Source organism: Erpetoichthys calabaricus, chromosome 4, assembly GCF_900747795.2.
Source record: "Erpetoichthys calabaricus chromosome 4, fErpCal1.3, whole genome shotgun sequence".
Taxonomy (NCBI): Eukaryota; Metazoa; Chordata; class Cladistia; order Polypteriformes; family Polypteridae; genus Erpetoichthys; species Erpetoichthys calabaricus.
This window is the reverse complement of record NC_041397.2, coordinates 206,407,426-206,479,514: the sequence shown is the minus strand read 5'-3', so window position 1 is coordinate 206,479,514 and position 72,089 is coordinate 206,407,426. Positions and strand designations below refer to the sequence as shown.

At 40.1% G+C, this 72,089-nt stretch overlaps 2 protein-coding genes across 2 annotated transcripts; one reads left to right on the top strand and one right to left on the bottom strand.

Annotated features, from left to right (window-relative positions):
• The first annotated feature begins 17,768 nt into the window (after nucleotides 1-17,768).
• LOC114650542 (uncharacterized) lies at nucleotides 17,769-61,860 on the top strand. The gene is made up of 5 exons (XM_028800238.2): nucleotides 17,769-18,021; nucleotides 31,756-32,097; nucleotides 41,535-41,822; nucleotides 48,635-48,739; nucleotides 60,766-61,860. The coding sequence occupies exons 1-5, from the start codon at nucleotides 17,769-17,771 to the stop codon at nucleotides 60,894-60,896; spliced, it is 1,119 nt and encodes a 372-aa protein (XP_028656071.2). The 3' UTR covers nucleotides 60,897-61,860.
• A 4,390-nt stretch (nucleotides 61,861-66,250) lies between these two features.
• LOC114651196 (tigger transposable element-derived protein 1-like) lies at nucleotides 66,251-71,873 on the bottom strand. The gene is made up of 4 exons (XM_051926640.1): nucleotides 71,475-71,873; nucleotides 70,306-71,393; nucleotides 66,458-66,597; nucleotides 66,251-66,258 (listed from the first exon to the last, which is right to left on the bottom strand). The coding sequence occupies exons 1-4, from the start codon at nucleotides 71,871-71,873 to the stop codon at nucleotides 66,251-66,253; spliced, it is 1,635 nt and encodes a 544-aa protein (XP_051782600.1).
• Nucleotides 71,874-72,089: the final 216 nt, after the last annotated feature.

Genomic DNA, 72,089 nt, shown 5'->3' with positions numbered 1-72,089 from the left:
TGTGGTTTTGGTTGCTGCAAAAGGCAAGGAAATCGACTGTTAACACTTGAGTACAGCAACTTAGTGCCTAAAACTTGATATTATACCTTGACATGTGTAATTTGGCCTCTTGGCTATTGGAGACAATTTCTCATTTGAGTTTGGAGTTTCCATTGTTCATTTGTTCTTTGCTGCCAAGATTTAGGCTTTCTTTTCCCCATAACCCTACAATGTCCACATCTGTGTGGACAGATGTTTTATGTCATTAATGAAGGAAATCTGTATTTTGCCAAATAGTCTCAATAATCATCATGATTGATTGGTCCCATAAATAAAGCTAACCGCTACCATTCCACAAAAGGCAGAAGTAGCTCTCAGAGAAACCCAGTTCTCTTAAAAACTGCATTTTCCTTGCTGCAACTAAGAATAAAAAGATGGCCTCTTACCTGGGGGGATTTGCTGTAATATAAACTGAACATTCTGAGCTTTGCTGCACTGCTCTGTTACACTTTCTCTTTTGAAGACCAGCAGTGACAATATCAAACTGAAGTGCATTTCAAGGGTGAAACATGGCTCAGTTTCAAGCATTGTTGAATCTGTGATATACAGTACAGTAGATAACAATGTAAACATAACAGAAATGACTAATAACAATTATATAAATCATACATAAACATTTCTCTTATTTGGCATCTTTGAACAGCTAACACCAACTAAAGGCATTTTACAAGCATAGATGTCATGGTTTTGCTAGGGCTGCATTCCCTGGCTTTATTGTTTATTGTTTTGTTTATTTTGCTTGTCTTTGTAAATCATTTTTTTTTTTGTTCATGTAATTGCACATGTTAAAAACCTAGCCACAGGGGATGCATAAACCAGTGTGTTTCTTCGTGCCGCTCCCAATGGGGAGGGTTATGTCAGGAAGGGCATCCGGTGTAAAATTTTGCCAAGTCAATATGCAGACAACAATACAAATTTCCATACCGGATCGATCGAGCCCCGTGTTAACAACGACCGCCACCAGTACTGTTAGCCAACAGGGTGCTGGCGGAAATTGGGCTACTTTTGGCCGAAGAAGGAGAAGAAGAGGGGGGAGACATGTCCGGAGGCAGGAGGAGAGGAGGAAAGTAAAGAGAGTGGAACTGAGGGTAGGAAGTTTGAATGTTGGCAGTATGACTGGTAAGGGGAGAGAGTTGGCAGATATGATGAAGAGAAGGAAGGTTGATATATTGTGCGTGCAAGAGACTAAATGTAAGGGGTGTAAGGCCAGGTGGATCGGAGGTGTATTCAAATTGTTCTGTCATGGTGTGGATGGGAGGAGAAATGGGGTAGGGGTTATTCTGAAGGAACAGTATGTCAGGAGTGTTTTGGAGGTTAAAAGAGTGTCAGACAGAGTAATGATTATGAAGCTGGAAATTGGAGGTGTGATGATGAATGTTGTTAGTGCATATGCACCGCAAATTGGGTGTGCAATGGGTGAGAAAGAAGATTTTTGGAGTAAGTTGGATGAAGTGATCAACAGTGGAGACGAGGAGGTGATGGGTAGGTATGGTGTCAAGGAGAGGAATTAAGAAGGTCAAAGGATAGTGGATTTTGCCAAAAGGATGGACACGGCTGTGGTGAATACATATTTTAGGAAGAGGGAGGAACATAGGGTTACGTACAAGAGTGGAGGAAGATGCACACAGGTAGATTACATCCTATGCAGAAGAGTTGATCAGAAGGAGATTGAAGACTGCAAAGTGGTGGCAGGGAAAAGTGTAGTTAAGCAGCATAGGATGGTGGTCTGTAGGATAACATTGGAGATCAAGAAGAGGAAGAGAGTGAGGGCAGAGCCAAGGATCAAATGGTGGAAGTTGAAAAAGGAAGACTGCAAGGTTGAGTTTAGGGAGGTGGTGAGACAGGCACTGGGTGGCAGTGAAGAGTTACCAGATAGCTGGGAAACTACAGCAGATGTAGTAAGGGTGACAGCAAGAAGGGTGCTTGGTGTGACATCTGGAAAGAGGATAGAGGTAAAGGAAACCTGGTGGTGGAATGAGGAAACACAGGAGAGTATACAGAGGAAGAGGATGGCAAAGAGGAAGTGGGATAGTCAGTGAGATGCAGAAAGTAGACAAGAGTACAAGGAGATAAGGCGCAAGGTGAAGAGAGAGGTGGCAAAGGCTAAAGAAAAGGCGTATAATGAGTTGTATGAGAGGTTGGACACTAAGGAGGGAGAAAAGGACCTGTACCGATTGGCTAGACAGAGGGACCGAGCTGGAAAAGATGTGCAGCAAGTTATGGTGATAAAGGATAAAGATGGAAACGTACTCACAAGCGAGGAGAGTGTGTTGAGCAGATGGAAAGAGTACTTTGAGAGGCTGATGAATGAAGAGAACAAGAAAGAGAAGAGGTTGGATGATGTGCAGGTAGTGAATCAGGAAGTGCAATGGATTAGCAAGGAGGAAGTAAGAACAGCTATGGAGAGGATGAAAAATGGAAAGGCCGTTGGTCCAGATGACATACCTATGGAAGCATAGAGGTGCTTAGGAGAGATGGCAGTGGAGTTATTAACCAGATTGTTTAATGGAATCTTGGAAAGTGAGAGGATGCCTGAGGAATGGAGAAGAAGTGTACTGGTGCCAATATTTAAGAATAAGGGGGATGTGCAGGACTGCAGTAACTAGAGGGGAATAAAATTGATGAGTATGAAGTTATGGGAAAGAGTAGTGGAAGCTAGGTTGAGGAGACCCTGGAATGGTGGAGATATGCTCTAGAGAGGAGAGGAATGAAAGTCAGTATGAACAAGACAGAATACATGTGTGTAAATCAGTGGGAGGTTAGTGCAATGGTGAGGATGCAGGGAGTAGAGTTGGCGAAGGTGGATGAGTTTAAATTCTTGGGATCAACAGTACAGAGTAATGGGGATTGTGGAAGAGAGGTGAAAAAGAGAGTGCAGGCAGGGTGGAATGGGTGGAGAAGAGTGTCAGGGGTAATTTGTAACAGACGGGTATCAGCAAGAGTGAAAGGGAAGGTCTACAGTATACGGTAGTGAGACCAGCTATGTTATATGGGTTGGAGACAGTGGCACTGACCAGAAAGCAGGAGACAGAGCTGGAGGTAGCAGAGTTAAAGATGCTAAGATTTGCACTGGGTGTGACAAGGATGGACAGGATTAGAAATGAGTACATTAGAGGGTCAGCTCAAGTTGGACAGTCGGGAGACAAAGTCAGAGAGGCGAGATTGCGTTGGTATGGACATGTGCAGAGGAGAGATGTTGAGTATATTGGGAGAAGGATGCTAAGGATGGAGCTGCCAGGGAAGAGGAAGGCCTAAGCGAAGGTTTATGGATGTGGTGAGAGAGGACATGCAGTTAATGGGTGTAACAGAACAAGATTCAGAGGACAGAAAGATATGGAAGAAGATGATCCACTGTGGCAACCCCTAATGGGAGCAGCCGAAAGAAGAAGTAATTGCACATTTTAATAACTTTCCTTGACTACTTAATTTTTTAATCAAATATCCTTTTTTTTGTTAATTATTTCTTTCTGTGGTTTAAATGTTCTGTTTTGTTACTTGCCCTCCCGTCTTTATGTAGAGTGAGATGGACTGCTGTTCTGTGAAGCAGATGAAAGGTAAAGGGACCAGAAATATACAGTAAATGTGTGACAGAAAAGTAGCTGTGTTTGCAACCAAGAGATCCTACCTTTCACCAAATCCAAAAGAAAATCCTAAACTGTATTTTAACTTTACCCCATAATAGTCTTTAACTAGAGAATTAAGAAGAACCAAAGCATACTTAAAGTTCACTGTCGTTATCCTAATCTTGGACGGCCCGCAACGTCTAAATGGACCTTCTATGTTGTTGTTATGTTTCTGTCGGACTTCATACATTTACATGCCAATTGCACAGAAATTTGGTGGCAACCAAACCACAAAACGGTTGTTCCTAGGGAAAAACAAGATTTTGTCAAAAAGGGACAAGTAATTTTAAGCTACTAGAAAATGAGCTTTAATCAAAAGGCAATGTTGAAAATGAATTCAGAATACCCCCAAATAACATTCCTAGAATATGAAATAAAAACTGAAAACAAAGCCTAATCTTAATAGCTGCAAATGTGTGTTTAGCAAGCTCCAGGCTAAGCAGAGGAGCATGGAGTTTACTCTCCTTGTCATTGGTACCTTTCTTCTCACTTCTCAATCCTAATTCAGGTAAAGATAATTTGGATTTTTTTTTGGTATTGTTTGAATATTTTTCTTTTGACCTTTTGCATTGTTTTCTCTTTCCTACTTAATGGTATTTTTGGATATTTATACTTCATTTTTTGTTTGGCCTTTATGGTATTTTTGCACTTCTTTTCTCACATTTCTTAGTACCATTTTTTCTGTGTTGGCCTTGATGGTAGTTTTTTTTTTCTCTCCCATTATCTCATTGTAGTATTGTATACATTTATTTAACTTAATTTTGAATTGGAGTGAATTCATTGAATTTTGATAAATTTGTTAATAAATCAATTAATCCATGATATAGCCTTTTATGGAACTTGCAGTTTTTCTTTCTCTAGTACCCTAAAACCATAACAGAAGCAAAAGGGAAGGTGATATTAGTAGAACAGGAGGAAGGAGTGTAGTGAGGCTGAGTGAGCCTGCTGCTACATAAGAGACACCCTCTTAACTGGAAGCTCTGATCAGAGTTCTGCTTGTGCTTCACTGTCTTTATTAATTTTGGATTATTTTTGACAACTCCCAGCAAATAGTGTGTCACTTCATCCCTAGTCTCGTAGAGCCAGGTATATAAAACATACGTCTGGAGATAACCGTGAGTGAATTTCGATTAAAAGTGGTTGGGAACAATGAGACGGGTCACTCAGTTTGGAATTTCTAAACAACAACGACAACAACATTTATTTCTATAGCACATTTTCATTTTAACAATGTAGCTCAAAGTACTTTACATGATGAAGAAAGAGAAAAAAAGACAAAATAAGAATTCAAATAAGAGAACACTAATTAACATAGAATAAAAGTAAGGTCCGATGGCCAGGGAGGACAGAAAAAACAAAAAACACTCCAGACGGCTGGAGAAAAAAAATAAAATCTGCAGGGGTTTCGAGGCCACGAGACCGCCCAGCCCCTTCTAGGCATTCTACCTAACATAAATGACCTTAGCCAGTCCTCATTGTATTCAGGGTTCACATGGAAGAATTTGATGATGACGGTCCTGTGGACTTCTATCCTTTAATCCATCAATGTAGGGACATCACGGTGCTTTGATTAGGTGGTGGTGGTGCAGGTCGCCACCACAGAAAACCGGAAAAAGAGCAGAAGAGAAAGTAGGGGTTAGTACGGATTTTGGAGCCACCATGAATAATAATGATAATGAAATGAATATACAGAGCATCAGGATTATCTAAGATGAAGCTATGAGAAAGCCATGTTAAAGTAATGAGTTTTCAGCAGTGTTATAAAGTGCTCCACTGTATTAGCTTGGTGAATTCCTATTGGCAAGCTATTCCAGATTTTAGGTGCATAACAGCAGAAGGCCGCCTCACCACTTCTTTTAAGTTTAGCTCTTGGAATTCTAAGTAGACACTCATTTGAAGATCTAAGGTTACGATTTGGAGTGTAAGGTGAAAAACATTCTGAAATATAAGATGGAGTGGGATTATTTAAGGCTGTAAACCATAAGCAGTATTTTAAAGTAAATTCTGAATGACACAGATAACCAATGTAGTGACATCAAAACTGGGGTGATGTGCTCGGATTTTCTTTTCCTAGTTAAGATTCTAGCAGCTGCATTCTGCACAAGTTGCAATCGATTGATGTATTTTTTAGGTAGTCCTGAGAGGAGTGCGTTACAGTAATCTAGTCAACTGAAAACAAAAGCGTGAACTAATTTCTCAGCATCTTTCAATGATATAAGAGGTCTAACTTTTGCTATATTTCTTAAGTGAAAAAATGCTGTCCTAGTGATCTGATTAATATGTGATTTCAAATTCAGGTCACAGTCAACAGTTACCCCTAAATTCTTTATCTCCGTCTTTACTTTTAATCCTAATGCATCAAGTTTATTTCTAATAACCTCATTATCTGAGAGGCGGAGTTCAGTCAGCAGGAGGACGGACTTAGATGCTGCCTTCCGGTGAGCAAAGTACTGTGGGTAGCAGGAAGAAAGAGAAAGCATTGTTGTTTTCACTGTTTAAGTATTTGCACTTCACAAAGATAAAGAGTTCTTTAGAAATAGTGTGCGTCAAGTGAAGCAACGTAAGTTCTGTTCATTTGTTTTTTTGTTTATATTATAATAGTTACGCTTGTAATTTCATTAACACTAAAACGTTTCTCAAAAGTGCCTTTAGTTATAAGGTATACTTCAGTATTGCAACTTTAAGATTAATATTTGTGTAAGATTTGCAATGTGATTTCCTTTATGTGTAATTTGAGAACTAAGAATAGATCTACTTTATTTTTTATTGTAGACCACACACCCACACTGTCATATGTACAGTTATATCTGCAAAATAAAGGTTTGGATTTGAAATCTACCTTCCAAGTGTTTTAATGGACACTCTACTCTGAATGCCAACTATTCCTACACAACCAGAAGAAGTCCTGTAGTTGTTTCTCTATTTCATTGTGGTCCTTCGAGCCGGATGTGGTGTTTACAGTAGCCCAGATGTTTCAGTTCCAAAAAAGCAGTGATTCAGGTTGCCCACAGAGGGTCACCCATCGGCCTGCCTACTTAGAAGACTATGAAGTGTATTATCCTAGCCAAGAATCATACGCAGCACATAATAGACAACATCAAGCAGAGATCAGGCCAATTGGCATGGAGGGAATTGCCAAGATGACACCCCTCAGTCAGCAGAGAGTTAGCTCATCCTATCATGGATATCCTAATACCAGTAGAAATCCAGTTGGGTCAATACCCTATGACTCACAAGAAGAGCCCTGGTATACAACAGTTGATAGGATGAGTGGATCTGAACAAGGAGACATCCTTAACCAATTAAGGGAAACTGATTACCTGCCAAGGAGGTTCCGACTGGCAGTATACGAACTTCAGAAGGAGAACCAGCAATTGCGGCAGACACAACAAGCAATGAATAAGCAAATAGAAATATTGAGAGATGCCCAGGAGGAGATGAAGAGACTTACAATAGCTCCTAGACAGATATCTCCTCAAATTCCAAGTCATCAGACTTTGGGCAATACACCAGTGCCACGTCCACGTATTACCAACAGACAATTAACAGCTGCAGCATCTGAATCACTACCACGGTCTACACCAGTCCCAGTGCCACGGCGTATTCTTGCCCATCTCCAAGATGAACGAATTGATGCCATGAACAAGGACTATTTAGATCAAAGGCATGATAGTGAAACCTCACCTTCAGTCCAAAGCTATTTTAATCCTCCACCACTTCAGCGTTTCTACCAGGAAACACAGGACCGTACGGGCACGCTCATTTCACCCTTTGCCAACAGGCAAGATGAAGAGCAGCTAATGATCCCTAATTATTCAGCTCTAGTACGTTCACAGCATTGTACACCCTTGTTAAGTCAAGCTTGTTCAATAAGCAAGAATTTAAGCAAGAAATGCAGTATAGGGGGCCAAAACCGACTATTCTTGATTTTATCCGTCGTGATCCAAGTGAGTTTGCTAGATTGAAATTATCATTGGGTAATCTTCTCCCTAAGGATGCAACTGAACTTTTCAAGTACCAAGTTCTAGTAGATCATTTGAAGCTGGAAGAGGCCCGATTAGTGGCAGACACTTACCTTCATTCATTAACCCCATATTCTGACACTATGGCTGCACTAACTGAGAAATTTGGAAGACCTCACCAACTAGCTCTTAAGAAGATAGTAACTGTAATGGATTTCCGTAATATCCAACCAGGTGATCCAGTAGGATTTGAATGGTTTGCACTTCATATCCAATCATTGGTTGGTTTACTTAAATCTCTAGGTCCAGAAGGTGAGGCTGAACTGTACTGTGGCTCCCATGTAGCTCGTCTTCTCACCAAGCTACCACCAGACATGAGGGCATCATTCCGCAGACAGATGTTTCACAAGCTTGGTACCTCATTACTAGACCTTGCCAAGTGGCTTAAATTTGAATCCTGGTGCCAGGAAAGTGAAAGTCAATCCAGAATAAAGACTCAGCAAGATCGGACAGCACAAAGGACTGATTGGTGTAAAGAGTCAAGGAATAAACTCAGAACAACCACTGTCCTTCATGGTACTGAGCAATCACCAGAAACCCACAAATCAGAGTTACCATCAAAACAAATGCCAATAGAGACGCCTGACCAGAAGCCAAAGTACTGCCCTTATTGTGAGTCCTCTGAACATTACCTGGGTCAGTGTCCTACTTTCCAGAAATTAAATAAAGAACAAATGATACATTGGATTAGGACAAACAAGCACTGTTGGAAATGTGGCAGATCTCATCAGGCTGCACAGTACACCCTAAAAAGACCTTGCAATTTGTGTAAAGGAAATCACCTCAGAGTGCTTCATGAGGTTAACAGTAAACCATTAAAGGAAGAAGCACCTCCAGTTCCAGTAAAGCCTACTACAGAGACACACTACCTTGATCGTCCAGGCTCACCTGATCGAGTCCTCTTAAAGGTAATCAGAGTTTTACTTTGACACAGGGATCAAACTTTAGACACCTTTGCAGTGCTTGATGACAGATCAGAGCAAACAATTTTGCTCCCAGCTGCTGTTCAGAAATTGGGTCTTCAAGGGAAAGAAGAACTTTTGTCATTGAAAACTATTAGGCAGGACATCAAAGAACTACAGGGTGCTTCCTTTTCTTTCAAAATATCTCTTGCATCCCAGCCTCATAAGAGATATCATATTCAGAAAGCTTTCACTGCTGATCATCTAAGCTTGTCAGAACACTCCTACCCTGTGGCTGCATTGCAACAGAAATATCATCACCTTAAAGACCTGCTCCTCCAGCCAATCCATAAAGCATGTCCTCTCCTCCTTATTGGTGCTGATAACTCCCACTTACTTATCCCCATTGAACCAGTACGGCTTGGCCCATCTGGAGGGCCGGCAGCTATCAGAATAAAATTGGGGTGGACACTTCAGGGTCCAGCCAAAGCCCTCCAGCATCAGATTAGTACGCAACAGTGTTTCTTAACAACCCTTAGCCCTTCAATGTCTGAACTGTTTAAGAATGTAGAAAAACTTTGGTTGGCTGACACTCTACCTCATAGGAATGAGAAAGCAGTGATAAGGTCTAGAGAAGACCAGGAATGTCTGGATCTTCTTCAATCAAAAACACAGAGTTGTGGTGGATGGAGTTAGCCGCATTGCAACACCCTTGCTATGCAAAGGATCAATGCCTCAATTCCAAGCTACTCTAGAAGTTGTAATGCCAAGTCTTAGGAACACTGAAAGAAAATTGATTTAGGATCCAGAGCAAGCTACTGTCTATAATGAGGAAATTGGAAAGTTGGTAGCAGCTGGATATGTGACCAAACTGACCTCTGAAGAACTGAGCAGGGACAGAGAATCATGGTTTATTCCACATCACATGGTTAGTCATAATGGAAAAAAACAAGTAGTTTTTAACTGTTCATTTCAGTACAAGGGCTTTAATCTAAATGAGCACTTAGTTCCTGGACCTGCAGTAGGCCCATCTCTTTTAGGAGTACTTCTCCGTTTCCGAGAACATACTACAGCTATTAGTGGACATATCAAAGGCATGTTCCACCAGTTACGTCTCCTGCCTGATGACACACATCTACTCCGTTTTGTCTGGCGTAATATGAAGCGAGACAGCTGTCCTGATGTGTATGAATGAAAAGTCCTCCCCTTTGGCACCACCTGCAGCCCCTGTTGTGCTATTTTTGTGCTCCACCAACACATCATAGACAACAGTGAACCCAATGAAGATGTGAGACTATCTGTACAAAGAAGTTTTTACGTGGATAACTTTCTACAGAGCCTGTCATCTGCCCAGGAGGCAAGACAACTAGTAGACAAGATGACAAACCTTTTGGCTTCAGGTGGGTTTGAAATACGTCAGTTGGCCAGTAATATCTCCAGTACCATAGGACATCTGCCAAAGGAAGCTCGGTCAGACAATGTGGAATTGTGGTTGTCTCAGAACCAAACTGACATTCAGGAACCTACACTAGGATTATGGTGGCATTGCTCATCAGATAAACTTGGATATAAACATCGCCAAGTACAGCAAGGAGCACCAACCATGCGTAATATCTACAGAGTACTAGCTAGCCAGTATGATCCTCTTGGATTTCTACTTCCATTTACCACTCGAGCAAAGGTATTGGTCCAAAGGCTGTGGGACAAGCAGAGAGACTGGGATGATCCCCAGTTACCAGAAGACTTGCTCAGAGTTTGGAATGAGTGGCAGAATGAGCTCCACCTTCTATGTAGTCTTACATTTCCCAGGTGCTATACAACACCAGCCATGGATCAGTCTGATAATAAAAGAGAAGGCCACATTTTCTGTGATGCCTCAGAACAGGCGTATGGCTCAGTAGCTTACCTGCGTACAGAAGACAACCGTGGCAATGTGCAACTCGCTTTTATCATGGCGAGATCAAAGGTTGCTCCATGGAAGCGACTAACTGTTCCCAGATTGGAGCTTTGTGCAGCTTTAAATAGTGCCCAGTTAGCAAAGTTACTTACCAATGAGCTGACTTTACAGATAACACAAATCACTCTCTGGTCTGATTCCACTACTGTGCTGTTCTGGCAACAATCAGATTCTTGTCATTTTAAAGTTTTTGTTGGTACTAGAGTGGCAGAGATACAAGAACTTACAGATCGTCATTCATGGCATTATGTGAGCTCTGCCAATAACCCAGCTGATGACCTTACCAAGGGTAAGACTTTAGCAGAACTGATAGAACCTCATCGATGGTCACAAGGTCCATCTTTTCTATTACGTTCATCCAAAGAATGGCCATCGACACCAGCAGTAGACCTAGCAGAAGATGTAACAGAGTGTCGGAAAGGTGTCTTTTGTGGAATTAATGTAACTTATACCACTACAGATGCCTACAAATACAAGGCATGGATGGAACTAGTAGAAGCTATGACCCAGGTAGAACACGGGACGGCAGATATAAATAAGAAACCAACTGCTAAAGAATATCAAAATGCTGAGTTGCTGATTTTCCAGACAGCTCAACAGGACAGCTTCCCTGAAGAATACCATTTACTAAAGGCCGGGAAATCAGTTCCGCCTGCCAGTCGTCTGCTCACTCTCGCCCCTGAGTTTGACAAATCTAATGATCTCATTAGAGTTGGAGGACATCTGCAGCAACTTGAGAATATGGAGATATCCACAAAGCACCCCGTAATACTGGATCCCCAGCATCCCGCCACTAAGCTGTTAATTAAGGAATATGACAACAAACTGTGTCATCCAGGTCCAGAGAGAGTTTTTTCAGATATCCGAAGAAGTATATGGATTCTTCGAGGGCGTGAGGCTATCCGCAAACATCAGTACCACTGTTTAGAATGCCGTTAGTGGAAAGCTAAACCAGTAATACCAAAAATGACAGATTTGCATCCAGTGCGCTTACGTCTTTACAAACCCCCTTTCTTTAGTACAGGTATGGACTGTTTTGGCCCATTTCAAGTAAAGATGGGAAGACGCACAGAGAAAAGGTGGGAAATTATATTTAAATGTCTCACCACTAGATGTGTTCATCTTGATATCATTACCGGACTCGATACAGGTTCCTTTCTAATGGCCTTGAGAAGATTAATTGCTCGACGAGGTATACCATATGAGCTTCTCTCAGACCAGGGTATTAATTTCCATGGATGAGACAGAGAATTGCAGTTTTGACAGAGATCGAAGGAATCTTAAACAGCAAGCCATTAGAATATGTATCCAGTAACATTGCTGATCAGGACCCAATCACACCAAATCATCTTATTATGGGGCGGCCTGACAGTTCTCTCCCACAAGTTTTGTATTCAGAAACAGAATTAAAGGGCAATAGGAAGTGGAGACATAGTCAGATTTTAGCCGATCATTTCTGGTCTAAATTTGTGTACTATTATTTACCAGACCTTCAGAGAAGGGATAAGTGGCATGCTTCAAACAAGACCTTATCAGTAGGTAATGTAGTGTTGCTGGCTGACCACCAAATCCCAAGAGCATGCTGGCTAATTGGTAGAATCATCAAGGTGTTTCCTGGGCCAGATGGACAGGTCATATCGTCAGACGTATTATATTAACAAGACCTGTAGCGCGTCTGATTCCTCTGCCTGAAATTCAAGACAATGACTCCAACGAAATGACTACCGAACACTAAGAATTCCACCCTTCGAAGGAGCAAATATGCACCACATATTTGGTGGCGGCAGAGTCTGAGAGGCGGAGTTCAGTCAGCAGGAGGACGGACTTGGATGCTGCCTTCCACTGAGCGAAGTACTGTGGGTAGCAGGAAGAAAGAGAAAGCATGGTTGTTTTCACTGTCTAAGTATTTGCACTTCACAAAGTTAAAGAATTCTTTAGAAATAGTGTGTGTCAAGTGAAGCAACGTAAGTTCTGTTCATTTGTTTTTTTGTTTATATTATAATAGTTACGCTTGTAATTTCATTAACACTAAAACGTTTCTCAATAGTGCCTTTAGTTATAAGGTATACTTCAGTATTGCAACTTTAAGATTAATATTTGTGCAAGATTTGCAACGTGATTTCCTTTATGTGTAATTTTAGAACTAAGAATAGATCTACTTTCATTTTTATTGTAGACCACACACCCACACTGTCATATGTACAGTTATATCTGCAAATTAAAGGTTTGGATTTGAAATCTACCTTCCAAGTGTTTTAATGGACACTCTACTGTGAATGCCAACTATTCCTACACAACCAGAAGAAGTAATTTAGTAGTTTCTGTATTTCACTCATTATATCCATTATTGCCAATCACTAAAATTTCAGTTTTCTCTCTATTTAGTTTGAGAAAATTACTACTCATCCATTCAGAAACACAAGTAAGACATTGTGTCAGTGAATCAACAGAGTCGGGGTCATCAGGTGCTATTGATAAGTACAGTTGCATGTCATCAGCATAGCTCTGGTAGCTCATGTTATGCCACAACATAATCTGACCTAATGGAAGCATATAAATCGAAAAGAGCAGCGGACCCAGGATAGAGCATTGTGGCACACCATATAGGATATCATGTGTCTTTGAAGTATAATTACCACAACTAACAAATAATTTTCTACCTGCCAGGTAGGATTCAAACCAATTTAAGACACTGCCAGAGAGGCCCACCCATTGACTAAGGCGATTTCTATGAATATTGTGATCAATGGTGCCAAATGCGGCACTCAGATCTAAGAGGATGAGAACAGATAAATGGCCTCTGTCTGCATTTACCCGCAAGTCATTTACTACTTTAATGAGTGCAGTTTCTGTACTGTGATTTGTTCTGAAACCCGACTGAAACTTACCAAGAATAGCATGTTTATTGAGGAATTTTACTTAAGAAAGGCAAGTTAGAAATAGGTCTAAAATTTTCCAAAGCAGAGGAGTCAAGATTATTTTTCTTCAGCAGGGGTTTAACTACAGCAGTCTTAAGACAGTCTGGGAAGACCCCTGTATCTAATGACGAGTTTACTATGTCAAGAATACTATCAATTAGCACACCCGATACTTCTTTGAAAAAACTTGTTGGTATTGGGTCAAGGACACAGGTGGAGGGTCTCAGATGAGAAATCATTTTATATAAATTAGGTAAATCTATCCTGGTGAAAGAGTTTAATTTGTTTATAATGGAGTACTGGGATTTAAGAGGATCAGTATTGGGGAGATGTACTATATTATTTCTAATATCATTAATTTTTTGATTAAAATATACAGCAATAGCCTCACAAGTTTCACTGGAAGTATTTTGGAGGCATTCCATTGAGTGACCTGGATTTAGCAGATGATCAATCGTAGAGAATAAGACTCTGGGATTACTAGCATTGTTATTTATAATTCTAGAGAAATAACACCGCCTCTCAAGACGGACTATGTTGTTGTATTCTGTTATTTTAACCTTCAGTATCTCATAGTGTATAGTTAGTTTAGTTTTTCTCCATTTACGCTCAGCTCTCCGGCATGTTCTCTTTAAATCGGACACTCTTTGGGTCTTCCATGGTATAACAGTGCTAGAAGATTTTTTAACTATCTTTTCAGGTGTGACTATGTCAGCAGCAGCTCACACCTTAGTGTTAAAATTTTCCACCTTACTATTACATTATTCTCACTATTGTAGTAAGCACTACAAATGGACTGGTTGCTTAGAATGTTTGTAAATTTTGAAGCTGCTGATGAATCAAAGATAACAATATGCTTCTCGTGAATATTTTCTATCATTATTTCTATATTAAATAGTAAAAGAAAATGGTCTGATAGACCAATATCAATGATCTGCTTCACTTCAACTTTTAGTCCTTTGGTAATTACTAAGACTAACGTATGACCTGCTTTGTGTGTAGGCGGACTAATGTGCTGGCTCAAATCAAAAGTCCAGGAAGTTCATGAATTCTTTTACTTTCGGGTCACACTGATTATCGATATGAAAGTTAAAGTCACCGACTATTAGGAGTGTGTCATAGTTCGTAATTATAATTGATACCAAGTCTGAGAATTCCTCAAAGAAAGACACATTATATTTAGGAGGTCTATACACGGATAATACTAGAAACTGAGAAATTCCATGAATAACAATGGCAGGATACTCAAAGGACTTGAAATTGCCAAAGCCGACATCTATACACTTTAACCGGCTAGAGTAAATGTTTGCTAAACCGCCGCCTTTCTTACCTTGGTGATCCACATGAGCAAAGCTGTAATTCGGAGGCACAGATTTGATTAAAACAGCCGCACCTTCAGAGCTAAGCCACGTTTCACTTAGTGCAATAAAATCAATTTTCCTATCACTAATAAGATTGTTGATAGAAAACTTCTTGTTGGTTAATGCTCTAACATTTAATAAAGCCATATTTAATGTTTCAGTAGAGCAGAGCTGAATTGTATGTGCGTTATGGGTATTCGAGATAGAAATTAAGTTATTTTTATTAGCGCCACTCTGTGCATATTTTTTATTTAATCTATAATCTGTTTTTATAGTTTTAATACATTGTTCTAAACCAATCCAACACCTCATGAAGGCAGAACTCAGGGTCGGGGCAGAGATTTAAACAGCAAATTCTTTAAACGGTGCCCTTGTTAACCTGGTCCAACAGACAGCAAGCCTGTGGCTCAAAAGTATCCTAAAAAGACCCCTGTTAAACTCATAAATGTGTATAGTGTATGCGGAAAACATATTACGTATGTTAAAAGTAAAAATAACCTGTGACATTCAAACACATCACTGGGCTGGAGGTAGAAGTGAATGGTGCACTGCCGCTAGCTGTATGTGCTGTCTGTTGGTCTCAGTTAATGTTACATTTGCACTTAATGCAAGGCTCAAAGAAATGGCAGGTATGTCCACAAAAAGATGAACGGTAAAATATCTATTCGAACTAAATAGTCTGACTGGTGCATTGTCCAGATATTGTTCCTGCCTTGACCTCAATAACTGCTGGGATATGCTTCAGCTGCCCCATGACTCTGCCATGGATGAGTAAGTTATGATAATGGATGGATCAACTAAATGGTGTGCTGTCAATCCCAGTTAGAAGAAGAAAGAACTGCTGTTAAGCGAGTTATTAAACAAGAGCCACTGGAGATATGATTTTCAGACCTCAGTACACCCAAAACACTAAATATGTTGCAACCACACCAATACAACTCCAGTAGAACTACAGACAAAGCTGCAGCACCCAGAAACTCACTACATATCTAAACAAATAACTAAATATTACTGATTAATGGGAACTAACAAACATGCTATCACTTATGTATTCTCCTTCTTTCCCTGCAGCACAGAGAAACCACCTAGTGAGTGCACCTGACTCTGCCCCATCCATAAGAATCCTAGATTCCTGGAAGAAGGCGTCATTTGATACAAGGAGGAACTGCTAGACAGAGCTTCTGATAAGAAGTGACCTTGCAAGATGAGTCTGAAACCCAGTCACGCTAACATGTTTGTTTACTTTTCATTAATTTTAAATTCCAGACCTGGTTGGTGCCTCAAATTTTGATCCAGCAGTCTGTCATTCCTGCACCCAGCCACAATACCATAGTAGGATATGGTTGTAAAGTTTTAACATGTAGTATACATATATGGACCATGGTATTCTCTAAACATTATTTGCTGCTGTTGTGCCATGTAGTGATGCACCAGTCAAATGGCAGAAAGATAAATAAATTAATCATTAATCATCACTTAACTTGCGTTACTGAGCTCTTGGACTGATAACAGCAGTCTTCTCATTCTATTCTCTCAGTATCAAGTCTTGTTTTCAGTTTCATTTTGTCTGTTCCTGTATTTCCATAATTTTTTATGCATTTGTTTAATATTTGAGGAGAAATGGGATGCTACAACCCCGGCCATTTAAAGTGCATGCACTGGAGGAAATTGGGGATGGGTTTTTAGAAAGAAACAGAGCCTACTTAGAGCTATTCACTATAGACGTTATAGCCAGTTGTCCCCAGATGTGTGTTCTCAATTGAGACTAATTTCTGGCACTGGGAGACTAGTTCATCCCATTCCTATGCTGTCCAGCCTTAATAGAAGAAAGACAAACTTCTGTTTCATAACTGATGTACCGTATATACTCGCGTATAAGTCTGGTCTTGAAACCCGAAAAATTGATCATAAAATCAGACCCTGACTTATGCGCCCGTTCAAAAATGTGACACTTAATTTTTTTTTTTACACCTTCTTGCCTCCTCCAATCTCGCATCAGTTTCTCAGATATATAAAATTTTGTTGCAGCAGCGCAGTTACCAATTTCTTTCGCTACTTCAACGACGTTTAATTTAAAACCAGTTTCATATTTTCTTCTGATCGAACGCTCCATCGTAGATAAGGGATGCTCTTACAATAAAGGTGTATGAGATTGTGAGATACAAAAAACACAAATCAGTGCAAACATTGCTTCGGAATAGTTTGGGTATTACTGTGTGGTCACGTAGGCACAATAGAGAGCGAGAGAGAGAGGTTAGGAACACACGCTGATACAGATACATAGAAAAAAAGGCAGTGTGTTCCGTGGTTACTCTCTCAGATGGGCGTTAGCATATCATAATCTCTTGTACCAATAGCGTGAGTTTTCTGCATTCAACTTATACAACCAACATTATAAAATACCAGAAATTATACTGCAAAATCAAGTCCCGACTTATGCACGGGAGAACTTATCTGCGTGTCTGTACAGTAATTTTTGGAAAAGTGCTGCTTTTGATGTCACTGTGGGTTTTCACTTTTTTTGCCACATACACACACAGAGCTAGGAAAAATTGTAGGAATGAAAAAGAGAAAATTCACCGATTTGAAACATGTAATTTTTGTATTAGCAATGTGACCACACAATCCCATCCAGTTTTGTGAGATAAATTGCTTTGTGTATTTTTTTGTGACATTTTCTTAGTTTTCTTGAACTTATTTCAATCCTGTGAACTGTCACAGTCGAGGCTGAAGGTGAAAAAATACAGCAGTTTTTAAAGATACAGAAGGCTGCTTGTGTAAACTGTTCACCTAAGAATTGGGTGGCTGGCCAACTTAAAGGTGTTAATGTCACATGTTTCGAAAAAACACACAATACTTTTTAAATACATATGACAAGAAGTAGTGACAACTGCTTTGCTCTTGTATGGAGAGCAAAGCAGGAGTGTCATCTGTGTGGGCTTTACAATGGAAAAAAAAGCAGTTTTGCTACCGGTAGTTGTGGTTAAAAGATATGAAGCAAGACTTCAAAGACATATGAGTGCTGTGTGTTTCTTGTTCACAGTGGACAGTGGGCAGGAAGACAAACTACAGCAAGAAAGGCTTATAGGAGGGCTCAGGCTCATAGCTCTGCTCCTTCTCACCAATGTCAGCACTATGTGTTCGATGCACCCAAGTTTATGCAGAGTCCCACGTTCAGTTTTTCTACTCATTTTCTCAGGTAAGTTTACATTTCTCTTTTTAGTAACAATTAAATCTTGCCTTATTTCACAGGTTGTCTTAGGCACAGTATTATCATTTATTTATTTTTTTAATGAAAAAATTAAAACACACTCTATGAAATTTAATTGGTTATTCCTTGAACCCAATGCTGCCTGATAAAGGTCTGACCCTGTTGTGAACCTGAGGGTTGATGAATTAACAACTGTAGCAGCATTTATTATTTTGTGTGCATATAAATGATTTTGTGGTGTCCTATAAATCTAAAATACAATTATGGCTGTTATTTTTGTTTATTGTACATTCCTTAAGCTTCCAACTTTAAGATAATGTAACAGAAAAGTTCAGCAAGAAAAAGGGTTATTTTTATTTATTAATTTACATTTTTTTTATGTTTTTAACTCAGCCAAATGTTCTTGTGATATTTCAGTATTGAATGAATAAGAAATGACTGCAAATGCGTGTCTGTCACAGAATCAGTGGTAATATTTTTAAGATGTCTTATCAGCACTAAGAATAAATAGTTTAGTTTAAGTATCCAGATGAAGATGTCCTGTAATGGACTGGCATCCCATCATTGACTGGTACCTGCTGGCTCAAGACTGAATTGGATTAAATAGAAATTGAAACTGAATGTCAAGTTAAGTTAGTTTGTTTTTGTTGAATACTTTGCACTGCATTCAGTCTCGGAGTGCTACTGTAACAAGCTTACAGCTAAAGTGCAAATTTACAAATTACACAATGTACACACAGTACAGTAACATACATAAACATACAGTAAAACAGTGCCATTTTCAAGTGATTAATATAAACATCCTAACAATTTTAGTTCATTAATAGTATTACTGATCTATGACCAGCTGACAAGAATGTAAGTGAAAGCAGCAGTATTCCTGGAGGAAAAAATCCCAGTGGTCAGTGCAAGTCTATAGGCGGTGATATCTCAAAGTCAAAGACAAAGTCAGAGAGAGATGCAATTCTGGACTAACCAACTGCCCACCCACTCAAGGGTATTCTACAAAATGTTTGTGCTGAACAGTATACAGGACAACAAAATTTTGCATCATTGGATTCCAAGGCTCCCAGTATCTCAGATATCTTTTCCATGTGCCTGAAAATAGCTGGGAAGTAGAGCAGTGGCACCGAGTTCCCCAGCAAGATACCAAGAAGAGAAACGGAACTGAGACGTTAGTAGCAGTTCATAGTTTTTGAAATGCTTATATTTTCAGACAAATAACTAACAAACTTAGATGCAATATAGAAGCTAATCAGCAGCTTTGATTAAAAAACTATAAGGGCATGTCTTAAATTGGCAGCTAGGTCATTCCACAGCTTCGGGGCCCTGTAACTAAAGCTCAATCTCTCACTGTTATTTTGTTATTTCTTGGAATCTTTAGTAGGCTATCATCTTGAGATGTAAATGTGCACTGTGGTTTATATGTAATGATAAGTTTACACAGTAGGGCAGAGGCCATTAAAAGCTTTATATGTAAGAAGGAGGACAGTTAAATCAGCCCTAACCCTAACTGAACACCAGTGTAAAGATTTAAGGACCGCGGGTATGTGTTCTTACTTTCTGCTTCTTGTAATAATTCTTGCAACAGCATTTTGAATTTACTGAAAGCCGCATAAAGAACTACAGGGTGGTCCAGATCTAATTATGCAATTATGAAAAGGCGAACACATCGCACCCGCTGTTCGACTGACAACCATCTCCCCGGCATTTTGGAATGCAGGGTAGGTGCTGGCATCTATCGGCAACAAAAATATTTTTTTGTGAATTCTTTATGTAATAAACTTAATAAGTTATAGCGTAATGAAAATTGCATAATTAGATCTGGACCACCCTATATTTGAACAGCTAGTGAGTATTGCATTGCAACTCTACTTGAATTAAAGTTAAGGATTGATTTGCCAGCAAATTTGCCTTCATATTTAGAATCTGTCTCAAGTTTCTGCATTTAAACATGACAGGATATTGTTGTGGTCTGCATCATTGCTCCATTGCTCATTGTTTCATGTTCAAAAATCATAGAAGTAGTCATCATCTGTCCACTCTTTTATTTCACTAACACAATTTTTTTTTTAAATTTTAAACAGTTTCTCCTCCTAGCCATACTTTGTTTTATACTTAGTAACAGAGTTTGCCACATTTCATTATCATTGTGTTGTACAAATGTGTACGTGACAAATAAATATATAAATCTATAAACCAGTTAGTTAAGAACCCTGTAAAAGAAAGGAAATTAATAATAATAATAACACATTTTATTTATTCGTAGGCGCCTTTCTAAACACTCAATGACACCGAACAATAGATAAAACACACATTATAAACAAAACTAAAATACAAAAATTAAAATCAGACAGAGAGCAATTGTAATCAAAGAGATAAAGCAGTCTTATGAGTTTTACGTTTAGATTTAAAAAGTGAAAATGATTCAATATTTCTAAGCTCAGATGGTAGTGAGTTCCAGAGCTGGGGAGCAGAGCAACTGAATGCTCTGCTCCCCATAGTGGTAAGACGGACGAAGGGGACAGTCAAGTGGATGGAGGATCTACGGGTATGGGAGGGAATGGCAACATGGAGGAGGTCAGACAGATATGGGGGGGGCAAGGTTGTGGATAGCCTTAAAAGTTAACAGAAGAATTTTGAATTGAATGTGGAACTGAACTGGAAGCCAATGAAGCTGCTGCAAAACGGGAGTGATATGGTGAATAGAGGTTCTAGTAATGATGCGGGCAGCTGAATTCTGGACCAGTTGAAGCTTATAAAGAGATTTGCGAGAAAGACCAAAGAAAAGGGAATTGCAGTAATCCAGACGAGAAGTGATAAGGCTATGAACAAGGATAGCAGTGTTGTGGGGAGTGAGGGATGGGCGAATACGATTAATGTTACGCAAGTGGAAATAAGCAGACCGGGAGATGTTATTAATGTGGGACTGAAAGGATAAAGACTCTTAACCTGTGGGGAAGGGGAGACAGAGGAATTATCAATAACAAGTTGCTGGGTGTCAGTGAAAATAAAGATGTTTTCAAATGTTATTATCGTTGGTGGCATGTAAAGGAAAAGCAGTGAAGGTCCAAGTACTGAGCCCTGCAGAACAAGGTGTTTAATATTTGGAGGTAATGACAGTCTACTGTTGTCACATTTCCACATGTCAGGTAGTGTGGCATAGTGGTTAAGGCTTTGGACCCTGAGGCAGTGGGTTCAAATCCTGCTACAGTGATTGTGTAACCATGAGAAAGTCACTTCGCCTGCCTGCTGTCCAACTGAAAAAACAATTTTATCTCAAATGTTGCAAGTCAGCTTGGATAAAGGCATTAACCAAATAAGTATATGTAAACATTTCTTTATGTACTGAAATTCATTTGATAAATAAGAACTAAACCACACAAGAACTGTGCCTGAGAGCCAAACAGAGTTTCTCAGCCTGTGTGACAGAATAGAGTGATCAGTGGTGTCAAAAGCTGTACTTCAGTTTAACTACATAATTGCCGTAGCGTTCTCTTCGTACTGTAAGAAGATATCACAATGTCATTTCCAGCCTGAGTTAGTGCTGTTTCAGTACTGTGACAAGGGAGAAACCCATACTAGAATTTCTCCAATATATTGTGGAGTGTATCTTGAGATTGAATCTGCTTGGCAACTACTTTTTTCAAAAATTTTAGAAAGAAAAGATACATTTTAAAAACGCATATAGACAGATAAAGAGATAGTTAAGTTAGTACTTGATTTGTCTGTGTGTCTAACTATTATTTTTTTTAATGTGTGCTGCCAGAAGAGCAATTGAAGTTCTCACTAGTTTTGGTGGAACACGGTCTAAGAGAAAGTTAAGTAGATTTCACTTTAGAACGTAAAGTTATGATTTACTGTTGTGTTACCAAATTTAAATTACTGAGACTGTGTGTGCTAGAGGAGACAGGGTTTGGCACTCCAATCTTTAGTTTTCATGATGACATTGAAACACGGGCTCTTATCATTTTAATTAATAAGAACATTATAAAATCTGCACTGCTAATGTTTTGTAGGTAGTTCAGATTTAGCATTTGTTACACTAGCAACTGTGAGGATGTTTTCATCTGTTAACCTAGGACAGTAGTTAGAGCAAGTGAAAAACATCTTCCTTAAGGCTTTTAGCACTTTCTGTCCGTGCAATTCAGAAAACCTGTAGTTTTGTATCACTCCATCTACGCTTGCTTTTTTTAGAAATTTAAATTAAGAGCAGAAGTGCTCTCATTACATCAGGGTGTTGTGTACTTTTGTTTTGAGAGGCTGTTATATCTAATGCCTCTTTCTAAGATATCATAATTGTGCGTTAACTGATGTATATTGTTCTCCATCACCAAGTTTGATTTCTTCACAATATGCCAATATTTTAATATATAGTCACATTCTGCATGAGCCAGTGTTCTTCATTTTAATTTTTTATTGTCTTGTGAAGTGCAAGAACAACTGAAACACAATGAAGCAGTGATCAGAGCTAATTTCATTTAATGGAGTGTTATTTAAATGTTAAAGCTCTGCATTAGTATTATTTATATCAAATATATGATTATAATAATGAGTTGGACCTTTAACAATCTGGTGCTAAGTCTAATTATCAGTTAATTTCAACTGTTACATGAATCAGGTTTTGGGGTGCACTAGGACTGGAATACTGGGTAGCAACTTCTGAAGAAAAAAGCATGTGATTTAAGATGGTTAGTAAGCTGATTGCCATCACATTTTATTAGTAAAGCCCATTAGACACCAGAATATAAAAATGTTTAGATATTCGGCAAGATAAGTTATTAATAGCTCAGCACTATATTTCATTAAAAGGGGTAAATAGCCCCTCTGTTTGAACTCACTTTTATAATTAGCTTTACAGATACACCAAAAATGTTGTAATTCAAAAGGAAGTGGACCGCGTATGAAAAAGCAATAAATTGCAGTGTATGACAAAGAAAATGCAGGAGGCCATCCAGAGAACAATAGCAGACAGGAAGGGCAGTGAAACAGTGCGGCAGAGCAGTGAGAATAACAAAGCTCGTCTGCAGTTGGCTGAACCCTGTCCAAGCATGTTTCCTGCCTTGAGCTCAGTGCCACTAAGACAGGCACCACTTCCCATGTAACTCTGCCTTGGATAAGCGAGTCAGGAAATGGATTGGGGATGATGGATATGTGTATGTGATATTTGTGTATCAGTTGGAAGAGTCTTTAATGTTTGACACACAGATGTCTTCTTATAATCTAGGTTATTTAGAATTGAAAGATGCATTGTTTTCAAGCAATAATATTGAAGTTGGGCAATAAAGGTTTTCCCCCCAAGACACTGAAGAAGGAAGCTATAGTTCTGACTAATGTAAAACATGACGTATCCTTCAGATGAAATGTTCCATTTATAAATGTAAGGTTGGTTTTGTTCCTCTGAAAAAGTCGAATCAGTCGGTGCCCAGGCCAAATGTTATCTTGAGCATTAAAAATGAGAAAACTAGACAGGAAGGGTCTTTCTCTTCCACAGAGTCTTATCTTAGCTCATACTTGTGCACCTCGTTTTTTAACATTTATCCAATCATTGTGTAGCCTGCAGCTTGTGGTCAATGCGGTTCTCTATAAAACGTCTACAAGACTTTCTGTACACGGTCTTTGGCAGGATGGCCCTGTTTCCATCTCAGCTGTTTATCTCCAATGTGTGAATGTGAGAACAGTCAGGCTGGAATTAGTTCTCCTCTTACTGCTGCCCACAGAGCCTAGTAGATTGGTTTGGTTATTAAATCAATCATACAACAATGTAAGTGAGTGCTTTTAAAGTGAAGACAGACACCGGACAACAGACATTCTCCAGCTTGCACCTGGGGGGCAGAATTAAACTTAAGCGACATTTTGCCTGATGGCACAGATTAGCTCCTGATTAAGATCAAATGAACAGGGAACTTGTATTTTCAATTTTTATATTCTGTACAGGGCGGCACGGTGGCGCAGTGGGTAGCGCTGCTGCCTCGCAGTTGGGAGATCTGGGGACCTGGGTTCGATTCCCGGGTCCTCCCTGCGTGGAGTTTGCATGTTCTCCCCGTGTCTGCGTGGGTTTCCTCCGGGCGCTCCGGTTTCCTCCCACATTCCAAAGACATGCAGGTTAGGTGGATTGGCAATTCTAAATTGGCCCTAGTGTGTGCTTGGTGTGTGGGTGTGTTTGTGTGTGTCCTGCGGTGGGTTGGCACCCTGCCCAGGATTGTTTCCTGCCTTGTGCCCTGTGTTGGCTGGGATTGGCTCCAGCAGACCCCCGTGACCCTGTGTTCGGATGCATCGGTTTGGAAAATGGATGGATATTCTGTACAACGCTTTCGAAGTGCATATCCATACATCAGCTGGTTACAGGTATCGTTATTTAGAGCTGCTGCAGGTTCAGAAAACAGAAAACAGTGATTAGCTTTGTGAACCATGGTGGGTCAGAAGGAGGGATAGGAGAGGCACATTAATTCAACGGAAATAAAAAGACAGACAGCCAGTGACCAATTAATTTTATACCATTTGGCCCGTGTGTAATTATGGAAAAAGGGCCTGTTTAATAAAACTTTGTAAAAATCAATGCTTGCTGGAATAGGCTTCAGCTTCTCTGTGACCCACACCCCCTTAATAAAACATTTCATGTGCCATTAATTTTCGTATTTTATATTGTGTTTCAGAAGAGAGACAAATGAATGGAAAATTAGTGAGCTTGCTAATAATTACAGAACCCTGTCGCTAGTTTTAATTAAAAAAAAACATTCAGAATGAAGCCCTGCTGCCAGTGCTGCTCATTGGGCAACTCTGAGTGCTGCTGGCAAAAACTCAGAAGTCTAAGGCTATGGTTTAGGAGTAGTGCCTTTACAAACGGCTGAACAATGTCAATGACAAGTAGGTCAGCGTCACAACAATATGTCCATTAAAGTTCTAATTAGTGTGGGGTGACTTTTTTGGTGTTGTTTATACAATAAATACTTTAAATTTAACAAAAGCCATTAATATTGTTGACTGCTTGCCATTTCTTCACTGTTTATTTTGTCATATTCTTCCAAAGCTGGCTTCATGATAAAAACACCGCCCTCAACAATCCTGACTTTCCGTCAGTTCTTCTGGTGACAAATACGGGGATTTTACTTAATCACTCATTTCCAGGATTGCATTAATATTGGCTGATGACAAATAGGTGACCATTATTAAAAGATGACATTGTTTTGTTGTATCAGTGCTGACTTATGATAAGCATTTGACTGTTTAATTAGATTGACTCCTTCAGGGTGGATGTTGACTTTTGTTGAAATTCAGGGGTAGATTACGGTAATCAGCAATGAACTGCCATAAAACTCACCATTACGTTTTAGTTTAACTCTCTTTGCTAGAAGGAAAGTTAGCTTCACTGATGTGACCTTGATTCTCTGCGTGTGCATGAGTAGCAAAGAGCAAACAACCTATATGGCATCAACATCTGGTGGGAGACCAAAGCGAATGTGCAAAGCCAAATACTTAATGGACGACATTTGACGTATTATCGCTGAATCAGACTCTGATTTTTGAGGTAAGTAAACTAGAGATGGAGATCGAAAACCAAAGTGAGGTACCAGCACCAGCTGATCAGTCTCCAGCTGATTGTGGTGCTGAACACGTTTGTGTAGTTGATGCACATACAAGAAGGTTTCCCCAGGAGGACCGCCACCTATGATGACAAGAGGTTCAAACCAGATTGCGTCACACTGTGACTGCCACCACCACCCTTCTGCGGCGTGAAAACAACCAGGCAGCCGGCCCACTGCACATTCCTGCTGACCATCAAGCCACCCCCATGCAGCCACTGCTACCAGAGATGCCAAACAGGCACTGACGGCAGCGACAGCACGCAGAAAAAAATGTTTTATGTAGATTTATGTGCGAAACCATTGCTTTGAGTTTTTTTGCAAAAAAAAATATTCAGGTCTCAAAGAGTTAAGTAGCTTTGTAAATGGTCCACATTAGAATTCCTCCATTGTGTCAAATCTGGCTGAATATGGGGATGATGGCCAGCTAATTTGACCAGTGCTAGCCTGCCACACCCTGTTTTGCAGCATTATTTATGTACTAATTTCAACAAGATCACATTGGTTTGTTTGCCTGTCTATCTTCCATTTGCGATCCAAGATGATGTGTGATGTTACAGTGGTCATGGCAGCCCCCCAAAATGGCAAGATCATCCATTTATCTGGGCCTTTTTGGGACTGATGGGTTCTGTCTTTCGACAAGTATTTTGTTAAAATGTTGCTTTTTTTTCATTAGTGCCTATGCATTTTGTGTGTATTTTTTCATCCTTGTTTTCCAGTACATATTATTGTTTTCTACTGCTGTTTGTCTGTGCTGTTGCTTTTGTTCCTGCCATGTGCCTGATGCTGCCAAGGAAGGCTTTGGTTTTCCATGACCCTGTAATGGAAAAAATGGGTTTTGAATGCAGAGTTTTGCAGCTCCTCTGCTCAAGCGAGTTTTACAGTTACATCCATTTATTATAGAGAAAAGTCAAGCAAAATGACACCTTTTGTTGGCTAACTAAAAAGATTACAATATGCAAGCTTTCGAGGCAACTCAGGCCCCTTCTTCAGGCAAGATGTGGCCTGAGTTGCCTCGAAAGCTTGCATATTGTAATCTTTTTAGTTAGCCAATAAAAGGTGTCATTTTGCTTGGCTTTTCTCTACATTCATAATGGCTAACACGGTACAACACCCTAGTACTATCCATTTATTATCAAAATCACTTCTTCCAATTGAGAGCCATGGAGGTACAAGGCAAAAATCTTGGTTTTGTATGGTATCATTGCATTTGATTAGTCACTCTACCAGTTACGTGTTAGGATGCTCAAATTCTTACAGAAGGTTTCACTATTAATTTCAGAGTTCTTTATCAGTAGGATTTAACTTAAAGATAAGCTGTCCTAAACTGTGCTGTTGTGACAGTAAGTGTCGAGTTAAAGAAGGTGTGAAGCAGTTGTGTGGGTTTTTATTTACTTACTTACTTTATTAACTACCGGTAGTGGTATACCACAAGATCAGTCCGCATGAGGACCCTAACCTGTGTCATCATTGTATGAATAAAATATTTCTTCAAAGTGGTAATTGCAACAAAAGTAACAGAAGTGCAGAATTCAAACTTTAGGAAGCAAGTGCATCAGTCACAATGTGATCGTGTTGTTTTTCAGTTGATAACGTGGAAAACTAATAAAGCATTAGAGCACAGAGCTGGTCACTTAGTCATAGTTAAGGTTAGGGTTAGGCACACGTGCTGATACAGCGCATTGCCGCACCCACCACATGACAAACCAACTCAGGATCCCAGATTAGGACCCGAGTGCAGCCATGCAACGGGTGACACCTCAGCACCACACTAGTTCAGATGGAATGGAACAGTGTGAGGTTTTTTATGGTGGCTGGAGTGCCAATTCCACCACCAACCCCCAGGTTTTTCCCTGTGTCACCTTGAAATATGTAGTGTAGGCGCAGAGCTTATTGCAGCAGCATTGCATGGCATAGCTGATCCAAAAGTAGACAGGGTGCTACTACAACACTGGGCTCACACAAACAACAGTCTATCTAATCTGCATGTCTTTAGGATCTTATAGGAATACTGAAGTATGCAGAGAGAAATCCATGCAGAAATGAGACCTGGACAAAACTTAGGTGTAGGATGCAAAAGTACATCACTGGATCCTTGAGTCAAAAGCCTAACCATTGTGCCTTGGCCCTTAATCTTAAAATATTTCATTGAAAATACCTCTGAAGTAGGCATATTCAAGAAATAAAAGAAATATCTGTCTACATTTGATGGACCTCTCATTAAATGCTTATGTTCCCCTCAGGCCTCAAAATTTTGTGCATTTCATGTGTTATGCCCTAGTTTTAAGTAGGGGAACAGCATGATTGCATACCAGTAGACTTGTTCACATCAAAAAACACAAAGGATATATTTGGGTTTTTTTTTAATATTATTCACAGAGAATTGGCTGCACAGGTCACCAATCATGAAAAATATCCACCGCTATAGGAATTTGCTTATATATTGGATTAGAAATTAATCAACATATAGTAAAAGATCATAGACTTGCCAGCAGATAGAGAGAATAAACTAAAATGCTAATCATAAACTAATTAACTATTACTTAACTAATAAGAGCTTGGTCTGCATTGCCGGCAGTAAGTCGAACCCGTTTCCAGTGAGAGTTGGACTCCGCCAGGGCTGCCCTTTGTCACCGATTCTGTTCATAACTTTTATGGACAGAATTTCTAGGCGCAGCCAGGGCATTGAGGGGGTCCGGTTTGGTGGACTCAGGATTGGGTCACTGCTTTTTGCAGATGATGTTGTCCTGTTTGCTTCATCAGGCTGTGATCTTCAGCTCTCTCTGGATCGGTTCGCAGCCGAGTGTGAAGCGGCTGGGATGGGAATCAGCACCTCCAAATCCGAGACCATGGTCCTCAGCCGGAAAAGGGTGGAGTGCCCTCTCAGGGTTGGTAGCGAGATCCTACCCCAAGTGGAGGAGTTCAAGTATCTCGGGGTCTTGTTCACGAGTGAGGGAAGAATGGAGCGTGAGATGGACGGGCGGATTGGTGCGGCATCCACAGTAATGCGGGCTTTGCATCAGTCTGTCGTGGTGAAAAAGGAGCTGAGCCTCAAGGCGAAGCTCTCAATTTACCAGTCGATCTATGTTCCTATCTTCACCTATGGTCATGAGCTATGGGTAGTGACCGAAAGAACGAGATCGCGAGTACAAGCGGCTGAAATGAGTTTCCTCCGCAGGGTGTCTGGGCTCTCCCTTAAAGATAGGGTGAGAAGCTCAGTCATCCGGAAGGGGCTCAGAGTAGAGCCGCTGCTCCTCCACATCGAGAGGAGTCAGATGAGGTGGATCGGGCATCTGATCAGGATGCCTCCTGGACGTCTCCCTGGTGAGGTGTTCCGGGCACCTCTAACCGGGAGGAGGCCCCAGGGAAGACCCAGGACACGCTGGAGGGACTATGTTTCTCGGCTGTCCTGGGAACGCCTTGGGATTCTCCCGGAAGAGCTAGAAGAAGTGGCCGGGGAGAGGGAAGTCTGGGCATCTCTGCTGAAGCTGCTGCCCCCGCGACCTGACCTCGGATAAGTGGAAGAGGATGGATGGATGGATTAACTAATAAGCCAATGTCTGCTATGACACATCCTGGAGACCAATGTCACACATGTGCACCTACCTTGGGGACAGCTTAAAGGCTCTGGTGGTGGTAATTCAACGCAGATCCACAAGATGGCAGTGTATACTATCACCTCTTCTCCCCCTCCCTCTATAGACCGGATGATTGACAACCTGACAAGCTCTGATGTCACTGCCAGTATCCATACCTGTGGACCCGCCTCTTCCTGCCTGGCCTGTACCTAACAGGAAGTGTTGTCACTTTGGCCAGTCTAGTCTGAGACTCGTGTCCTGGGGACATTCTTATCCTGAAAAACCTTTAACATTTTGCCTTAATAATATACAGGGTGGTTGTGTCATCCCAACTCTTTTTTTTTTTGTCTTGTCATCTTTTACACCAACCATCGAGAGCTGACATGCAGATTTAAATGTTGTTTAAAGGTGTGTAATTGGCAGGTCTTGTTTACCTGGCCACCTAGCTCCTAAATGACCAAACACACAGATACAGCTTGCCATCCTTACAATTAAAAGACACAACTAGAAAAATTGGTAAGGAGCGCATTTAATGAAATGAAGTTCTGTATTATAATATATTCTTGTTCATCATGGCGCTGGATATTGATGATGTGTTGTATGTTGTATGAGGCGCCATTTGCCATTTAGAATTTCACTACTCTATACACATGACAGTACTGCTAATATTAGTATTGCTGGCTCTTCTGAGGTCCCATTATTGGACACAATACCTTTAACATCAAGAGTCTTCCTTACTGCACTCTGGCCCACACAGTACCTCCAGGTCTTCCCAGAACAGCCTCATTTCTTTCTAATTCTTGTTTTTCGACAAGCCCAGAGACCCCATGGAGTCAAATTCTCTTTAAAGAGGTCGGTATTCCTAGTTTGGCATTGGGAAGAATGAGCAGTGAAACATTTTAGACAGAAAAATGTACAGCATACGGATTACACTTGAAACAAGCTCATCATCTGTGTGTGTTTTTTATGACGTGAAATACTATGCCATACATACAGCAGTATGCCAACAGACACCTTAGGGCCCTTCTAAGTATACTTGATTGGTTTTCCTGAATGCCAACTCAGAACAGATTACAAAGCTTTCGTAAATAGAAGTGAATGGTTTACTTTATCAGTCAGTGTCAGTGCAGCTTATGGGCACATCCAAGAAAAAATAACAAAGAGATGGCAAAATATAAATAAAACGTACTGTACATATCATGTCTACACAGTCAGTTGAATACAATCAATAAAATGTATTGAGGAGGCTGAACATCTTACTATTTTAGGACTCTTTTAAGGTTAATTTTTACAGCTGTCTTTAGTTGTAGTCTTTTGTCCTTATTCCAATGAACCCTGCTGACTTCTTCCAGCTCCAGGCTTATTTTGGTTACGTGGACACTGTGCCCTCATTCAAAGGAGGAGCAAGACGTTACATAATCATGTTGTGTTGTCTCCTGATATACATTGATTTAGGCAACACTTCCAAATCCAAATCACACATGCAAATATTTCCATTATTTCAGCAATTGTAGTTTTGGTAGGTAAGCTTATTTACTTGGGGGTCACACAGTGAATTAATACTTGTGAATAAACTGGCACAATTGTGCTTTTGCAATCTGTAGTCTCAGCCTCTAGGTAAGTCTGCCCCAACCCGTTTTTATTTTAGGATGCCATTTTTCAATTTCAATCTAAGCATTACATAACATTCTGAAACCCACTTATGTCATCTAGATCAGCCTGTCTGTGTAGCATCGAATAGGAGAAAGAAACTCTCTGTGGGCAAAGATCCAGTCCACCTCAGAGGCCATTCACGGACACACCCACACTGAAACTCAGAGTGGCTAATTACGCACAGGTCTTTAGGGATGTGAGAGGAAAACCGGAGTACCTGAGGGAAAATCTGGAAACTCTAATTGGACAGTGACCAAGCATAGGATTCTAACTCAGGATCAGTAAGGCACAAGCAGGAACCACTGCACTACAGGATAGCTCTTTGTGAATTTGAGGGATTTGATTCTTCTAGGAAAGCATTCTGACTGAAATATTAAAATGCTAGTTCCATTCTTGTGACATACATATGTCACTTCAGCTTGTATGGACCTCTTACGTCTCAGCACTATTAAATCGTCCATCATAGTACCCGAACTCACTAATGGTTTTGTCATGATAGGAGAATCAAATTGTACAGTGGCATTCCTTAGGATGTCTTTAAGTAGATTTGGAAGAGCAGATGGTGCTGGTTCTGTTCCTATTAAGCTTACTTCTATGCATATGCCTTGTTGTGATAACTATGCATTTTCAAACCATCCATCGATTGTCAAACATGCTTAGTCCACTTCAGACTTACTGGGGGCTGCAGTCTGCGTAGCAGCATCAGGCACCAGGCAGGAATGAAGCAAGGATGTAGTTAGATGTATTGCTAGGAGGTACTAACCAAATAAAGATGAATATTATTGTCGTATAGGGAAAAGCTAAATAATTCTTTTTATGTTTAAAGCTTTGGGTGATATTGTTTTAATGGATAATCTGAAAAAATCATGTTACCTGCTGACAGTACTTTATTTCTTCCTATACTGTAGGCACCTGCATGTGGTATCAGGAAGCAGTGCTTGTGACTGTAGAGAAGGGAAACTCTGTCTTGTTCAACTGTTCCCAGAAATTTGCCAATGCAGCAAAGATTGACTTCACTTGGTATAAAGAAGAAGCCAGCCAAATGCGTATTTGTGAATTCGTTGTGGAGAACAAAACTGGGAATATGAGAAACTGCAAGACACGCCTGCTTGTCACTGGCTCACCATGGCCAATGCTGCTACTACAGGATGTGAGGGTCAGTGACAGCGGGAGATACACTTGTAAGACAGAAAAAATCATTCCACCGCCTCATGTGGGGATCACAAGTGAGACAAATCTTTCTGTGGTGGGTAAGTGTCTTATACTGTGCCACTAACTGAGGTGCTACAATATGTTGTGAGTCTTTAATATAACTGATATTATGAAGTTTGTAAACATAGATCTGTTGTGCCAGATGAAAAAAATCACAGAGTACACTTGTGTAGGGTAAAAAATACCATTTGTAAAGTGTACTTATTTTCAAAAGTATACATTTATTGATTTTCAGTAAGGGTGAAATGGCCTCCCAATATGTAAGGCAGTTAACTTTAAACCACAAGGCTGCCACTGACTCCCCGTATGATCTAAACATAGATTGTCTGATTTACAACTCTTAAAAAATACAAAAGAAAATGCTTGTACTTCCATTGAGACTGCGTTTTCCACTGGAAGGTTCTGTATAAAATAGTAATATTCATACTGTAAAGTTTGTTTTAGCAAAACTTTTTAAAATGAAGCTGTTGCCTAACAACACCAAGTGTGCTTCATCTTACATTTCAATAACGCAAGTGTTTCTAAGCTCTGGTATAACTAATGGGGCACACTGACTGGCTCAGGGCAGCACAGTGGTTCGCTCTGCTGCCTCACACCCTCATAGGGTCCTGGTTGCTGTCACTGTGAAATTTTCCTGACTAACTGTGAGTTTTCCTCTCAAATCTCAAAGACGTGTAAGTTGGGTTCATTTGTGCCTCTATTCTAAGCTAATCTGTTTTAATCATTTTGCTCTTGATATTCTTTGATCTTTAAAGTGTAACTCTATTAAAATCAGTATATAAAGTCATTTTTACACACTTAAATTTCAGGTGTATCAGAAGTGTATTCATACAGATGAGCAGAGATGTTGTGTTATACCCTATCAACCCTTCTTAATGATGTCTACTGAGAATTTGGAGGGAATTTTGCATAGTTAAGCCAGACAGTGCTGTTTATGTCAGGGCTCAATGGTCACAAATGTGAAGAACAGCTGTCTCCACCAATTTTATTCTGCTAATCTCCACATAAATGATTATGTTCTGGGTGAGGAAGCAAGATCCATAAAGGTTCTCAATGTTTGATCAAAGCAGCCCATTCTCTCCATAACAATGAGCGAAACTAGCTGATTATCGTTGTTACACCAGAGACTCCTGAGCAGTTTGTACATTTTAGTCATTAAAACATCTATATGTATCATAGTAAACACTGAAGATGCAAGATGCAATTATGACAATATTATTGGAAACTGGCATTATGTGTCCATATTATACTTCTGTTTGTCATGGTAGGGTCCTTTGTATACTCTGTTATATAGACCTTAACACATTGTCTAAATTCCATACTCTTATCACACTGTTGGGTCCTGCAGTTCAGCACATCCCCCTTCCTTTTACATCTGTAACCCCAGGCAATCAGACAGAGTACCAAAAAAAGCAGGAGAAAAAGTTACACAGTTATTCATGTATTGTAGACAGTCAGTTGTAATCTTTACATATTACAGCTAATGTCATAAATACAAGCAAAAAGAATGTGGATTTGCAAACCATACAACCTGATAATGGTAGATGTGTAGCTTCAGGAAGCACATCTCTCTGGTCAGCCCATCTTTAGCCAAACAACATGGCCTGTCTGAATATGACCACCAGGAGAGATGGTCTTCTCAGGATGGAAAATGGCAGATAGGGGGACCTGCAGCTCAGGCACAAACCTCACCCCTGTCTCCCATTTCAGCTAATTTGTTCATCATTGTCTCTAGAGTCAAAGGATGCAGTTAAGTCGTAAACTGGCCCAGATGGTGCTGTTCTTATCAATGAAACTCTGGGAGTAGGAGCAACTGGCTTATTCAGCTTCGCTGTGCTTTAAAATGAGATAGTTAGGCAATTATTTAAACGTTTATATTGTTAGACATTAGTAATGAAAAAAATATCAACCTATATGCTAGATATTATTCTCCTCTATTTAGCTGCAGACATGAATAAGGAAGTACAGTCATCCTCAAGTATAAAAAAATATGTGCTAATTATGAAGTTAGCTGCCAGCCCATTTCTCAAGTCAAATGCGGTCAGTAATAGCAACATTTTTCTTAAATCGAAAAGTATAATGCCATTTAATAAAGATGTATTGATTAAAATTAGCTGTGCTGTGCTACTACTACAAAAGAAGTTTTTTAACAGTAAGTTTGACTATGATCTTAGACAACTTATAAATAAAAAACCAGAAAAGCAGTATGGTAACGTCGGCTTAAGGAATGCAGTAGGGACAGTTTAAAAGCGTTTTCACCCCCAGTTCACGGGAGTGTTTTTTAAGAACTGTGGAGAAATGTCCCTGCAGTCAGGTTTAACTCAGCAGATGTGAACAAGACAATCGCTGTCTAGTGTGTTTGTACAGTATAAAAGGAGCAAGCTCTTCTGGACACTTTTACATTTCTGCCCCCTTCCTGCACGTGGGTTGTGAGTTTCTTGTATAGGTAGCTTTGACCTGCATAATTTCCAGATTCTAAAAGGGTCAATGTCCCCTTTAACCTATTTGTCACAATCTCTGGAGAGAAGGGGGCAGTTGTCTGGCCAACTCGGTCCTTAAGCAGACCTTGACAAAGTCTCACAGAAGTTTACTTCTCCATGCTACTAACATAATCCTCGAAGGGCCGTCAAATGGAGACCACTTAATTGGAGACAGAGGGCGTACCGTATGTACAGCTCACTTCAAACTGCGCACGGCTCGCCATCTTCCTTGTCATGAAGTTGTCTTTTATGAGACCGTGGAAGGTTTTTGCTGGTTTTCCACGCTGCTGGTCCCTTAATGATCAGCAATTAGTTGACACATCAATACTTTGAAAAGTGTCTCTCAGAGAGGTGCTGGTTTAAATCCCACATCATTGTCCAGTAATGATGCATAAACATCTTTCAAAATCTCCTTTCATGCTCCAGTGGCTATTCTGACACACTCTGGACACGGCTGACTGGGAAAGAACCCGAACTGGTTAAATCTCCTTCAGTATGACCTATGTAGAAATGGAGGAGGAGAAAAGGAAATGTTTTTGTGAGTACTTCAGAATTCACTCCTCCAATCCGTGCTTTACATTACAGAGCACCATTATGCCAGGCTCACGCTACACAACATTCCTTCTTGTGATCAATTGGCTTGTTCTGGTGGTAGAGTTCACGTTGCACAATAAAGTGCAGATACCTTCATAAACTGCAACATCTTTTCCCCAACAAAGAGCACCCGATTCCAAACCTCCATTTCTTCAGGAAAACAGAGGTGAGGCATGACTGTTTCTCTTGACGTGACTTTTTTAATATGCAGCCAGGAGAGAGGCTTGTAGCACAAGCTGTCCGTGCTGTCAGTAGTCCAGAGAGAAGATACATGACAAAATGGAAATTAGGTTGTCCAACATTCAGATTGTAAAACTAATCTACAATAGTTTAGTCTGATATCTCAGTAGTTTTCAGAATATCAGTCAATTTTGTTATTTAGCTGCCCAGTAATTTTGGTCCTTAAGGGCTTGAGTGGATAAAGAGCAGCCACATAATAATCTGAAATCATCAGCAGGAGACAGAATTTCATTGTGAATTTGAGCATCATAGGTAACATTTAGATTTATGGAAGCAAGTCAATTCTTTCATTTTTTTCAGCTTTTGGTTTTAAATAAAAGTCTTTCCATTTCTGTCATTTGTGGTAAGGTTGCCATTGTCTTAATTTATCTTAAGAAGCAGTAAATAGTGAAGTAAATGATAAATCTTTAAAGAATAATCAAAATCATTAGGAAAACATCAGGATAAGTTAATTATAAAAAAGCCAGATTTGTCTTCATATAAATAGCTGGCACAAAGTAAAATGCCATGTGGCAAAATTTTAATTTGTGTTGTGAGTTACAATGATGGTGTGGAGCTACACGGGTATGCAGAGCGGGAAGGAAGGGAATAGCCAGAGAGCAGAACACAGCGAGTGTTAAATATTAAAATGTACTCTATGAATCACATCTTGCCTGTTAGTTATTTTTTGTTTCTTGGTATTCTTTCTTGTATTCTTTCCATATCCCAAAGATGTGCATGTTAAGTAAACTGGCAAGTCTAAACAAACCCTTTATAAGTGTGTGTGTTGGTGTGTGTGTGTGTGTGCGTGCTCTGTGAAGGGGGGACACCCCATCCAGTACTATTTATATTTACACCCAATATTGCTGAGACATGCTTAGGCTTCCACTATCCTGAACATAGAATAAACAGATTCAGTGAAAACATAGATGAGGATGCTCACTGAGTATTTATTTCGTATTTATTTTCAACAAACAATAAAAGTGAAACATTCAATAAATACAGTCACACTAATATCTATCCATCTTACCTTTCCACTATAGTGTTACTAATAGTAATAATGTTGTGGCAAGCGGCTGAGGGTGGCACCCAGCCAGGATGCCCGGAAGGACGCCTCCTCCAGACCACGAGGGGGCGACCGCTCTGGTGGCTTTGGGGACCATGGGAACTGAGCTTGGAAGCTCAACTCTATAGGAGCCCATGGTCACCGCCAGGGGGTGTCCTGATGCCTGTGAGAACCCTGGTCCTCAGCACTTCCGTCACACCTGGAAGTGCTGGGGGGAAGACGACCAGGGACACCCAGAGTGCTTCCGGGTGCGCAGCCGCTACTTCCGCCACACTGGGGAGTGCCAGCGGAAGCTAATTGGGAGGCACCTGGAGCACATCCGGGTATGGATAAAAGGGGCCGCCTCCCTCCATTTGATGGCTGGAGTCGGGAGGATGAGAGACAGAGCTTGGGAGGAGAGGAGTGGAGGCAGATCTGAAGAGAGGCATTTTGGTAGAAGCCTGGACTTTGGGGGAGTTTTGGGGTTGTGTGGCACTTGTAAATAGAGAATTATGTATAATAAACGTGTGTTGGGTGAACCATCGGTGTCTGCCTGTCTGTGTCTGGGCCAGTGTCCACAATGTCTTATTATTATAGCACAGGGAGTAATTAGGCCCCAGCCAGGATACTTTTACAAACATCCCCCCTATATTGTGCCATGTTCATGTGACATATATGAACTTCAGAAATGGTTCTTTTACACCATACTTGCAGGTACTAACCAGATTCTTCCATCCAAACTCATAAACAAACTGGTTGCACACTTCCAACTGGCTGGATGGTGTAAATTATAGGTGTCAAAGTAAGATGTGGTGGCATTTACCAGATGGTGTTCAAGTTATTTTGATAAAATAAATCTAATTTAAGAAGTCTGCATTTTTCCACTGTGTACTTTCGTAAGATGCATACAAGTCAGTGGTAAATCTCCTTATCCATATTCATTTCTTCTTCTTGAGCTTCAACTTCACACATTTAATGCTACTTGTACTAATGTACAGTAATCCCTCCTCCATCGCGGGGGTTGCGTTCCAGAGCCACCTGCGAAATAAGAAAATCCGCAAAGTAGAAACCATATGTTTATATGGTTATTTTTATATTGTCATGCTTGGGTCACAGATTTGCGCAGAAACACAGGAGGTTGTAGAGAGACAGGAACGTTATTCAAACACTGCAAACAAACATTTGTCTCTTTTTCAAAAGTTTAAACTGTGCTCCATGACAAGACAGAGATGACAGTTCTGTCTCACAATTAAAAGAATGCAAACATATCTTCCTTTTCAAAGGAGTGCAAAGCAAGCAGTCAAAAAAAAAATCAATACGTGCCCTTTGAGCTTTTAAGTATGCGAAGCTCCGTTCAGCATGTCCTTCAGGAAGCAGCTGCACACAGCCCCCCTGCTCACACGCCCCTACGTCAGCGCAAGAGAGAGAGAGAGAGAGAGAGAGAGAGAAAGTAAGCTGGATAGCTTCTCAGCCATCTGCCAATAGCGTCCCTTGTATGAAATCAACTGGGCAAACCAACTGAGGAAGCATGTACCAGAAATTAAAAGACCTATTGTCCGCAGAAACCCGCGAAGCAGCGAAAAATCCGCGATATATATTTAAATATGCTTACATATAAAATCCGCGATGGAGTGAAGCCGCGAAAGGCGAAGCGCGATATAGCGAGGGATCACTGTATACCTACAGTACTCCTAGCATTTCTGTGCCTAGCTACTTAAAAACATTATTATATAAAGTCTTTCTTTAAATAAAGTGCATTTTCTTTTACAAGATTAGATACTTTAATAGGTGTAAGTAAATGTAAGCAAGGAACCACAACGTGCACAATGTATCATATATATATTGTGGCACGCGGCTGGGGGTGGCACCCAGCCGGGACACCCAGGAAGACCGGAGGAGGGCTTACGCCTCCTCCAGATCACGAGGGGGTGACTGCCCTGGTTCCTTTGGGGGCCACGGGTACAGAGCTGGAAAGCTCAACCCTGTAGGGGCCCATGGTCACTGCCAGGGGGCACCCCCATGCCTGGAGAACCCTGGACCCCAGCACGTCCGCCACACCAGGAAGTGCTGGGGGGAAGACGAGTGGGGACACCTGGAGTGCGTCCGGGTACGCAGCTGGCACTTGTCAGCGGGAGATTGCCGGGAAACACCTGGAGCACATCCAGGTGCTCATAAAAGGGGCTGCCTCCCTCCGCAAGATGGCTGGAGGCTGGAGTCGGGTGGAAGAGGATGAGGTCTTAGAGGAGAGACAGGAGGTGGCCTGAAGTGAGTGAGGCATTGTGGTTTAGCCTGGACTTTTGGGAGTCTGTGTGTTGGGTGACAAAATGATGTCTGCCTGTCTGTGTCCAGGCTGTTCCCCACTATATATATATATATATATAGTGCACTTCGCCGCCCCCTGGTCAGGCGTGGAATTACTTTTATTCAAGCCCTTTAGTTGTCACAAAAACAACCATAAAACATGGAAAAGGTTTGGGGCAGCCACCCGTATAATTTTTTCCTGCTGCAAAACTGCGTCAAAATAATAGACATGTTCACAGAACTGATTAACTGGAAGCAAGATGGCAGCTTCAAAGGCCAGTGAAGGAAGTGATGTCATCAGGACTGGAACCAGAAGTGATGTCATTGGCTGCCCCAGAGCCAGGTGGGATACTCCTAGAATGGTCTGCAAAAGATCGAGAGGGAGGATTAGTGCACTTCGCCACCCCCTGGTCCGGCATGGAATTACATAATTACGTGTACTCAAGTCCTTTAGTTGCCTCCTAAACACGCGTATGTGACAATATATATATATTGTGCTTCGCTTGCCAACCCCTTTCCCCCTTGCCAGCAGCCACCTCTCCGAAACCCCTCTTAAATGGTGATACAATGGGAAACAAATACATTTTTTAACTCCTCTTTGCTCAAGCAGTTGCTGCTACCCTAACATGTGATCTGCAATTCGCTCGCCTACCTTTCCCCGTCCCCCCCTCCCAGCCAGCGGTAGGCACCGGTGTTGAAGAAAGGGGGCTGAGCACACCCCAAGGAGATAAACGGTGATACATTGGGAAACAAGTAACAGGTGTTTTTCTTCCACCTCCTCTTTGCTCGAGAAGCTGTTGGCTTGCTGCTGCATGCTGCGTGATCTGCATTTCTTGCAGAGCTTCGAACGTTTAAAAGCCTGTACAGCACCTGAATATTCAATCTCTTTTTGCTGTTCCGTTTTTTTACCCAGAGTTATCTTTTCAGATTGTTTGCGCTTATGCGATCTTTACTCTCCTTTTTGGAGACTTTCGAATTTTCCTACTTCCATTATCTCTAACCTGCTCTGAATGTGTATCACAGGACTTGCATCTGAAGGTTGTATGACATGACTTGTCCCTCTCGCGGGAAGTGAAAGTGTCTTCTGTCTCTCTGTCATCTCGTCCCGGGGAAAAAGTCTTATCTCGTCGCTATTTTTTTATAATAGAGAGATTTATGTGTGTAGGGGTATTTGATGAGATCTATGTGCAAAATTCAAGCCTCTTAGATCATTTGACTTTAGGAGCCATGACATCAAAAGTCTTTTGTGTGAACACATCAACCTTGTTATTTGAGCACTGACTTCCATAAAGCTAAATCTTAATTTAAAAGTATCTCACCTTTTTACAGAGTGTGTAGGATTTTCTGAATTCACTTATTCCAGTACAGTAATCCCTCACCTATCGCGGGGGGCTCTGGAATGTAACCCCCGCGATAGGTGAGGGATTACTGTACTGGAATAAGTGAAATAGGTGAAAATCCGCGAAGTAGCGACCTATATTTATTTTATTATTTATACATATTTTAAGGCTTTATAAACCCTTCCCACACTCTTATAAACCTTTCCCACTCTCTTGTTAACCTTTCCCACTCTCTTATAAACACTTCCTATGCTCTTAAACACTTTCTACATTCTTAAACACCACAGACCAACACTGCACGCAGCGATCAGACGTCAATGTGTCTGCACTCGCTTTGTGAAGGGGGGCAGCTGAACTCACGCTGACCAGAAATGGACTTTGTGCTGCTTCTGCCAAAATGCCTGCTTGTCGCTCTGCGCGTTCGGAAGAAGGAGGAGTGTGTGTGTGTGTGGGTGTGTGAGGGCTGAACGCACGTTTGCTCAAACCCCCCTCCCCGGAGGCGCAGTTCGCATTGTCAAGGGGGTGGGGAGCTGAATGAACGCTAAGGAGAAGTGGACTTTGTGCTGGCTTTGTGCTGCTTGTCGCTCTGCCGGTCAATAATTTAAAAGCATGTACATCACCAATTTTCCTGTCTCACTGTCTTGTCTTGCGTGAAGTTAAAATGTTTTATAATAGTGAGATGTTACTCATATCCTTAGCCCGACATCCACATATCATATGTGTTAACAAAGTGTGTTTTATAAGTTTACATGTGTTTAAAGCATGTGGGATGGGTATTTTAAGGCTTAAACTATAAAAATGTTTATTTATATGGTCTTTCTATATCGTGGATTTTCTCCTGTTGCTGATGGGTCTGGAACATAACTGCCGCGATAGGCAGGCAATCACTTGTATTTAAAAACCCGCAAAGTCATGAATCCGCGAAAAGTGAACTGCGAAGTAGCGAGGGATTACTGTATAAGATTGCTCAGACTTCAAGCCTATCCCAGCAGCACTAAACACAAGGCAGGAAATGACCCTGGATGGGTTGGCAGTGAATGATAGGGCCTGCTCGTGCACACACCCACACCCACACAGGGGACAGTTGCAGTTTCTAGTTAGTTTGTCAAAGTAACTATTAATATTAATCTGCCCATTTCCTGAAGCTGCACAGAAAGGTAATTAAATTTTGGCTGAACAGTGCTTCTTGATATACGAGGGTTGTTCAAAAAGTTTCTGCAATTTTATATTTTCATTAGAAACAGTGAAGGTGGGAGGAATACTAATTGGGCATTAAAAAGTTGGTACGACACTGGGAAAATTGCATCGCAAAGGAAGGTGACTATGTAGAAAAGTGATGTAGTTTGTTTTTGAAATTCTTAATAAATAGAGCTAAAAAAATGTACAGAAACATTTTGATAGTCCCTTTTATATTGTAGATTACAGCATTTAAGGCCTTTGTTTGAAAGCAAGTACTTACCTACTATGCTCCTATGTGTTGTGTGTTTTCACTTTAGGTCCTCCGGATATTACCCTGAAGTACACCTTCTTTAATCACTCTTCAGACTGCGTACAGCTTTTATGTATTCTGGAGGACTTCTTCCCCTATGAGGTGAATGTAACCTGGTGGAGAGATGATTCGGGAGACAACCTGCAGAGTCTGTTCTCTGGTCAAACTGTTATCAACGCATCTCTTAACATTTGCAAGCCCAACTGGAAATCTGGTGATGTGGTTTCTTGTTTAGTAAACCACTCTGCATCTGCTTCAGTCATGGGTAAAAATGTCACTCTTTACCCTAATAAAGGTAAACATTTATTATCTCAAATCATTTTCATGCAGAAGAACCAAAGGTCAGATTTATAATAGTTGGGTGTGTACTAAAAGAGAAAATGATGACACCCTTGAAGTAGGTAAAAGCAGCCAAACCAACTAAAATACAACTTGCACACATAAAAATTCACATCATCAGGATGTTATTACTGTATAATGTGCATTGACGTGACAAACATATTAAACCTTCAATGTGATAATATGATACATAGATTTTATTTTAGTTCCCTTTAAAAAGGGAATGTTAAACCCCACCATGCTGTTCTTTACTGCCTAAAAAGTGACACTCACGATTCATTCAGAGAAGACTTTCTGATCCTAAGCATTATGTAGGAGGCTCTTAATGAACTGCTTAGAGAACTTCAGGGCTCTGAGTCTGTAGGGGAGAACCTCCAATGAGCAAATGTCAAAATATCCCTAATAAAGCTCTTGTACATGCCTGCCAAGTCAAAACCAGGGCCAAACCTGGATATCATTGTGAAGTTGTGCTGTGATGGTGTTCCCAACTATGTGAAGTGAGACGCCAGTTTTGTTTATTTGTAGAGCCCTTTGACATACTTTATATGGCACACTGTCTAAGAGGTTCTTCAAATCATGATGATATCCTTAAAGGATAACTTTTCCAGTCAAAGTTCACAGTCATGGTATACATTAATTTGCCACATAAAATTGTGTTATAAAGTAATCAATTTTTTATATATTTTTAAAAATATCTAGCCTGTTCTTGCATTTTAAAATAGAAGTGATGGGGCCAAGGTCCAGATATGATAAACAAAAGCTTTAAAACTTACCGAATATGTCCAACTTGAAGAAGCAAAGGTTCCTATTTAAGAAAACGTGCCTTCTGCATTTTTGAGGTATGTGACAACAAAAGTAAATTAGAAATAAAAAATGTCATCACAGATTACTCTTAATGTTTTCTTAAAGAATAGATATGCTTTCTGTGAGCGTGTCTACTCGCAGTTGCTGTTATGTGTGGAGTTTGGACGTTTTCCACAGATGTACCCCCTCAATTCGTCAAATCTTTGTAGCATTCAGGCTGCGTATTACTCTGCTTTTGTCTCTGCAGTTGTGTTTCGTCGATTTGTAACAAATGATGTTGTGCTTAAAAGATGTGTTGAGTGTCTGATATAGCAGCTGATCTATCAGTGCGCCCTGAAATCATCTGATTTGAGTACGTGTGTGGTTGATTAAAAATACACGCCAGCCCCTGTGACACATACACACTCAGATTATTTCCTTATGCCATAGATACAGAAATCATATTTTTATAGGCAATGCTGACACACATAACATCATATAACAACAAATACACCATCAAATCATTTGCTGATTTTTTTTTTCCCCCAAACAGGGCCTACTTTTCACTTGTTACATTCTACGTTTTTATTTTACCTAATCTAAGGAGCAAGATCTCTAGCAAGTGGCAGCGTTGTGCATGTTAGTGAGGCGTGCGCAAAAGAGTTTCATTGTATTTTACACATTTATTTACTCAGTAAATCTGAACTGATTACACTACATTGCCTTTTCTATAAAGCTTTATATTTCTGACAGAGCTAAGGCCACCTGCATGTCGATACTCACTTTGCAGTGCCAATCAGCACAGAATTATAGACTTGCTGTTGCATGTCATGTATATGCACAATAAAAAAATACTCCGAAAATAAAAAGGACAGAATGTGTTGTAAAGCCAAACCACAGTGGAACAGACTGCCATGAACCAATTATCAAATTCTATAGCAGTATTTCTCAGGTGCTGAGAACTGGGTTGTGGGTTGCAGTTGTTGATTCATGAGTGGCCATCGCAATAACAACCACCAATACCCAGTTTAGCAAAACAATTGACAGTGTTGTGTGATATTTTTCCCCATTTCAAATCATGTTCATTTCACCAAGGGGATCCCCCTTACCCCCAGGCCATCACTGTAATCATGCTCATTTCAACAAGGGGGATAACCATTTGTTCACTCCCATACTCTCTTCTGTTGTTGTCTGCGTGATGTTAGTGAATCTGGCGTCTTGAGACACTAAACATTGAACGCTGTTTTATAGCACCTGTTATTTTGCTCTTCCTGAGGATACGGTAATAAAAGAACTTTGGATGGTTTTGAGTGACTAAACATTGTAACGGTCGTCCGGAATATGTGTATGTACCTGTAAGTTTGTACCTTTTCCCATATCTGTTTTAGTGGTACGCCTTTATGTGCAGGGCCAGCCCTTGATACAGAGGGAGGGGAGCTCCTGGCTTGGAGGGCCAACAGACTGTATGGGGAGGAGCTATCCGTTTGTAAATAGGTGGCGGGAAAAAAGAAGAAGAGCGAGGAGAGAGGAGGAGGAAGCCATAACAGGAAAAGGCACAAGGGAAAGGATTAACACTCTTGGATATCGTCAGGTGAACCCGGGTTCATTGCAAGCCAAATTATTTTTTCTTTCGAGAGGAAGGCATACGGGAGAGGACTTGATGGGCCAGCACTAGGAACTGTTAATCAGTACATTTCCCGTAATAAGATATATGGTCGGCGCCTCATTTCCCCACGCTAGACGGAGCTCAACGCTACTGTACAGATAAGACTTTAAAAAACTATAATTTCATTGTTCTTTTTTTTTGTGTTTTTCATTCTGCTAAAATCCTTATTAGTAATGTATGTTTTCTAGGGTTTGTGTTGTGATTTGTGCGGGGAGGGGGAGCGCTGCAGCGCGATATTATACATATAAGGTTTTCTGTTGTTGTTGTTGTCCCGGTGATAATGTGTATTGTCTATTAATAATCATTTCAACTTGATCCTGCTCTTGCTGGTGTGTCTCTATAATTTGAAGTGGTGTAGTAGAAAGTAGTGTTGGTCACTCGCGCCCCGGATTATTTAATTATTATAATCGTGCCGGATCTGAGAGCGGTACAACATAATTAGTTAGTTAGTCTCACTGTTTCTTTCTGGTAGTCAGGTACTCAAGCTCGTAATCTGATGAGATAGTTCTGAGTTGTGATTCATAGTAATTTTACAACAGACTTTCATTATTTCTAATCAAACGTAGTGAAAGACTGAGTGATTGTGTGAAATGTATTATTCTTTATTATCAATAGTTGTCACGAGAGCACAGACACAAATTCACATCTGGGCATCAGCATTCAATAAAGTCAATAACAGGGCTTGGAGATAACTTTACGAGATGAACCAACTTCCCTGGAGCTGAAAGTTTGCTACGAAGGTAGACAGTCAGCGAGGTGAAGTGCACAGTTGGCCTCCTTTTAAAATCAACGAAACTCTCAACAATATTTCGCTGTTTTCCCCTTTCTAAAATAATATAGATATACTGTTTTGCAATGTGTACTGTATGTAATCTCAAGCAACGGAACAATACTCAATACACTCTTTGCTTAAAAAGTAGACATATTTGTTACGTTTTAAGGTATTTTTTTCATATTTGGACCCTGGCACCATCATCTACATTTTAAAATGTAAGAACAGGCTAGGTTTTTTTTAGAATTTATAAAAATGAAGGCCATAAAAGGTGTTTGGATTCATTAAGAAACAAAATGAAACGACCTCATATTATACTAGATATGGCTGAGTAAACCCCTCATTTACCAATAGTCCACAAACTCCAGTGTAATCTATAGGGGAAATTAATACCATCAGTTCATCTTCCTAGATTATTTGATTGTTGCAGGAAGATTCATTGGAATTCATTGGAATTAGGAGAAAGGTAGCAAAAGGTAAAAAGTAGATGGAAGGAAATCACACACGGAGAGATTTTGTCTTTGCTGTACCAAAGAATTATAGCCACACTTTCCTGTTCAAACAGACTAGCAGAACATACTCATTTAAGATGAATATTTACCATACCATAACATACCATACTGTTTTCTAAGCCCACTTAATCATGAGTAGGTGTGTGGGGGGTTTGAGCCTATCCCAGCAAGCATAGTGCACTAGGCAAGAACAACCCCCGGACAGGGCACCAGTCCATCGAAGGATGAGCACACTCACACACACTCACACACACAGACACAACCTGCATGTCTTTGGACTGCGTGAGGAAACTGAAGCACCCGGAGGAAACCCACATAGACACACAGAGAACATGCAAACTCCACACAGGGAGGACTCAGGACATGAACCCAGGGCTCCTTAGTGCGAGTGTGCAGTGCTACCACTGTGCCACCATGCTGCCCCAAGAAGAATATTTATTTTATAATTTTCTGGAAAGAGAAAACAGGGATAATAACATTACTAAAAAAGATGTGAGAGTGACTGCTTAATATATGAAAAAAGCCGCTATGTTATCAATAAAGTGAAGCTTGGTGTTTTTATTAAAGTTACTCTTCTTTTTGTGTTTTTCCAAACCTCACTGTCTACATAGGTGGTACAAAGGGGTCATAATAGAGTTGAAATGTCCACATTAATTTTTGAATGGCTCATAGAATTAAGGTATCCCCGAGAATGGCCTGCCCATTTCTATGTGATGTTGTCATGATCTCGAGCCATTTTGGGCTGTTTGAAATATTTTTCCTTGTCTGCTGTTATTGTTTTTTACTTAATGTTATTTTTTATTTAATTTGTGTACTCTTTTGGTTGGGGTTTGATGACATTATCTAATATGTGTGTGCACTGGTGGCACAGACACTTCCTTGCAGCAGTGCTATGGTGACGCAGTGTATGTTCTAAGGGTGAGGACTTCTTTTGGTTCTCTCATCTGAACTTTACCTGAAAAATACAGAAAGCACTTTGTTATGAAAACAGTGAAAAGCTTTCTCTCATTAACAGTTTCAGCTTAATGATTTTATGCACTTCACTACACATCTTGTGAGAGTGTGCATGATCATCTGACTCTTGCTGCTCTTTTAGTTTCTAGTATGCATTTTCAGCCTAAGACAGTAATCGCCAACAAAACATTAATTCTTGATGAATATGTTCTCACTACCGTAGTCGCAGGTGTCTACCTCTGTGCCTGTGGCATACTGTATATAACTACTGTACATCAATTGGTCCTGATCAAATCTGACATTTGGTTAAAAACCCAGAACTAGAGAAACTCCCCTATTTTGAAGAGAACTGATTCACAGGAACTTCCGTGTTACAAAATACAATGTATGGAAAGTGACCCCCCCCCCCCGATGGTTCCCTTTTGATAAAAATGATGTGAAAAAAAGATTTGGGAAATAACAAGTCTAAAAAATGTTTAAACTTTTAAACAACTTTTTTTTCTTTTTCTAACAGTTTCTGGTCTGTATTGAATTCATGTTTAGCATAGAGGAAGTTTTGTGATGTGGTTGAAACCACAACTGTTTAATCTAGAAGCTCTGTGAACAGAGTGCTCTTACTTGGACACACTCACTACTTGGCCTGGTCTTCTGCAACCTGCCCTCATGTCACACATAGAAACAGTAGGCCTGTATGACCTCAAGCATAGCTCACCACATTGCACACGATTATTTTGTGTCTGCTTAAATGCTAATTAGATATTGCTGGTTTATGTGGAGGGAATCCTAAATAATAAAATAAAATTAAATTATATACTTAGTTTAAATTCTATAATTAGCATACGCTCTGGTCAACACTTTTACTCAGCAGTTTAGTGCTTATTAATTTTGTGGTAACTTGATCAAGTCGAAGTTGGTTTCCTGTGGAACTGAACCACAGACATGTGCCACAGAAATGGCAGGGGAGAATGAATTTGCCCTACCATCGCATCTAGATTCAAATTTGAAGAGTTTTATTCATTACACACAGTTACACAGGTACATCGTGCAGCGAAATGAAAAGGCTAGCCTTCTCCAAGACAGTGCAAAAACAAAAGCAAATATAAAATAGAAGTAGAATAGCATTACGATGAAGATAATAAGTTAACTATGTTAAATAAAGTTAACTGAATTAAAATTAAGTTAAAATCTGAAACAGTAAAAAGTATAAAGCGGTTGTGTAGTAAGTTACAGTGAGTGTGCCCTGAGTTTTAGGTTTGAATGTTTCTTGGCGTGTCAGAGTTCAGGATCCTGATGGCCTGAGGGGTAAAACTCCTCGTGAGTCTCTCGGTCTTTCCCATTAGGCTGTGCAGCCACTTGCCTGAGCGGAGCAGGCTAAACAGTCTGTTGCTGGGGTGGGTAGAGTCCATGATTATAACACATAATACTCTCCATGGTGGACAAGCAAATCGCTCAACCTAAGATAATAAAATCTGCAACTATTACAAAATTGAGAAAATTGTACTGGTATACACATTCTAGCTTTACATACAGCACAGAAAGCAGACACGACTGCACTGTACAAACTGTTGAGCAAACTGTGTTCACGAACTTGATCTATGAGACTTTCTTGATTTTCATGATTTCCACACTCTTTAACAGCAAACTCAGACCCCTCTATGTGTTTTCGAATACTTCCTAATCCTAAATTTACTCTGTGTAGAGCTGTGTGTGAGTGTTTCTGGATAGACTGGTGACCCGTAGAACTGAACTGGATTAAGCGAGTTTGAAAATGTTATGTTAATTTTTAAATATGGACATTGTATTGTACTGAGTGGCTTCAGGCAATGTAATTAAAAAATGCTTGATTACTAATAAAGTAAAGTAAAGTTTGCTGTGTTGAAGTGTCAGGTCCTAGAGTAGATTTTCATTGCATCTTTTTTCTTTCTGCCTGACTTTTAATTATTTACTAAATATAATTTCAAATATACCAGAGCACTTTCCCTTCTATTGTATCTTCAGATCAGTTTTTCAGGAAAAAAAATTGCAAGGTTTATTACAACAGTACTCACCATTTTGTAACTCCCTCTTCTTTTTTTTTTCAGACACACCATGCTGTACAAATCACTGGATCTATGTTGGTGCAATCTGTGCAGGCGTCTCATTTCTAATTATCCTGCTAAGCTACCCTGTATTTAAATGTATTAAAGGTGAGACTGCTCTTCATTCCTGACAGTTAGCCAAGACTTGTCACCTAGTGGCAGAAACGATGGGAGATGTTCATGATTGACTTACTCCGTTCCTGTAATTCCAAGCTGTAGGAAGGGCAGCATTAAAATCACTTTTAGAATTTTACTCAAGTATGCCTAACATTAATCAATCAGATAGATAGATAGATAGATACTTTATTAATCCCAATGGGAAATTCACAATCACAATCAGAGCAATACTTTTAAATGATCTGTGTGTTTAATGTTAATCAATCAAAAATAATTCAATTACTTCCATAGCACATTTATAACTGTATAATACTGTCACCTCAAGTGTCTGGCCTAGGGCCCATGCAACCCTGAACTGATAAAAGTGGGTTTGTTAATAAAATAATAGATGGATAATAAAACAATGTGAAAAAATTTGACAGGGCAATAAAAAGAAGTACTTCAGTATCTATTACAAGAGTTTCATTGTGGTAGCTGGGGCTGAGGCCTCACTGCTTTAGGATCCTAGCCTGCTTATTGCCTTTGTGATGTTTGTGCGTTTTTCTCATTTTTTTCTGCATGTTTTTTATCTGACAACTCCTATCTCTTCCCATATCTGAAAGATATGCATATTTGGATGTCTCCAGAATTCCTCAAGATGAGTAAAGGTGAATGTCTGACTTCGTGGGCCTGCATTAGATTAGTATGACATTTCCGTGGGTTTGTGTCTTACACCCAGTGTTGACTGTACTCTGATTCTGTCCTGTAATAAGATGTTTTACAAAATGAATGAATGGAATGTTAGTTACAGAAAACTGTGCGTTATTTAATTATAATTATATGTATCAATATAGTGGGAGAAATAAGATTACATATTGCATAAATGAAACCAAGGGAATCAGAAAGGGGCAAATACTTTTTCTTAGCGCTGTATAATAAAAGATGGCACATGTACAAGCATCAGTTTTGTAAATATATATTTTAAGTATCTCTAAGCCTACCAGTACTCGCTGCATTTTTGAAATTAAGATGTTTAGTTTTGTGTATTTTATATTATAATGTTGTTCTAGGGCAGCACGGTGGTGCAGTGGGTAGTGCTGCTGCCTCACACTTAGGAGACCTGGGTTCACTTCCCGGGTCCTCCCTGCATGGAGTTTGCATGTTCTCCCCGTGTCTGCGTAGGTTTCCTCCCACAGCCCAAAGACATGCAGGTTAGATGCATTGGCGATTCTAAATTGTCCCTGGTATCTGCTTGGTGTGTGTGTCCTGCGGTGAGCTGGCACCCTACCCGGGGTTTGTTTCCTGCCTTGCACCCTGTGTTTGCTGGGATTGGCTCCAGCAGACCCCCGTGACCCTGCAGTTATGATATAGCGGGTTGGATAATGGATGGATGTTGTTCTAGCAATGCCATTTTGTGGATTGTTTGGTCACCATCTCCCTGTGTCTAACTTTGCTTGGTGTTTATATACCCATTGCCAGTCACTCGATGCAGAGATGATGTCATATGCTATGTCATCACACTCCTCATATCTTCTTTATATATAATACGCTACCATGGCTGTCTGTTTGCCTGTCCAGGATTTTGAATCACCTGTAGCTCACAAACCGTTTGAACTATTGACTTGAAATTTCGTACACATATACTATGTGACGTCTACTATCCACTTTCAGGGTGATGATTGACCTCCAAGGTTATTCCTCTTTTTATTTTTATTTTATTGTACAGTAGAATCAACTCTTGGCAGCTGCCAGCAGGGTGGCCGTGTGGCGCATGCGTACGAGTGTGGTTCTCATTCCCTACCACCTTCGCTGTCACTTCCCCTACCTCTTCATATCTTAAATCATTCTTGAGGCAGATTGAAGACTTAAGTGCCAGCTTAAGTGAAAAATTAAGAAAAACTTACTAAGTAATTGCAACATAAACACTGGCTTGATCAGTTTTAATGCAAAAAGATGCTGGCGGAAGAAGAGAAGAAGTGGGCTGCTAGAGTGGAGAAAACAAGAGCTGCTCAGGAAGCAGCAAACACATCAACTGCTGAGAAAACAACTGCTAAACGTACAGAGAAAGAGTGTGAAAACTATGAATACTCAATTCAAGTGTATTCACTGCATATTATCGTGCAGTCCGCCATTACTGGTATAAGACCGTTACTGTACAGAGAAATGATGTTTTTTTCAAGCGTGTTTGAGATGATCATTTAAAAAATTTTGTACCTACTAGGGGCTTTGCCCCCTGCTCGATTTGCTCACCAACCCCCCCCCCCCCCCCCCCCCCCCCCCCCCCAAACCTGGCCTGTGCTACACTCCAGCCACTTCACATTTCTGCTGCAAGCGTTGTGAGGAGGGGGGCTGAATGCACACCAAGGAGATGCAGTCGTTCCTCCAAAACCCCCTCTTAAGCGGCGATACAATGGGAAACAAATACAGGTTTTTTTTTTTTTACCTCCTCTTTGTTCGATCAGCTGCTGGCTTGCTGCTGCTGTTACTGTGCCGTGTGATCTGCATCTCGTGTGCCGCTTCGATCATTTAAAAGCCTGTACAGCAGCTGTCCTTTTGTCTCACTGCCTTGTCTATCTTTTCCCCCAGAAATCCTCTGCTCTTGTTGGGGGTACCGCTCCTGAGGCACACCCCTATGAAGATTTTCTATTATTTTAATTGAGAGACAGAACTGTCCCCTCAGACTACACAGAGCTCAATTCACTCCTGAAAGAGACTTTTGTTTGTTTGAAGTGTTTGAATAATGTTTCTGTCTGTAAACTCTCCTGTGTATCTGTGCAACTCTGTGACCCAATCATGACAACAGTGTTTGTAGAATTTTACTTTCACCAAACAAGAAATCATTTAATTCTCATGGATATGCCTTTTCATTGGGAAGAAACTGTACTTTTCCTTGATAGCAACACGAATTAGACAATCTATAAGTCTCCGATTTAAGGTTTAAATCCGAACAATATATTCGATCTCTTTTCGCTGTTCCGTTATTTCAATGAGTAATAATTACCATTTGTTTGCAGTAATGCGATCTTTATTTTCATTTTTCTGAGACTTTCGAATTTTCCTACTTCCATTATCTCTAACCTGCTTTGCATGTGTATCACACCAACGTTTTTGAATTCTTTACAACGCTCTACTTTGCCATCTACTCTTTGTCTTTTTTCAGCCCCGGGTGTGGTTAATCTCTTGGTACAAAGTCTCGTCTCACAGGACGTGAAAGTGTCTCTCTGAGAAGTCACATCTCGTCTCTCTGAAGAGGTCTCGTCTCATCCCAAGATTTTTTATATAATAGAGAGATGTCTCTGAGCATCACCTCTAGAATCCAACACTCACACATTAAGTTAAATCCTGGGGTGTACTGGTACTCCAAGCCTCTTGTATCCTACTGCAAAAGTCCTCTGGTGATTTGCAATCGCCAATACCTTTTTATGGGCATTGTGACAATGTGGCCTGGGTTTACCCACAATGTCTTGGCAAGTTTGTTGGTGGACAACTACTGGCTAATAGGAGGTGTCCCCTTTGTGCCTGTTTAGTGATACATGTAAATAACCCTCAAACAGTAGCCGAAGAACAATACTATATAAAGTACATCAGCCAACTTCAAGTGCAGTAGAACACAAGATTTTAGCATAGCTACCGTATATCAAACATGTGCTATTTTTACAAATCGTTGAGTGACAACAGACTTTCACCACAGCTTTGCTGCACTGTGATGGCTGTGTGCAGAGTGCGGTATAATATTGCTGTAAGGGGTGCAAGGTCTGGAAATCTCAAATTCCTTTGTTAGGGCAGACAATTTATATCAGCCTTGTGTGGATGCTAGACAGGTCATCTTCACTACAGATTTTATGTTTTTATTTTTTATTTTTTTTAATTGTTTCAATATTATTATTTTTTAATTTGTTATATATATATATATATATATATATATATATATATATATATATATATTTACATTTTTTTCATTGCTGCACCCTTCTTAAAGTTCTGCATCACATGCCTTTTTATAGGTTCAAGTTAAAATTTAAAAATGTAATTCATCCTATGAAATACCTTGGAAGGGTATTTCTAGTTCATTATATTTCTGCTTGTAAACGTATTGCCACATAGACATGATTCACTCATCTATTTTTTTCTTTTTCTGTTTTTGAATTCACACTTTTTTTTAAAAAAGATATTTATTTTTAAATGCAGGGTTAACATAGGCAGTGTTTTTGGCCGGATCTTTATTTTTTTTATCCTTTGGGTTTCAGTTTTGTTCAAGTTAACGTGATAAAACTCACCACATCTAGCTGTTCATAGGTGCTTTTGTCTTCACAGAAAGAAGAACCAGGCTAGGCATTCAACACAGCAATCTGGAGCTGTAACACAGAAAGAAGCACTAACCACTGCGGTGTCAATTTACTTAACCTGCTTAGATCAAATTCTGGGCCGTAGCCACAGCTCATCTTGACAGCACAGGCCGTATAGCTGCACAGGATGACCTTCCACTCTGGGTCACAGAATATGCATGAATATAGTGCACTCATTCATCCTGTGCAAAATTGTACCAAGAACCTACACGGACATGAGGTGAATATGCCAGCTCCACACATATTCAAATTGTGGTGTGGTGGAGCAGTGAGACAGTAGCATGAAGCTCTGTACCACTGTCATCTTAAGATCAGATAATCCCTTTTCTTCACACACCTAAATGTTGACAATCATAACTGGGGCTTATTTGAGTGTATTGTATATGTAGTCTAATACATTCATGGTTTTGTACTTGTACTTCATTAAACTTACGCCATTAGCCAAGGGGTCAGGTACCACTATATCATGTGGCTTTAAAAAACATATCTAGCAGTTATTCTTATTGTTTATAAAAATATGTCATATGGCATAGCTAGCAGGGCGTTTTAATGAAAACACACAGCGTGGTTATTAAAGAGTGAACAGGCCTTACGTGACAGCAAAGTGTCATGCTAAAAGGAAAAGCTGTTGATGTACACAACAACAATGCTAACCTGACAAGGTGCTGCAGAACTGAGTGATGAGTCCCAGAAATTCTGTCTGGCCCTGTAACATCAGCAATACTGGACTGTCTTCCAGTCCACAGTTGGTCTCTGCCTTGCACCCACCTTCACTGGGATAGGCTCTGGCTCCCTGTGACCGTGTTCAGGAAAAAGAAAAAATTAGTAAACTATGACCGCTTTACTGTATATTTGTATTTGAATGTTTAAGCCAAGATACTTAAAATTCAAACAAAGCAAACTTTAACCAAATCTAGTGATGTTTTCTCAATAGAATTTGACAGCTCCTGAACTGTAGATTCTAATCCGGGGTTGGGGTGGAGTTAGCATGTTCTCCCTGTGTGCCTGTGGGTTTTCTGCCTGGTTCTTTAGCTTTCCACCCACTTGTTAGTTTAAATTTTGATTCTGAATCAGACAAGTATGTAGCACTGCCACAAAAGGAGTGTATTGAAATAATGTTTTTACCTGTGTATCTTGTTTGTCTTTTGTGTGCTTTTGGCCACTGCCGGGGTCTTCCACAGCTCAGGATCGGGAGTTGAGAGGCAATGATTGGCGACATTGTTTTCATGGGCGGGATCTGGGAGGCCCGACAAAAAAAAACGTTCCGGTTGACAGCCAATAACACAATACACTACAATTTATTTTTGTATAGCCCAAAATCACACAAGAAGTGCTGCAATGGGCTTTAACAGGCCCTGCCTCTTGACAGCCCCCCAGCCTTGAATCTCTAAGAAGACAAGGAAAAACTCCCATAAAAAACCTTTGTAGGCAAATAAAATGGAAGGAACCATGGGAAAGGCAGTTCAAAGAGAGACCCCTTTCCAGGTACGTTGGGCGTGCAGTGGGTGTCAAAAAGAAGGGGGTCAATACAATACAATGCACAGAACAAATCCTCAATACAGTATAAAAATTTAAATTTTACAAGTACAGAGCAGAATTTAACAGTAGATGATATCACATAATATGATTTGGATTTGTTTAGAGTCCTGGAGACCTCAGCCATCAAGCTGCCTCCCCCTATTGGCCATTCCACAGCTGAGACAGTGCTTGGCCAACCAATCCGATGAAAGGACCCCTGTACCCCACGATTCCTGCAATCCTCCATCAGCGATAACTTTACCTTAGGCATTCAAAACAACTTGGCAGGTGGGCCGTGACACCATGTGCCACATTTGAGTTTCGAGAAGAGAAACAGAATAGGTGAGGATTAGTAACAAATTCTAACTATCATGTTAGTTATGTTTTAGTGCTAATGACTAACAACAGAGATGCAGTCTGTACAGTTAATCAGCAGCTCTAGTCAGGATATGCTAAACTGAAGTAGTTAGTCTTCAGCAGGGATTTAAAAGCTGAGACCGAAGGGGCATCTCTTATAGTAGCAGGCAGACCATTCCACAGTTTAGGGGCTCTGTAAGTAAAAGCTCGACCTCCCACCATTATTTTATTAATCCTTGGAATCATAAGTAGACCGGCATCTTGAGATCTTAATGTGCGCTCTGGTTTGTAAGTCATGATAAGTTCAGACAAGTAAGCCGGACCTTGGCCATTTAATGCTTTATATGTTAAAAGGAGGACTTTGAAATCTGCCCATTACTTAACCAGGAGCCAGTTTAACGATTTAAGAACTGGGAGTTATGTGTTTGTATTTTCTTGTTCTTGCAATAATTCTATATGTAATAATAAAGCAGCATTTTGGATTATCTGGAGGCTGTAGAAAGAACAGTTTGAGCATCCAGTGAACACTGCACTGCAGTAGTCAGTCCTACTAGAAATAAATGCATGAATTAATTTCTCAGAATCCTTTTTATTTAGAAAGCCCCTTAATTTCCCAACATTTTTAAGATGTAAGAAACATGATTTGGACAACTTTGTAATGTGCGCTTTAAATGACATGCTAGAGTCAAAGATAAATCCTACATTGCAGGTTCATTAAAGTTAATGGTGATTCCAATTGAGTTAAATGATAACAAAATATTGTTGTGATCAGCGTCATTCCCTCCAACAATTAACATCTCTGTTTTATCTGTATTTAAAGACAAGTAGTTCTCATCCGGCGGCACGGTGGCGCAGTGGGTAGCGCTGCTGCCTCGCAGTTGGGAGACCTGGGGACCTGGGTTCACTTCCCGGGTCCTCCCTGCGTGGAGTTTGCATGTTCTCCCCGTGTCTGCGTGGGTTTCCTCCGGGCACTCCGGTTTCCTCCCACAGTCCAAAGACATGCAGGTTAGGTGGATTGGCGATTCTAAATTGGCCCTAGTGTGTGCTTGGTGTGTGGGTGTGTTTGTGTGTGTCCTGCGGTGGGTTGGCACCCTGCCCAGGATTGGTTCCTGCCTTGTGCCCTGTGTTGGCTGGGATTGGCTCCGGCAGACCCCCGTGACCCTGTGTTCGGGTTCAGCGGGTTGGAAAATGGATGGATAGTTCTCATCCATCCACTCCTTTAATTCACTAACACAACTAATTAAAGACAACATCGGAGAAACTTCATTTGATCTCAGTGAAAGGTATAACTGGGTGTCATCTGCAAATGAGTGAAAATTAACATTATGTTTCCTAATGATAGATCCCAGTGGAAGCATGTAAAGTGAAAACATTAAAGGTCCCAGTACTGAGCCCTGCGGGACACCATATTTCAGTTCTGTGTATAATGATGGAGTACTGTCAGCACATTTCTGTACATATTGGAATCAATTTGATACATAAGAACTAAACCAAGCGAGCACGGTGCCTGTAAGCCCAACGTCATTTTCTAGCTTGTGCAGTAAAATAGAATGGTCGATGGTGTCAAATGCTGTGCTTAAGTCTAACAACATAATTACAATGAAGTTTCCTTCATCAGAGGATATCAGAATGTCATTTACAACCCGTGTTAGTGCTGTTTCTGTACTATGACCAGTGAGGAAGCCAGCCTGGAATTTCTCAAATAAATTGTAATGCATAAGGTGTGACTGAAGCTGATTGGCGACTACTTTTTCTAGTATTTTAGGGAGAAAGGGTAAATTTGAAATAGGCCTATAATTATTAACTGTGTGTGGGTCTAGGTCTGACTTTTTAAGTAATGGTTTAATGACTGACACTTTTAGTGCATCAGGTACTGTGCCATGAAATAATGAACTATTGATAATGTGTAGAATAGGAGCTGCAAGAACATTCATTGCACTTTTTACTAGTTTTGTTGGCACTGGCTCTAGGGAACAAGTAGTGGGCTTCATTTTAGAAATTAAAGTTAAGACTTCCTGCTCAGTTACAGGATTAAAATTACTGAAGTGCTGAATGCAATGTGAGACAGGGTCTGCCAAGCTAGTATGCGTTTGTGTCCTGTGATGCTGAGATCTGAGATCTTCTATTCTTAATTTTCTCATTGAAGATATTCATAAAGTCTGTACAGCTAATATCTGTTGGTATTTTGCACTGTAGATCTGAATTCCCATTTGTTAATTTAGTCACTGTTCTAAACAGTACCAGAGGATTTTTATTATTGCTATCTATTATTGTAGAATAGTTTTCTGAGTGAGCTTTAAAGAGAGCTTTTTTATATTTATTAACACTCTCTGTCCATGCAATTTGACAGACATGTAGCTTTGTTGTTCTCCGTCTGCGCTCCAGTTTTTGACACTCTAATTTAAGAGCTCGAGTGTTTTCATTAAACCAGGGAGAGTTTTATGTGCTTTGATCACTTTTGTTTTAAGAGGAGCCACTGCATCCGGAACATCTCTCAAGGTCACATTATAATGTGATGTTAGCTGATCTAAATGGTTTTCCACATTTACATTTGATGTTAACTGATCTAAATGGTTTTCCACAATTACACTTGACTTACTCAAAGTATCTATAAATTTTGAAGCAGAATTACAATCTAGATGTGGCACTGTCTTTGTTTTAATCTGGGAGTGCGTTGGCAAGGGCAGGACTAAATCAAATGTAATTAAGTAGTGATCGGAAAGAACTTCATTTAATGGAGTAATATTTAAATTTTGAATTTCAACTTTGTAAGTTATAATTAAATCTAATGTGTGGTTATGATTATGAGTTGGACCTTTGACAATCTGACAAAATCCTACTGAATTTAACAAATAAGTAAAATATTTGCTAAAAGTGTCAGTTTCCACATCAATGTGTACATTAAAATCCCCCATCAACACTACATGATCATAATTTATAGCTAAATCAGATAGAAAGTTGCCAAATTCAGTCATGAACAATGAATATGGCCCTGGTGATCTATCTGTAGACTAGCACTATAATTGTGTTGGAATCTGTTTTAATATTTAAAATAAATGCCTCAAAGGGTGCAAAGTCACCTAAATTTTTAGAAGTGATTTGCATTTTGTTACAATGAATTATTCCAAGGCCCCCTCCTCGACCTGAATCTCTAGACCTATGAAGGAACGAGTAGCCATCTGGTGACGCCTCACCTAGGGGGACAGTGTCACATTTACTAAGCCAGGTTTCAGTGAGAAGACACAGATCAGATTTAGTACTTAATATAATATCATTTACCAAAACAGCTTTACTGCCAAGAGAGCGAATGTTCAATAAGCAGCTTTTAAAACTGCATGCTTCTTTCTGAACTGGTGATATACTTTTGGTTTTAATTTTAAGTAAATTTCTATTACAGATGCCACTGGTGGAGGGTCTGGTTTTATCTCTTGGTCTAATTTACACCTTATTTTTTGGTTGTCAAGTAATTTTAGGTTTGCATCAAGACTAAATTTACTGGATGCCCCACAACAGGGATTATGGGTAACAGCTTCAAGAAAGTAACAACAGCCTGTGATTTAAGATCACACGACTGCAGCCTGGATGGTGCTCTAATCAGTCAGCCAGGCAGTTTTGCTGCCATTTTTTGGGATAATACATAAGATCCTCTCCGGTTAGGATGAAGACCATCTCTTTTGAAAAATCCAGGTCTTTCCCAAGGTACCTTTCCCAATACCATAAATTGCTGTAAAATGAAGGGTTGGAGCACCGAAATTAAAACCGACAATAAAAAAAGTGATCGAAAAGAATAGTTGCTTTGCATTACAAGGGAAATAGGACAGACACTGTCAACCCCGAGGAAAGAAACGTAGAAACACCTTGCCCCGATGCTGGGACAAGGTTAGTGAGATGGCCGCCTGCACACCTTTTTTTTTCTTCCTTAAGACTGTCCATATGCTTTGACTTGACGATTTTGTAGGGTGAGATCTGTAACTTTTTATACTTTTGGGATAGTGCCATCATCCATCTTCCCTTGATCCTTCCCAATTTGACTGCTCTCTTCGCATATTTCTCCTTCCTTCATGGACAATAACCCTTTGGACTGGATTTGTGTGGATATATATATCTGTCTCTAGTGGTTCGTTTATATTTGTGTATATATATGTGCCTCACCTGAACAGGGGCATCTTTTGTTTCTTTAAGTCACATTGAGAGTTTTATGTATACAGTAATCCCTCGCTATATCGCGCTTCGCCTTTCGCAGCTTCACTCCATCGCGGATTTTATATGTAAGCATATTTAAATATATATCGCGGATTTTTTGCTGGTTCGCGGATATCTGCGGACAATAGGTCTTTTAATTTCTGGTACATGCTTCCTCAGTTGGTTTGCCCAGTTGATTTCATACAAGGGACGCTATTGGCAGATGGCTGAGAAGCTACCCAACTTACTTTTCTCCGTCTCTGTCTTGCGCTGACTTTCTCTGATCCTGACGTAGGGGGATTGAGCAGGGGGGCTGTTCGCACACCTAGACGATACGGACGCTCGTCTAAAAATGCTGAAAGATTATCTTCACGTTGCTACCTTCTGTGCAGCTGCTTAGTGAAGCGACATGCTGCACGGTGCTTCGCATACTTAAAAGCTCAAAGGGCACGTATTGATTTTTGACTGAAAAACAAACTCTGTCTCTCTCTCTCTCTCTCTCCCTGCTCCTGACGGAGGGGGTGTGAGCTGCCGCCTTCAACAGCTTTGTGCCGCGGTGCTTCGCATACTTAAGCCAAACAGCCCTATTGATTTGTTTGCTTTTCTCTCTCTTTCTGACAGTCTGTGCTCCTGACGGGCACTCCTTTGAAGAGGAAGATATGTTTGCATTCTTTTAATTGTGAGACGGAACTGTCATCTCTGTCTTGTCATGGAGCACAGTTTAAACTTTTGAAAAAGAGACAAATGTTTGTTTGCAGTGTTTGAATAACGTTCCTGTCTCTCTACAACCTCCTGTGTTTCTGCGCAAATCTGTGACCCAAGCATGACAATATAAAAATAACCATATAAACATATGGTTTCTACTTCACGGATTTTCTTATTTCGCGGGTGGCTCTGGAACGCAAACCCCGCGATGGAGGAGGGATTACTGTATTGATGTGTATATATACAGTATGTGGGGTTTGTTGGGAATGGCCATCCTTTTTAACTAAAAGTTGGAATTTGGTGTGTTTTAAGGGAGTGTCTATGTACATGGGGTGGGCATTTGCTCGAGAGACAGTTAAAGGGGACTTTATTTTGCTGGTGCTGTTGTAATAAGTAAATTGTGTAACTGTTTAGTTAAAATATATCTACATGTCATGTTTTCTCTTGTGTTGTTCCATAACTGGTTCCTTTTGCTTTCTGTCTTTGTTTGATAATAAGCTTTGAGAGTAGAATTGGCAGAACAGCCAGGTCCAATGTGCTAATAAGAGCTCAGCAAGTTTATCGTTAATGTAACATTGCCCTCTTTGAGCTTAGGGTAATTGTTACAAGTAGAAGCAATTGTGTTTGCTTGCACAAGGTATGCCTTTGTAACTTTACTGTCATCCCACCCCGTCTAACAGTGAACTGGTTAAGTAGGTTAGAAAATGTGCGGGCAGTTGAAGTTTCTTACTTTTTCAAAGGTGTGCTCACAAAGAAATGCACAGCAGATTAGCACCAAGATTACAGGAGCTGATCTTGTTTGTACTTAACACAGAGAGACTGGCTGTGGCAGGAAGAGAGAGGCAGGCCTACCACAGACCTCCAACTCATTCAAGTGACACACAGCTGTCTACTGCAATTTAAATCCATTTTATTCTTTGTCTTTTGCAGGCACTCAATTGAAGTCTGAACCTCCGAACATTAGTATATTTAATAATTTAGTATATGAGAACTATCAGCATAATACAGCCAATGAAAGCAAAGGAGGCATCTCTGGAAATGAGTCTATTTATGAGAACTAAGAACTTAGCTTGACTAACATGTGAAGCGACCACAACGCACCGCCTGTCTATGGAAAGAGACCGACACCATTACTACAATATAAGTTTGTTTTTGTGCAACTGAAGCTTTTTTTTAGCTCCTTCCTGATGTTTATCTGCACCTAACAGTCAGATATGTGAAGCCCTCTGTGATGCACAACAGACTGAATGCTGGACCATCAGCATGGAGCCACTAGACTAGAGGTTTTTCACTACAGCCTGTCACTATTGCCGTGCTCCATGACATTAAAAGGTGAAGTGGACATTGGAAAGTAGCTGAATGTCCTTTAATTCAAAATCTGTGACAACACTGTAATGGGATTACACCAAGCAGTAGGCAGTCTGGCACTGCATCTGATGTCAAATAAACAAGTGAAGCTGCTTTTAACCATGTGAACTATTACAGTACAGTGAAAAGGGGAGTGCATGATGGGAGTTGAAGGATGCTCTGCCTGCTTTCCATGGCTAGCATGTATCCTGGATGCAGTTTAATGGCACGTATACCATTCTCAAGACAGGCTGAAGTAAAAAGCACACAATTTGAAAGTTCTTCTGCAATTAACATTGGTGTGGCAATTTCTGAATAAGGTCATGAATAAAGCCATGTGTTAAGAGTGTTACTGAACATACATACAGTATGGCTTGACAAACTGCCTGAGCTTGTTCACCCATTTCCAAGAATCTGATTACTCCATGTATTATCGTAGTATTTCCCTGTACTTACCCTTTATCTGTTCTCTCAAGCGTAAGTGGTTCTCGTCATGTTCGTTATCGGGTTGGTCTACTGTTGCACTTTAAGATGAACACACATATTCATAGCTATGCACATACACACAGACCCTAACGATGACAGTGTCCCATGAATGACACACACACGCTGATTAACCTTTAGCACTTTAAACCACACATCAGCCTGTCACTCAGCACTTCAAGAGACTTACTTATTATCGGCACAAACAACATACGATGATTTAATGATACCTCAGACCTAAATATTACTTTTGGTCTACAAGAATACATTTAAACATACAAAGACTCAGCACTCTTGACTATAGGCCATTTATTAGCCAAGAATACCTTCTTTACATACTGTTCCCTACTATTGAGTGGAGCTCTCACTCTCGGCCTAATAAACCTCACAGCACAGAGGTAATGGCAAATCTCCGGCTGCACTAGGTGCTCAAAGAAATCTAACTTATTATTTCAATCACTCTATAGACATTAAGACAAAGCATAGAAAGTTAAAAGCAGCATGGTATTTATTACAAGAATAATAATAATACCACTGGCACAAAGAATGATAGAAAATAGGTACTGATAGGAAAGTCTGAATATATATTGTCTTTAGAAAAAGCTTACGAAAAAGTTACAGATGACAAGGATGAATGTCCCAGGGCGACGTTTGATTTAGTAATCAACGTTCATGAAAATGCTGTTAACTGACGATCAGATGAAAACTGGTCATACGTGTCTTTGTTTTCTTTTCTGATGTCACTCTTCCGTCGTCGCTGTTTCTCTTCTTCTTCTGATGTTGCTTTCAAAATGAGGTATATTTATTATAAAGTTTCATGCCGTGGTTTCACAACACATGATAGTTGCATGCACCTGATTGGCTGGCTATCAATATGATGGATGAATTTTGCTCAAACTCTTTAATCTATCTTTTCCCAGATAATAAAATTTTTTGATATTGCCTCATGTTCTCCTTTCCCAGGCTGTAAACCAAATTGTTGTCCCAGACGTCCATCCATACAGTAATCAATAGCCTGAAGTATGGCTCAGTCTTCCTTTCCCAGGCTGTAATACCAATTTAGCACTATGCTGTGAACAACTGTTATAAAAGTGAGGTGTAAGGGAAAAGAATATGCCTTTTTATTATAATGCCTCCTACATCTGAATTCATCTTGTTGGGATTGAGCAAAATATAATAATAAAAATATAGAGAATAATTTGTAGATTTTATTCACCATCACACTCCATTACACTGTTTTTTTTTTTGGTCAGAGCCTATCCCAGCAACACTGTGTGCAAGACACCAACCAAGTATGGGCAGGACACCAGACATCACATGAGACAGTCATTGACACAGCAGCACTCCTTCATGCCAGGTCATTATGGAGTCTGCCATCAGTGTAACACACACCTTCATGACTTGGGGAATATCTGCTCTCTCTAATTAGGGCTGAAAAGGTTAAATGATAAGTAGAGCTTTGTAAGGTTGAAACAAAGTATGCAATCTGTTTCAATTACTAAAACTTATAAAAACTTCACACTTAAACAGCAGGCCTTATCAAGAATATACTAGTCTTGTCACTCTGCTGCTTTGCCATGTCATTTCTGATTCTGTTTAACACGGCTCTGTTATTTTTGTTTTACATTTTTTTACAAGATTAAAATGTGAAATAATCTGAATCAAGGTTTTCTAATGAATGGTACACATATCACCATACTTACATTCTTTCTTTAAAATATAGAGCAGTGTTAAATGATGGTGGGGATTCACCATTGCATTGGTAATGGCCCTCAGCTTTGCTCATCACAGATCAGTGAAATTTTTTGCAATAGTCAAAAGGAATTAAATTGGAAATCATTAACAGGATGATTAAAAAGAGCAAGTGCAGTCCACCGTAATGTTTAAAAGCGACTTTCATTTTATAATTTAATGTTTTTCGTTACTTACCTGGGAATCTTAGAAATTGACTTTAAGCCTGCTGATGTAAGAAGCACTCTCATATGTTGTAAGAAACTGTAAATGTTACTGTCAACAAGCTCCACTGCCGGTGCGCTTGTGTCGTGTTTGGGTGAGAAAAGGGCAGAGCTGATAAGTCCCCAACCCTCAACTGCTATTTTTTAAAAATTGCCCAAGAATTCTCTGTCTCTTTTAATGTATCCTTGCTTTGCTTGAGAACACATAACCTGCAGGAAAAGAAGTTGGCCATCAGCATCTTACAGCTTCTGCCTGGACTGAATGAAAATGTGAAGCACATCCAGGTTGTACGATTCTGTGTATTGCTTTTAATGGAGACAAATAAAAGCTTAAAAGTCAATACCTTTGTCTAATTACTATAACTAACAAGCCAAGGGGGTGGATTGACTTTTCCTTGTGTAGTAGTAGTTTCTCAATTGTAGAAGAATAATTTTAGAGTAACATAGCATTCATCTTAAAGAAATAGCATAAAGGGTTAATCAATGTGGGAAACCAAATAAAGGTCAAGTGAACAACAAAAAATACACTGAAATATAAGATTTGGTTTAGGAAAAATACTGAGATGGTCAAATAAATAAAGAATGTACCAGAAGAAAGGTTGATGTAATATACAAAATGTACTGAAGGAGGACTAAGAAATCAGCAGATGTCCTATAAACAGTTGTTATATACACAGAAATTTCAAGGGTGGTGGCTCGTCTCAAAATATTAAAGAAGAACCATATAATAGACTTTTATTTTATATAAATCATTTGGGTGTAAAACAACAAACCAACCAGGGTAAATGTTTGCATTGATTGACACTGTATGTAAACAGTTTATAGCTAATAGAACCTGTATTCTTTGTTTCTCTGGCCATGCTGTAATGGACTGCTTTTGAAGAATGCTCCCTCCAAAGCATTTTGCTGAGGAGTAATTAAAAGATACAATGAACAGTTTTTCTCCTGCCTGATTACTGAATTGTCCTGTAGAGGATGTTTCTTTCTTTAATAAGATGTTAAATTTCAACCACAGGGCTGAAGGGTATGCCGCAGCTGGGTTGAAGTCAAAGATTGGAAATAAAGACAGTCTCAGTCAGCGAGTAGGCTGCCATTAGAGATCCCAAGGGTTGAATATACAGGGTACAAATGGAGTGCCAGTGGCCGCTGTCAATAAACTTCACTAACTTTATGAAGGCCATCGACAGTGTGCACAGAGAGTCACTATGGCATATTGCCAGACTATATGGCATTCAACATTGCTATGTAAACGTCTTCAAAGATCTGTACCGAAACTCCAGCTGCCTCATGAAAACCAATATTGGCACAACAGACTACTTCCACTTCTTACAGGTGTACGCCAGGCTGCACATTGTCACCACTTTTGTTCTTGTTTGTGATTGATTATGTTATGTGTCAAGTTGTAAACTGGGCACAGTGTGGTATACAAAGGAATGGACATTTGTGGCTGACAGACCTTGACTTTGCTAACAATGTCACATTGCTCACAGAAACAAAAAACAGTCTTCAACATGTAACAACTAATTGAGAAAGGGCTGCATGCAAGGCTGGCTTACAAATCAGCAGAGATAAAACTAAGACCATGGAAATCTGTGTTAGTCAGGCAACAACAACCCAAATCGTGGTCAACCAAACACCAGTTGAAGAAGTCGACCGGCTTACTTACCTGGGCAGTATTCTGACCCAAAACGGTGATGATGAAGTTGAAGTAAATCACAGGATTGAGAAGGCTGCAGCAGTCTTTCAGCGATTGCGTTCAACATGGTCAACAGCAAGTATCAACACCAATTTCAAACTGCATCTGTACGACTCTATCATCCTCCCAACTGTGACATATGCCAGTGAAACATGGAAAGTCACCACGCAAATAGCTCAAAAACTGAATGACTTCTGACAGAGGGGTTTGCGAACAATACACCGATACACTGATCATGTCCCAAATTAAGAGCTTTTCCATAGGGCTGCTTTCAAAAGACTGCAAGATATTATCACAGAGCGAAGATTTTGTTTGGCTGGCCACATCTTGTGCTTACCAAATGACCTATATACAAAGATAGCCATGAGCTGGACACGAACAGATGGTAAAAGAAAACCGGGATAGCCGAAAAAGACTTGGCGCAGTGCATTCCTTGAGGACCTTCAGAATATGAACATCAAATCAGAAAATGTAGAAGAAACTAATGAACAGAGCAAAATGGCGACTTATTGCTGCACCATGTGCACAGGAGGGAGCAGGTAAGAATATAAATGTAGCAGTTACATGCCAAGTTTTGACATTTATTCCTATCCCCCATCAAGAAAATAACTTAAGAGCTTGTTTGGTACCTTTCATGTTAGGTAATCTGATAACATGATAAAACACTTCACAAGCCAAAGCTGCTGATGCACAATTTATTAGCTTAGATGAAACAGAGACATCTGTATAGCAGTTCACTATGGAGAAATGAACATTTCAACCACCTTCTAGAGTGCCCTGTTGTTAAAGCAAGCTTGCATTTCACTTTATTAAGTCCCCTTTCATTGCGGGATTCATCAAGGGCAAGTGGTTATCACTCGTTCTCTCTGACCTAAGATTTTGAAGCATTTACTTAATAATTTATTTGTGAAAAACATGACTATTTGGGAGTGTTTCACTGAGCTAAATCAAACAGGACACAGGAGGGGATTATAGAAGAGGCCAAGGAAGACGCCTGTCCAGCTGGAAGAAGAAAAAGGCCAAGTGGACTCCTCTCTCCTTTCCACCTTCTGTCACTCATACCAGACCACTACTATAAAAGTCATCTTTTCCTACTACCCACTGGTCTACTGACTGATGGAAGCTGGACTTGTGGACTTACCAAAAGTCCAACAGGCACCGGTGGTAGTGGTAGGTTGTTGTAAAGACCTTAGATCATCGTAGATAAAGTAGGATGACGGGAAGAAGGTCAAGATATGCCATATCATGAATGGGAGGAGGTCTTTTAGAATGATGGAGCATCTGTTCATAACGTAACAAAAACAGCATATTGTAACACATGAAAGTAGATCAAAGTGCTTTATAATAGTACTATGTTTTAAAAAAAACTAAAATCATTATTTATAAAAAGTCATATAAAACAGAAGGAATGAGAATTAATGTTCTGCTTAACAGCAATGGATGTGGACAGATGGCCAGGAAGGTGTAGAAAATAAAGTAAACCTCAGGCATTCCAAGGCCAAAAGACCAACCAGACCCCATTGGGCACTCAACTGTACATGAATGTGTCGCCATCATAAGGGATACCCTTGTGGCATTCTCTACATCTTCCTAGAACTGCAAATGGCTGCAGTGTACTTTGCCCAGCAAGTACCGGAAAAAAAGAAAATGCAGAAAAGTAGTGAGGAGAGCTGTCACAGGCAAAATAGGAGAGGAGCCCTCAAGAAAAGTTGGGGGACCAACCAGGCCACCTAATTTAATGATAGAGTCCAAACAAACGAAATGATGTAAGCACTCGGTGGCACATGAGTGGAAAACAGATACATAAACTGCTTGGTTGGCCTGCTGGGTTTGTCTTTTCTAAAGGCTCTATCGAGCTGGTCAAGATTGGGGATGTCCCACATGCAGAAGGTGTGCTTTGCATCTGATGACAGAACTTATTATAGTTCCTGACTGGAAGAGGCAGGGTTTCACTCACTGGGTGTTTTCTCAGCACTGCAGAGGGAAAAAGAGACTATAAAGTTAGCAGCAGTGCCCCCTCTCACCCAGAGGCGGCATTGCAAGTATCAGCAGAGACCAATGGATGATCTTCAGATGCCCATGCGTGATGGAGCTAATTGCTGCTGCCCTCCAGTATGAAGGAATGCTAGTCATTTCTAAAGGGATCAAGAAAAGGTGCTGAAGTGTGCTGGCCTGGGGTTTCTCTAAGAGTGAAGTATTCCAGATTGTTGGTGCATCAAGAATAGTGTTAGACGATCCTGCCAAGAGTGCATAGTATAAACTAAGCCAGTATTTCTCACCCAAAAGTGGGTCACACTCACCAGGGCCATCTTATCAGCATCGTAGGCACTGGGGCCCCTGTTTTGATATGAAAACAGAAGCATACATAGGTGAAACATTGTGGGCCCCTATGCTCCTGGTGCCCCCGACCAGTGCCCATAAGATGGCCCTGAGGGAAACTAGCACTCTTGACGATAGACCTCAATTCACTAAGGGAGTCCAAAAACCACCACCAACCACGTCACCTCCTGGTGGATCACAAAGACACTTTATTGAGAAAAGGTAAATGACAACACCACAAGGATTGAGACACACTGATCAAGATGGCTAAAGTTCACTTTGTGACCCTGGGGCTGTCTGTCTGTTGCTGCACTTGGGATCTTTCCATGTTGTGGGCTGTCTTAGTTATTGTGAGGCTCCAAATAAATTGAGATTACCATATAAGAACAGACAATGCTGGAATGGGCTGGTCCCAGAATGTCTTGGGCACTCAATTAGTGTTTTTTGTTTATTACAGGTAGGGTTGGTGCTGGCCAAATTCTGAGGTTAGGCCAAAACACATTTTGAAATACAGGTGATAATAGTGGCCTTTCTTGGCTTTCTGAGATGTGTACAAGAGAATCTTTACAAAGTGTATATCCTGTACAGTAGGTCCTGACACATCTGGCGATTCTCCTCCTGCATGTTCTCTAAAATGGCATACACCCCTTGCTACATACAATAGGTCCTGCTGGGCTGGAGAGGCATCATGCTGGCATCACCCTCAAAATGTTGTTCATAGTCTTGAAGGTACAAAAGGTAGATATGTCAGGTGGTAGGGAACAAATTCTTGGAATCCCTCATCCCTATTTGAAACACGGAATATTTTGCAGATTAGAGTGAATAGCTAATTCTAGTTTGAACATGTCATAAAAAGAAATGTGTGGGTACTAAACAGACACTGAAAATCTGATCAGTTTTGGAAGGGTGTACACGCTGTACACTGTCCATTCGGAACAGTGAGGCCAGCTACACATAAAGCAATACAATCACAGCAATCTTTACTGCAGTAAATATATGAAGAATAGTGCAAAGATACAATTATACTGACATCTTTGACTGAATTAGGGGTAGATATTATCGGGATACCACCTCTCAACCTGTGAACATTCATAGACTGGTTAGACTATGTTACATTTTAGCATAATTAAAATAAAAATGATTCTTTTTTTATAATACACATTCTATTAAATAAAACAAACTATCACTTTCTATTCTTGCAGTCCCTCACACTAGTCGTAGTGAAAAATGATATGGAAAATAGATATGATTAAACTTATGGGAAGTTACAGTTCAGAGACATTTCTAAAGATAAGTTCTCCCTATTCACGCTCCTACAGACATAAATAATTCAAATTAAAAGTTAGACCCTACAAATGAGTTGTGGATCTGATATAACGTGGCAAAGTAAACATCATTTTCAACCCATTTTAATAAATAACTCTTGTTTTCTGCCATTACCTCCCCTCATAGTGGTATCAATTAAGTGAATGGCACAGGCAACTCCGGTTTACCCCACAAGTAGGCAGGGCCGGATTTATATGAAAAGAGGCCCTAGGCTATTCCACTTATGAGGCCCTTTCACCTTCCATTTTGAAGTTTGTAAATTACATGAGAGATAATAAAATTTTGCTAACAATTTGAATGTAGGCCCCTCTTGATCTTGAGGCCCTAGGCTGAAGCCTAGTTAGCCTATAGGAAAATCCGGCCCTGCAAGTAGGTGGTGTGGATTTATCTTTTTAGATATCAATCTTGTGCATGTCATGTCCTGGTCAGCCTGGTACAGAAGGTAACTTTGTCAAGTGCACTTTTATTTGAATTCAACTTCCAATCTTAAAATGTCAATTTTGAAACAGCTCCTGTGCGGAAAGCCTTTAATTACAGAATGATAGATCTGCAAGAAAGATGACTGAGTTTTCTGTAATTTAGTTAGAACTGAGTCCAAATGATTAGTAATAATAATTATTAATAAAATTTCCCATATTATTAAAAAAGTGTGCACAAGTAGTGCTGTCATCTAAATTTCAGAACTATTTTGTCAATCTCTAGTCTTAATGGCATTTGGAATCGCCTTAAAAATGTATTCTTTAGTTGGAAATTCAAATGAAAGTACAAATGTAAAGAAGCAGCAAAGGCATCCACTCTGCATATTGTGACTTTACAAACTTGACTATTGACATAGAGCTTAATATGTTTAATGGGAGAATTAAAGTGTGCATTTCAGTTGTGGGAGTGCACACTTTCAGAGTTTTCCCATCAGTTCACCAGACTACATAAACTCATTCACTTTTGAGATTAATTATGTTCTTGTGTATAAAATCTAAGGTGTTTAAATATACAGTGGTGCCTCACACAACGAACTTAATTCGTTCCAGGAGCAAGTTTGTTATGCGAAAAGTTCGTTATGTGAAACGCGTTTTCCCATAACAATACATGTTAAAAAAAATAATTCGTTCTGTAGCATAAAATATGCTAAGATGACATAAAAAAAGATAAATTTTTTGTTATTATTTTTATTTAGATACATCTAAAAACATAATTTTTTTAAAAAAAAACACACATTTTGTTAATTTTAAGACAGACTAAGTAGAGTCTACCGAATCTTGCACATCTTCATCCATTTTCTGCTTTTTGGCCGATGGTTTCATGAAAAACCTGTCCAAAGTCGTTTGTTTTTCTCTTTTCTTCAACATCTGCCGGAAATAACGGACAAGAGTATCGGAGTAAAGATCGTTGATCCTGTTTGCTTCAGCTGAATCCGGATAGTGGGCATTGGTAAACTCCTGAACTGCTTTCCATTTGACCAGGATGTTCTTGATGTCAGCAGTTGGGATTGGTTGATTGTTTGATTGTTGCTCCTCGTTATCAGATGACGCTTCCCTTTGAGCATTGTCCTGTTGCTGGACCAGAAGTGCTTGGAGCTCTTCAGTTGTCAGCTCTTCTTCGTGTTCCTCAATAAGCTCCTCTACATCCTCTTCCTCTACCTCTAATTCCAACCTTTGGGCCACTGTGATGATGTCCTTCACCACTTCTGTGTCATCAACTACTGCTTCTTCCTGGGTCCACGAAGGCACAAGCATCTTCCAAGCAGAAATGAGGGTCCTTTGTGACACTTCTTCCCAGGCCTTCTGTATAAGTCGTATTGCCATAAGGACATCAAATTTCTCCTTCCAAAACTTTCGGACAGTCATATTGTCTCCACCAAACTCGCATTCTTCAAACACCTTATTAAAGAGGGCTCTAGTGTAGAGTTTTTTAAAGTTCGCAATAACTTGCTGATCCATTGGCTGAAGAATGGATGTGGTGTTTGGTGGCAAATACTGCACCTTGATAAAAGGATAATTTTCCTGCAATATTTCCTCTAGGTCTTTTGAGTGAGAAGGGGCATTGTCAAGTATCAGAAGGGCTTTGAGCGGCAGTTCTTTTTCCAGCAAGAATTTCTTCACGGCAGGAGCAAAGGTTTCCAGAATCCATTCGTTGAAGATAACTTGGGTCACCCAGGCTTTTTGATTGGACTTCCAATGGACGGGCACTTTGGACTTAATAACGTTATTTTTCTTGAAAATTCTGGGATTTTCAGAGTGATAAACCAATAGAGGTTTGATCTTGAGGTCTCCGCTGGCATTAGACGAAAACATAAGGGTAAGTCTGTCCTTCATGGCTTTGTGTCCTGGCAATTTCTTCTCCTCTTTTGTAATGAAGGTTCTGCTCGGCATTCTTTTCCAGAAAAGACCCATTTCATCGGCATTGAACACTTGTTGTGGGCAGTATCCTTCATCCTTAATACATTTTTGAAAGTTAATAGAGAACTTTTCTGCTTCTTTCTTGTCAGCACTGCCAGCCTCACCATGCATAGTAACGCTGTGGATTCCACACCTTTTCTTAAATCTAAAAAACCACCCCCTGCTGGCTTTGAATTCTTCTTCATTATCTTGATTGCTGCTACTTCCAGGGACGTTTTTCTTTAGATCGTCATAAATTCTCTTGGCTTTGTGACAGATAATATCTTGGGTTGTTACGTCACCTTTCACCTGCCTGTCCTTAATCCAAATCGCTAATAGCCTCTCCATTTCCTCGTGGATTGAAGACCTATGTTTTTCATGAAATAGTTTTGATACTCCTTTGGCTACTTTGGCTGATTTGATTGCATCCTTATTTGTCAAAATGGTGAAAATGGTGGTCTTGCTGAGGCCAAACTCTTTGACGAGGTCACACTGTTTTACCCCACATTCACTCCTTCTAATTATTTCCTGTTTCATTTCAACAGAAATCACCTTCCTGCTTTTTTTAGAAGCCATGATATAAAAAAAATATTGAGTTTAACTTAAAAGGACGACTGCCGTGATACGTGCGTGATTTAATTTGTAATGAAGAAAGATTGCCGCGATACGTGCTTAAGTTAAGCGCAGTGACTAACGACTGCCTGCAGTGCCTGCGCGGAAGGATGCAATACATCGGCAGCGATCGTGGAAGCT

Excerpts from the sequence above, each read along its gene's own strand:
- LOC114650542 (XM_028800238.2), top strand. The coding sequence starts at position 17,769 with ATGGAAAAAAAAGCAGTTTTGCTACCGGTAGTTGTGGTTAAAAGATAT. Across the intron at positions 32,098-41,534 it reads GACAAATCTTTCTGTGGTGG|GTCCTCCGGATATTACCCTG; the intron begins GTAAGTGTCTTA and ends TTTTCACTTTAG. Across the intron at positions 41,823-48,634 it reads CACTCTTTACCCTAATAAAG|ACACACCATGCTGTACAAAT; the intron begins GTAAACATTTAT and ends TTTTTTTTTCAG.
- LOC114651196 (XM_051926640.1), bottom strand. The coding sequence starts at position 71,873 with ATGAAACAGGAAATAATTAGAAGGAGTGAATGTGGGGTAAAACAGTGT. Across the intron at positions 71,394-71,474 it reads AAAGGTGTGGAATCCACAGC|GATGAAGGATACTGCCCACA; the intron begins GTTACTATGCAT and ends AAATGTATTAAG. Across the intron at positions 66,598-70,305 it reads GTCCGTTATTTCCGGCAGAT|ATGCTCCATCATTCTAAAAG; the intron begins GTTGAAGAAAAG and ends CGTTATGAACAG.